Genomic DNA, 72,089 nt, shown 5'->3' with positions numbered 1-72,089 from the left:
CCATCCTTGTTGATTTGGCCTCTTCAATTCTCATTCTCTTCATCATGGCCAAGGACATAAGGTTGTTGCTGGCTCCCAAATCACATAATGCTTTTTCAATGCTAATATCCCCTATGATACAGGGGATTTGAAAACTCCTAGGATCTTTCATCTTTTAGGGAAGCTTCTTTTGTATAATGGCACTACATTCTTCTATGAGCACTACAGTTTCTTTTTCTCTCCAGTTTCTCTTCTTTATCATAAGCTCTTTTAGGAACTTGACATAGAGTGGCATTTGCTCTAATGCCTCAGCAAAAGGGATGTTGATTTGGAGCCTCTTGAAGATCTCCATGAATCTAGAAAACTGACTGTCCTTCCCATCCTTTTTTAGCCTTTGTGGGTGGGTGCCTTTGGTACATAGGGCTTCAAGACTTGTTTTGGTGGAGCTGGAGTATGTGTCTCTTCTTTCTTCTTGATTTCTGAGTCATTTGCAACCTCTTCTTCTTGCAAATTGTGGCTTGAGGATGTCTCCTTTACCAACTTCCCACTTCTTAGTGTGATGGCCTTGCATTTCCCTCTAGGATTGGTCATGGTATCACTTGGGAATGTGTTTGTAGGCATTGGTATTTGCTTGGATAGATATCCTAATTGTGACTCCAATTTTGAGATTGCTGCCCCTTGGTTCTTTATGTTGGATCTAGCCTCTTCTTGGATTGAGTCTATCTTTTTTTCGGCTTGCAATTGTCTCTCTACTACAGTGGTAATATTCCCTGCCATTTCTGACATCATGGCCTCCAATCTTGCAAAGTTGTTGCTGTTATCACATGGTTGTGGGGCTGAGGATGATACACCTTGAGGAGGGTTGATGTGTGATTGCTGGGTTGAGTGGTAGGGGGCATTGTGAGGGTTGTGGTAGGGTCTATGATTGTTAGATTGATGGCTGGAGTTGTTGTAATGGTTAGAGTGATATGGTTTGTGGTCTTGGGTATGGTTTTATTGATTTCTCCATCCAAAGTTTGGGTGGTTCTTCCAACCTGGGTTGTATGTTTTAGCATTGGGGTCATATGGTAGTCTTGATGCATTGTTCACATAGTTGGCTTGCTCTCATTTACACTCAACTTCTGGGTTATCTCCTTCTTGCATAGATGCTTGAGTGTTGATGGCTGAAACTTGATTCTTCTCCATTTGCTTAGTTAGAGTAGCTAGTTGAGTTGTGATCACCTTGTTTTGAGCCAGTAGAGCATCCATCTGGTTCAGCTCAATTACTCCCTTTCTTGAGTTTCTATCAGAGGCATAGAAATACTCATTGTTAGCCATAGTTTCTATGATGTTTATGGCCTCTTCAATTGTCTTCTTGTTATTGAGAGAACCTCTTGAAGAGTGGTCTAAGGCCTTCTTTGATTCTTGAGACAATCCTTCATAGAAAATGTGCAGCTAGACCCACTCATGGAACATATCTGGGGGGCATTTTCTTGTCAACTCTTTGTATCTCTCCCAAGCTTCATAGAAAGTTTCTCCATCTTGTTGTCTAAAGATTTGTACCTCAGCTCTCAACTTGTTAACCCTTTGGAGAGGGTAGAATTTTGTCAAGAACTTGTTCACAACATCATCCCAAGTTGTCAAACTCTATTTTGGAAAGGATTCCAACCACTTAGATGCTTTATCCCTAAGAGAAAAGGGGAAAACAACAGTTATAGGTGTCTGGATGAACACCATTAGCCTTCACTCTGTCGCAGATTCTTAAGAATATGGTTAGATGTTGATTTGGATCTTCTTGGACATTTCCTCCAAATGAGCAGTTATTTTGAACAAGGGTGATGAGTTGAGGTTTTAACTCGAAGTTATTAGCATGAATGGTTCATTTCAGGATGCTGCTTCTGTAATTTCCTGGGTTTGGATTGATGTAAGAGCCTAGAACTCTTCTCTCCTGGCCAACATGGTTACCAGCACCTTCTCTAACATGATTATGTACTTCCTCCTCCATAGTAACGTCTAGATCTTCCTCCAATACTTCCTCTCCAATTATTCCTTTACCTCTTGCTTCCCTTCTTAGTCTAAGGAGGGTCCTCTCAGGTTCACTATCAAAAGAGGTTAAAGTTCCTCCTCCTCTACCTGTCATACATTCTGCAAACAAACAAGCAAAAGGCAAGTAAAGGGATCACTCCTGTTAAGACTTATGGTTAGATTGATTGGTGCAATCGATCAAACAATTAGTGAATTAGTGTGCTAGAATGAAAATATATACAATGAATAACTAGAAACTCAAGTATTAAAAAAAAAAAGAGAAAATAAGAAACTGAAATTAAAGTACTTAACAAAGTAAATAAAAATGCGTAATCTAAATACCCATCAACTTAATCATTGTCAATTCAAAATCAATCCCCGGCAACTACGCCATAAACTTGATGGGACTAAAAATTCACTATATCAATTATAATGAAGCTGTCTTTGGCAAGTATACCAAATTGTCGTCAAGTAATAACTCACTATGAGCGAGGTCGAATCCCACAGAGATTGATTAATTGAACAACTTTAGTTAATAGGTGAATTAGTCAAGCTAATCAATAAAAATTGTTGAGTGCAGAATTCTAAATAGCAGAAATGTAAATGACTTAAAGATAAAGGAAAGCTATAAAGTGCAGAAAAGTAAATAACAAGAATGTAAAGTGCTGGAACATAAATGACTGAATTGTAAATGGGAAATGGGTAATGGCAGAAAGTAAGGAAAGCTATAAAGAATAGGAAAGATAAAAATAGGGGAAATTCATTGGGATTAGGAGATGTTGCTCTCTTTGGATCAAATCTAGATCATCTCTTCTTCAATCATGCAACTCATTGACCTCTTGGCAATCATAATTGATTGAACCCCAATTCCTTGGTGGTTCAATCTCTCAAATCTTGATAATCAGCCAATTTCTTGGTCTAATTGCTCATGAAGAGAGATAAGTTTGGTCCCTGATTATACCACACATCCTCATAGATCCAAATGGTGGGTGGATTTCATGTCATCATATCCAATCCCAAAATCCAGATCTACTCAAGTGTGAGAAGGGATTTCAAGCATGGTTCCATGTTTTCTTTTCCAAGGTTCCCATGAATCCCAAATTGCATTCAACCTCTTTTCCAAGATGATTGAACACTAGACTTGAGAAACGAAATTCCTTCTAACAAATCAAAGAGAAGATGAAGAGAAGAAGAAATTCACTATCATTAATCCATCAAGTACAACAGAGCTCCCTCTCCCAATGAGAGGGATTTTAGCTACTCACAGCTTGGAGAAAAGTTCAAGAGATGGAAGAAGATGAAGTGAAGTAAAAAACTACTACTAGCCAATCCCACTAACCAACTGATCAACCAACCCCCTTTTCAGTAATCTCAGGGGGTATTTATACTACTCCTATAACTAGAAAAATGAAAAATACAAAAAGAAAAAGAAAATTACAATTGAAAATAAAAGGAAAACTCATAAACCATGTGCCTGGCGTGTGAGCGATGTGTGAGCGGCGTGCCAAGCCCAGTTCTTCAGCTTGGCTTGGCGTGCCACGCCTGGCTTCCAAGTGGCATGCCTCCTTTCTTGCAGCTAGCTTGATGTGCCACGCCTTCAAGCTCAAGTGGCATGCCCAAATAACTTCTCCCTTCTTCCTCTCTGCAAACTTGAACTAGCATGGCACGCCCAGGTCTGGCGTTCCACGCCCTCAATAAAGCTCTCCTTCCCTCTTTTGGAAACTTGAACTAGCGTGGCACACCCAGAATTGGCGTGCTACGCCCTTGTTGAATGCTTCTTCTTTCTTCTCTGGTCAAATGAACTGGCGTTCCACACCTAGGTCTGGCATGCCACGCCCTCAATAAGTCTTTCATTCTCTTCTCTGGAAAGTATAACTGGCATGCCACGCCCATTGTAATGCATGAATAAGCCCTTCTGGTCTAGTAAACTGGCGTGCCACGCCCAGGATTCAAGTGGCACGCCCATGGTGCAAACAAAGCTGGTGTGCCACGCCCATTGACATCTAACCTTGGCGTACCACACCTTAAATCCCAAGTGGCACGCCTTCGAGGATTCTTCATTCTTTCCTTTCTGGAAACTTGTATTGGCGTGCCACGTCCAGGTCTGGCGTGCCACGCCCTTGTTGGAACCACACTTATCCTCTCTGGTTGGTTGAACTGGCATGCCACACCTTCGATCTTAAGTTGCACGCCCATAATGGTGTTGATCTCTTCAAACTTGGCGTGCCACGCCTAGAACTCAAGTGGCACGCCCAAGATATGAACAAGGTTGGCGTGCCATGCCCCAACATCAAGTGGCACGCCCATTGTGTTGAACCTTCCACTCCCCTCTGCTTAGTTGAACGGGCATGCCACACCTTCGATCTGGCGTGCCACACCCCTTATAGATGATGGGGTTGGTGTGCTACGCCCAACCTGGCGTGCCATGCCCCTTGTGGGTCTTCAAGAATGCTTCTCTGGAATGTATAGTTGGCATACCACGCCTGGCCCTGGCGTGCCACGCCCATAATAAAGCTCCAAGAATGCTTCTCTGGAATTTATAGTTGGCATGCCATGCCTGGACTTGGCGTGCCACGCCAATAGTAAAGCTCCATGAACTCTCTTCTAGACTTGCCAGCTGGCGTGCCATGCTCAGTAGCTGGCGTGCCACACCCATTCAATTTGTTGGTGTTTGCATCAAGTGGCACGCCCACCACACATGCCCAGCTCCTATTCCTTGCTTCCTTCTCCTTTTGCTGCTCTTTTCACTTAAAATTCGAACAAAACTCATTTCAAAAAAATGTACCATAAAATTCATCATTTAGTTCATGAAATTACATTAATTGAATGAGATTTCACTATTTCTATGGTCCTTTTAGATAAGAGAAAGAGATAGATAATGTAAGTCATCAAGTTTGTCTCCGTAGGGAGTGCTAGTTTTATTGGTAAAGAAGAAAGATGGAGGAATACGACTCTGTGTGGATTATCGTTAGTTAAACAAAGTGACTGTAAAGAACAAGTAGCCATTGCCGAGGATAGATGACTTAATGTATCAATTGCGAGGAGTTCGGGTGTTTTTCAAGATTGATTTGAGATCCGAATATAATCAGATAAAGGTGAAGGAAGATGATATTCTAAAATCGGCATTTAGGACGCACTTTAGACACTACAAGTTCGCGATGATGTCATTTAGGTTGACGAATGCACCCGTTGTATTCGTGGATTACATGAACAGAATATTTCGTCCCTTTCTGGACAAATTCGTGGTGGTATTCATTGATGGCATTTTAGTTTACTCGAAGACTACAGAAGAACATGAAGAGTACCTGAGAATCGTGTTGCAAATCCTGAAAGAGCGTAAATTGTATACAAAATTATCTAAGTGTGAGTTCTGAAAAGAAGAGGTGAAGTTCTTAGGCCACGTAGTGAGTAAAAGTGGAATAGCAGTGGATCCTTCGAAAGTGGAGGTGGGGATAGAATGGGAGAGGCCGACTATGGTAACAAAGGTTAGGAGTTTCTTGGGATTGGCTGGATATTACAGAAGATTCGTCAAGAGATTTTCTAAAATTGCATTACCGATGACTAAGTTAACCCGAAAGGAGGTGCTGTTTGTGTGGATGTCAGAATGTGAGGAGAGCTTTCAAGCTTTAAAGGAGAAATTAACTTCAGTGCCTGTTTTAATTTTACCTAAACCACACGAAACATTTGAGGTTTACTGTGGTGTCTCGTTGAAGGGTTTGGGTTATGTATTAATGCAACACCGGAATATGGTAGCTTAGGCTTCGCATCAGCTGAGACTACATGAGGTAAATTACCCAACTCATGACTTGGAATTGGCGGCAGTGGTGTTTGCGTTGAAGATTTAGAGGCACTACTTGTACGGAGCAAGGTTTAGAGTATTTTCTGATCACAAGAGTCTCAAGTACATCTTTAATCAGAAAGAGCTCAATATGTGTCAGAAGAGATAGATGGAGCTACTGAAGGATTATGATTTTGAACTAAGTTATCACCCTGGGAAGGCAAACGTTGTAGCAGATGCCTTGAGCCAAAAGTCTTTAACTGTCGCTTGGATAAAGATAAAAAAAGAGGAGTTAGTAGATAAGTTTGCAAAGCTTAAGTTAGATATTGGTGAAGTTGAGGGGAGAGCTTGTTTGAATCAGTTGCAAATTTCAAGTGCCTTCAAGTCGGAAATTCAGAGGGCTCAGCAAAATGGGCAAGAACTTTAGAAATTGTTTCTACCGATTGGTTTGGAGAGGCATGGAGAGTTTACTAGGGACAATGAAGGGTTTTGGAGGTATAAGGGGAGGATTTGTGTCCTGGATGTTGGAAGTTTGAGGCAAGAATTGTTGTCGAAAGCTCAAAACAGTGGATTCTCTATTTATGCAGGAAGTACGAAGATGTATCATGATTTGAAGAGGATGTTCTGGTGGCCTGGGATGAAGAGTGATGTAGCTATACTTGTGTCTATGTGTCTGACGTGTCTGACGTGTCAGAAGGTGAAGATAGAGTACCAGAGACCGTCGGGGATGTTACAACTATTTGAAATTCCTCAGTGGAAGTGGGAAGGAATTTAAATGGACTTTGTAACTGGTTTGCCAAGGATTTGGTAACAGAGACCACTGAGAAGATTAAACAGATTAGAGTCAGAATCTTAATTGCACAGAGCTGACAGGAGAGTTATGTGGATTAGAGAAGGAAACCGTTGGAATTTGGAGTGGGTGAGCATGTATTTCTAAGGGTTACTCTAACAACTGGAATTGGAAGGGCGGTCAAAACTAAGAAGTTGAATCCGAGGTTCATTGGACCTTTTGAGGTCTTGAGACGAGTGGGGCCGGTGGCATATCAAGTAGCTTTGCCGCCGCATTCGTCTACATGTGTCACAATTTCGTAAGTACACATTGGATGCGACTTATGTGTTTGAGCCCGAGTCGGTTGAGTTGAAGGAGAATTTGACATTTCAAGTCCGACCGGTGAGAATCGACAATGTGAGTGTCGAGAAGCTGCGAGGAAAAGAAGTTTCGTTGGTTAAGATAGCTTGGAAGAGAGTTGGAGTGGAAGAGCACACTTGGGAATCGGAGTCAGAGATGCGGAAGGATTATCCCGAGTTATTCTCAGGTAATCACTAAATTTTGGGGATAAAATTTCTTACTTGGCAGGGAGAATATAAGAATTGGAATTAATTAACCACTTAATTAAGATAATTTAATTGCCCGTAATAGGTTCAAAAATTTATAATGTTAATTAGAAAATTTAAATAAGATATTTGGACTCAGTAGATTTTTCTAAGTTGGAAAATGTAATTTTCTCCTAAAAATTCCGTAAAAATGCATACCGGTAAATTAGCCGACAGTTACAGCTTAAGTTTGTCTGGTACTGTGTGAGAATAATAAAAACGGTAGAAAAAACTTAAGAAAATAATTAAAGTTGAAAACCGGGCGCTAATTCTAATGGTTTGGCCCAAAGTTGGACCAAACGAGTTAAAAACGTTAATAGGTTGGACTAGGGCTCAAGTTGGGCCCAAACCCAACATAACAAACCCTTCTTTAATGAGCATTCAGCTCATTCCTCACTCAAAACAACACAAACATAGCTGCATGAGCTGAGAGAAGAGGGATGAAGAACACAATTCATCTTCTCCTTCTTTCTCTTGTAACTTGAGCTAAGAAACTCCGATTCACGAACGGTTTGCGGCCACGCGAAACTTTTGCCGAGCCCGTTAGTTCTATCTAAAGTTTGTTGGTAAGACTTCAAAACTCTCTCCGCATTCTTTAGCTCTATGAATTTACAAAATTTAGGTTTCAGTTTTGAGTAGATTTTTGTGTGGAATTGTTGGTTTTCATCCACAATTTTTGTGGATAATGTAACACCTCGTTACCCTAAGCCCTACCTCTAGCCATAAAGCAAAGGATAACAAAGTGTCACAGGAGTTCTAAAGCTCAAATTATAGTATATATATTCAAGAATTTATATAATTCGAAGCCTGATGAAGGAACAAAAGCTCAAAGTCGCATAAAGTGGAATTACAAAACGCGAAGCATTCACACACGATACGTAGGTACGAACAGAACAAGACATAATATATATATATATATAAAACCTTGTAGATAGCTCCAGGATACATAAGATATATATATAAGTATGATATACAAAAAGAGGACTAGTCACAACCTGCGAAGTTTAGACCGACTAGTCAAACTGAATACAACAAAGTTTTGAAGCTTAAAATAGCAACAACATATCTCTCAAAGTTCTCAGAAATAAAGCCTCTAAGGCAACAAAGTTAAATATACAAAGGATGAGAGAGTAACCACATCGAACATATCAAACTACAAAAGGTGATAAAAGATCTTCCGCTCCATTACCATCTCGCAACTCACTGAGGTGGCTTACAACCTGCATCTGAAAAACAACAACATATGGTATGAGAACCGGAGGTTCTCAGTATGGTAACAGTGCTCAATAAGTAAGATATAAGGTTCCGGGACGCCAAAGGCAATCCTAGAACTTCACATTGAATATAGATATTCAAGCTTAACGAGGTAAATAAATTAAACCATAAACCATAAATAGGGTTATCTAACTTAGAGGATTTCTAACTAATACCAATCACACTACTGTATCCCACAGCCTTCACTAACCTACCCTCCACGTGATCCCATCGCTACCGCCTACCTAACCTCTTCAGCACCAGACAATCACAGATAATACAATCAAGTAAAATACAAGTAATATACATATATAGCAGGTAATTCAACTAGCATTTAGGCATGTTATTCAAATAGGCATAACTCAAGTAATCAAAGCAAGCAAGCATATAGAAGATGCATATGATGAATGCCTATCCTATGGCTCGTGATATCACTTGTCGGTTATAAAGCCAACCCCGACAGAAAATCCAGATGGCAACTCCCAGATTAGTCTCTCAGTTGTCCATACTCAGGAGGAATAATTCCGAGGGATGAGTACCCTACCACCTTCTCCTTTCAGAGGGAAATGTTCCGATGGAAAGTGACCTACCACCTTCCTTTGGATGCTGCATGATTTTGTGGGTTACCGCCCTACCACCTTGCAACCAGAGAGAAATGTGAGTGGAAAGCCCAGCTTCAATCCTCACATCTCAACGTAGGCGGGAGAATGCCACAGACCCTACGCCGGTACCAGTACCTCGACAAGCAGGAGACTACCACAGCCCTTGCCCGGGGCGCATGGTGACTTACCAAAATAATGCATGTCACGTGAGTGACAGACTGCCATAGGCCTCATATCCGAATGTAGGCAGGAGACTGCCACAGCCCCTACGACAGAGAACAAAGTATATCACAATCACATAATCAATCTTGTAAAACCCGGTCAAATCATAATTAATTAAATAATAAATTAAATAGAAACAAATATGGTTATAAAATCTAGCAATCAGAATTTGATACTTTAAATATGATATTTGGACTCAGTGGATTTTTCTGAGTCAGAAAACATAGTTTTCTGCGTAAAAACGCGCACTGAAATTTTGACCGGTAGTACCAGCTGAGATCTGTCTGGTACTGTAGCTGAAAAAATTAATTATAAGTGAATAAGGCCAAGAAATTAGGAGTTATAATTAGGAAAGATAAAAATATTTAAAAAGCAATTTAAAACTTTAATCTTAAAGGTTTTGGCCCAAAATTGGGCCAACGGACTAAAATAAGTGAACCGGGCCCAAGTAGGCCCAAGACCCAACATATATAAACATTAGTTATGAGTATTTCAACTCATTTAACCTAGAAAAATGAGAGAGGGGCACAGCTATGGAGAAGGGAGGAAGAAGAGAGAAAATCCTATCTCCATCAAACTTCAAATCACCATTACTTTTGATCCGAAACTCCGATTGGCGAGCCATTTGCGACCACGCGTCGCTCTTCTCATCCTCTACAATTCTATCTAAGTTTTGTGGTGAGTATTTCATTCATCTTTGCCCAGTTTTCAAAATTCTCCACTATTACGCATTTTTGGATAGTTAGTGTTAAAATCTTGTGATTTTGGTTGTTTAGGGATATTCTAACATGGATTCTAAGTAGGTTCTATCCCTATTTCATATGGGCTGAGGTAAAAAGTACTCAAACCCTTGTGATTTATCAATTTCATGAACCCTAGGTTAATGTATATATGTGAAATTGGTTATGTTAGAGTATTGGATGATTTTGGTGCACAATGGGAAGATTCAACTTGCTTGTGGAGCCTTGGTGAGGCTTGGAGCTAAGAGTTAGTGGAGACTCTCAAGAAGAAGCTCAATTATTTTGGCTACAAGAGGTACAGTTTAAGTTTCATTTAAGTACCGTGTGGTGTGATGAGAATTCCTAGGCTAGATGGCCCTAGGATAAGTTTGGATTGTGCAAATGGTTGGTATTAATATGCATAGTTGATATGTAATGTGAATTAATGATTGGGTTGAGAATTGTGTGAATTTGTATGTTTGGTGTGTTGAGAATTTGATGAATTGGATAATGAATATTGGTTTGTGAAATAGGTAATTAAATTGTGAATTTGGGCTGGAGGCCGTGGATTTTAGGCCAGAGGCCGGAAAGAGGTAAGGAAGGTAAGTTGATGTGTGTATTGTGTGATGATATAAGAGATTGGATGGATTTTAGATATTGAATGTGTGAATAATTGGTTTGATTATTGAATAAAAGAGTTTGAAGAATTTGATAGTTCTGGGTAAAATTGTGTAGATGAGGTAGGTTTGGTTTTAGTTAAGTGTAATTATGTGAATGTGGTTGGGACGTGGTTATTTGGATGATTGGAAATGAATTTAGCTTGTGAACATTGGAAAAATTGGTGATTTCTAGTTTTGGATAAAAACTAATTTTGACCAACTTTGGCAGTTCGTAACTCAGCCCACGGAGTTTGGAATTCTTCAAAATTGGATTCTTATGAAAGTTTATTCAACAATCTTTCCAACGGTTTAGAAATGGTTGAAAAAGAAATTTTGTAGAAGAAGTTATGTGTGTTGGAAGTTTGGGGTTTGAAAATGTAATTCTGCAGCTTTGTAACTTAGTAAAAATTTTGAAAAATTGTGCTTCCATGCGCACGGCGTAAGACTCGATTTTTAATCACCCACGCGTGCGCCTAGTTGATGCGTACGCGTTGCTGCACGGATGCGAATACCTCATAGAAAATCCAGATATTTGTGCGGGTATTGTGCTGGTTTTGTGCGAGACGCACAAAACGCACCCACGCGTACGCATGGTTGACGCGCACGCGTCACACTACTTTTCTGACTCCCACGCATGCGCATGGGTGACGCTCACGCGTCACTCTACTTTTCAGCCTTCCACGCGTGAGCGTGGGCGACGCGCACGCGTGACCCTGTTTCCAGCAAAGGTTGATTTTTGAGTCTTTAAAGCCGAATTTCAGACTTTTAACCCTCTATTCTCATCCTCTAAGTCTTAAATCTTTATTGTATGCCTAGTGATGAAAGGAAGCTAGGATATGTGGTAACTTGTGGATGAATTAAAGTGAGAATCAATGATGAATGATGAGTAATGATGATTGTATGAGTTACTGAAGGTGATGATAGAAGTGCGGTGTATGCTGTGAGCCGAAGAGCTGTATTTAATAATGATTATTGGCTGGTTATGGGTTATGTTATGAGCCAGATAGCTATGATAAATATTGATTTATGGCTGAAAATGAAAATATGGTTTTGAATGATTGTTTTATCTTGAACTCTCTTTCTCGAAAGTGCGACCCCAGAGAAACGAAGAAAGTGAGGATCCCCTTCCCTGTCCTCCTAGTATTGTAAAATTGCCTCAGCGAGATGGTGGGAGGTTAAGATCCCCTCCTTGGTTCCTCCTGGGCATATGAGATTGTACCTCCTGGGTAGATCCAAAGGTTGTGGTTGCGCCCCACTTGCTCCAGGTTGGTTAGTATAGAGGCTTCCCGAGTGGACGCAAGGGTTGTGGTTCGTCCCACTTACTCCGGGTTAGAGGTTGTGACGCCTGGGTAGTAGTGGCAGTAGTGGTGATTCCACTTACTCCAAGTTGAGCTTTTGAACACCTGCTTGGGTAGATGCAGTGGCATTGATCCACTTGCTCCAGGATGTGGTGAGACATACCTGCCTGGGTAGATGCAATGGAGTGATTCCACTTGCTCCGAGTTTGGTTTTGAGACTCCTGGGGTAGATGTAGTGGTTAGCCCCCACTTGCTCCCAGTCGAGTATGATTTGAGATTTTTGAAATTATCTGAGTTTCGGATTTCCTTGGGTAGATGCAGTGGGTTGGCTCTACTTGCTCCAAGTTGAGATCCAAGATTCTGTTGACCCTATGTCATAAGTGTGGCCGGACACTGTGAAAGTTCCAGATGAGCTCACCCCCGTGAATAAACACCAGTGTAGGTGTTGTGTGATTATGATTATGATTGTGAATAACTTGAGTTGGGGATGCACGGCAGAGGAACAGTCCAATGGTTAGCTACCAGGACTTGTTGGGTTGGCTTTATAACTGACAGATGAGACTCATCAGCCATAGGGCAGGCATACATCATTTGCATATGTTTGAATTGTTTGGGTTTGCCTATTTGTTTTGGATTGCTATATCATATATGCTATGTTACCTGATTATGTGCTACTTATTCTACCTGTACTTTAATTGTGTATTACTTGCCTGTATTGCTTGTGTTTGTACAACTGAGAGGTCCCTCATGCTGGTATCGGTGGACGCTGAGGGCTATTCTTGATGAGATGAGTTGATGATGTAATTAAATAACGATGATGATTATTGAATGAGGTAATTGAGCTTCCTGGGTAGACGCAGTGAAGTGATTTCACTTGCTCCAGGTGAGGATATGAGGTAACGATATAGAACTGCTGAAACAGAATGGCTGGGGATGGTTTCGTTTATAATTTTGATTGTGAATCGTCAGAGAGTTAGAAAGTTGGGAAGCATGAGGAATATGAACCAGATTTAGCATTCCCTTATGACAGTTGCCTATTCATGGATTAACGAGAACCTAGGATGGATATTTGGTGAAAAGAAGTTTAGGATGCTTAGTGGGTTTTTATTACAATGCATTGTATTTATTTGGCACTTTTACCGTACTGGGAACCCATGGGTCGGGGGTTCTCATTCCATATATATCTCTTGTTTTTCAGATACAGGTCCAGGTGCTCAGAAATGAGTTGTGGTTCATCCAAGAGTTGGCGAAGATCTTTATATTCTCTACTTTATATTTTGCTTAGAATCTCTCCACCTTTATTTGAAAAAGCTTATGTTATGTATTGAACACTTTTGAACTTGCCTATAGAGGCTCTTATGTTTCTTTTGGGAGAGATTAGAAGGTACTATTGTCAACTACTTTCATACTGTACCCTAGCCGGCCTAAACTTCGCGGGTTGCGACTAGTGGCTATTTACTTATGTTATATATCTATATATCGTCCTTCTCTTACTCTCCTTTATGACTTTATTTGTATATCATTTTTGACTTCACGCTTTATCTTTTAGTTGCCGATGCGTGAGTGATACGTCTTCGCGATTTTATTTTTACTCCTTTTCAGACTTCTCGATTAATACTCCTTTCAATTTTACTTATAACTATATATTAAAAAAATCCACCCTGAGAGTCGTACCACCTTATTATCATTGATTTATGACTCGAGCATAAGGATTTGAATATTAGGGTGTTACAAATCTCATCATCCAGCCTCAATATCACAAGTTCATAAAGTTCAATAAAATTTCATTTTTACCAATTTCATAAACCTCCAATTTTCCAAAACATACACTTTCCAATTTCATTCAAATAAACTAAAACTCAACCATTCCAACATTAATCATTTCCAAACCTCACTCAACCCTCAGCCCAATAATTCTTCCATATTTAACCAAATCTCGATTCAATGATTCAATTCATAACCAACATTCCATATCACAATTTCAAATCAAGCATTCAAGTTCATCAATCACCATATATATACATGATGCAATTGCATCTTTGCTATATTAGCTAGTTAGTTTAAGCAGTTTTAGCTTAGTTTCATTCATTTTCTTTGAAATAAACAAGCACTTTGATGAATTTTACCTTCATGCATTAAAACACCAAGAACTAGGTAAATGTTGGCCAAATTCATGCAAATAATTCAAGAAGCTTATAAATGCATTAGTATGAATGAATCTCTTGAAATTGGTTGCATAGAATGGCAATACATTGAGGTAATTTCTTTGGTTAATGATAGGTGATGAAGCAAGAAGGCATTGGAGCAAAGAAGGAAGCTATTTGCACGTTGCCAACTTGAAGGATCATTGGCGTATTCAGTGGCAACGCAGCAAACTTGGAGCTAGGAGGCAGCCACAAGCACATTGCCAACTTGAAGGATCATTGGCGTGTTCAGTGGCAATGCAGCAAACTTGAAGCTAAGAGGAAGAGGCTAGCACGTTGCCAACTTAGAGTTGCAAGGGCGTGTTCATTGGCAACGCCAGCAACTTAGGCAACCTTGGGGGGCAACTCACGTTGCCAACGTGATAAGAGGAAAGCGTGTCCAGCAACAACACTTGTGACAGAGATTTTGGGCCGAGGGAAGGAGGCAATTCACGTTGCCAACGTGCTGGGAGGAAGGCGTGTTTGCCAATAACGCCGGCGACCCTGGCAGCCTGACCTTGCCCTCTTCCATGGAGTATATCTTGAGTTGTAGAGCCTCAAATGATGCACTCTCAATGGCATTAGAAAGTAGACATTCAGAGCTTTCCAACCATATATCATAGTATGGAGTTGACATCCGTTTGAAGCTTCAAAAGCTGGACTCAATTAGAGCTTCAGAATCTGAAGGCGTTGGCAACTTGGAAGAACAAAGGCGTGTTCACCAAAAACGCCTGCGATTTTGGCACGCTGACCTTACCCTCTTCAATGGGGGCATAACTTGAGTTACAGAGATCCAATTGAGGTGCTTCCAGTTGCGTTAAAAAGCTGACATTCAGAGCTTTCCAACCATGTATAATTGTTTATAGTGGAGTACAAAATTGAAGCTCAAACTATAGGCAACTTTAAGCTCCAAAAACAAGCACAAGAATTGAATCCAAGGAGCAGGAAGCACGTTGGCAACTTGGAAACCAAGTTGGCAACGCCCTTGTAAGAAGCTCCAACCCTGGGAAACTTACATGCACGTAGCTAACTTGCAATTTCATAGGCGTGTTTGCCAGCAACGTGCTCAATGGGCTAGAATTGATGTGAACAAGCTCTCTGTTTTCTCTGTTTTCCTTAAAGGCCAGCAACTCCACTCATGAGCTAGCTAATCCAACAAGAACAAAGCCCAATGTGCTAACCCAACAAGCATGATTGAGGGCCTTTCAAAGAGCTTAAGGACCAGTATAAATAGGAGAATGTTTTTACTTAGGAGGAACTTTTGACACATTTTACTTTTACACTACACTTTTACTTTTATTTTTTTTACTGCATTTTGGAGAACAAACCGGTCTTCTATTTTGTTTTTTCTTGTAGCTTTGAATTTCAGTTTTAAGAATTCTTCTTCTTCATTCTTCTCTTCTCTACACTTAGTTGAATTTCCATTTTGCAATTGTAGTTGTAATTGGAGCAATGATTCACTAAACCCCATTTTCACTAGGGGGAAGAGCTCTGTTTATTTAAATGAATTAATAGCTTTTTTTTTCTTCTCAATTCAAGTGGGTTTCTCTAAGAGGAAACTCTTGTTCTTCACAGATCCAATCACTACCGAGAGGGAGGTTGGATCTATTTGAATTTTGTGATGAACTTGAGAAAGGATTCATAGAATTTAGTTTAGAGTTCATCCTTTCATAATTCTCTTGATTTATATACTTTGGGTTGGTATGCGAGATATAACCACCCTTGGTTGAGATCCTGAGAATTGTGTGGCATGAAGGATTAGCTATTGAGCTTCATCTCTTCTCATGAACAATTAGATCACAAGAGTGGCAATTGATTGTGTTGAGAGAAATTGAGCCACCAAGAGATTGGGCTCAATTATTCACAATCCGCCATGGATCTATCCCCATGATTGAGAAGGAATTGATCATCACCAATTCATGAGAATTTACACCTCTGATCCTTAGTGATCTCTACCATCAATTCTCATTTCCTTTGTTCTTTAGTTATTTTGAATGCCCACTACCCAATTCCCTTTTACATTCAAGCAATTTCACATTCCTGCTATTTAAATTCAGCTTTCTATTACTTGCGCTCTACTTTCTTGCAATTTACTCTTGATGTCATTTAAGTTTCTTGCCATTTAAGTTTCAGTTATTTACTTTCAGTCAGTTGATTTGCTTTCCTTACTTTAGTTCTTTTAATTACTTGTCATTACATTTTCTGCAATTACATTCAAGAATTAAATTCTCATGAAAACAAAACAATGTTTGCCTAACTAAGCTACCATTTAACCAAAGTTGCTTAAGCTACCAATCTCTGTGGGATCGACCTCACTCTTGTGAGTTTTATTACTTGATATGACCCGGTATACTTGCCGGTTACGTGTGAAATCTTAATTTTCACGTATCAATACACATATCAAAATCACACTTCAAATCATGCTCACCCACAAGAGCCTCAATCTTACCAACATTTGAGTATATCAACCCATACTACTTATAACCTTACATGCTCATTAACAAATAGCAACATTCACAACCAATTAATCTTCCATAACTCATCATCATAAATGATTTACTTCAACAATATATATATATATCCACATATTCTTGTTATCTTGTATCGTATCTAACTCGGCATGCTCCGTTATGAATTTACCATTCATGAGCTATAACTCGGCATTTGCCCGTTATGGACTCACCGTTCATGAGCTATAAACTCGGCATAGTCCGTTATAAGCTCATCTCTTCATGAGTCATAAGACAGTCAAATATAACCGACAATGCAACGGTATGAAAGTAGAAATACGTTATCTCCACTCTTCATGAACGACTTTAAATGACAAAAGCGTAACAGACCGATGGCCGACCATATATAAAGCAAGGTAAAGTGTTCTTTTTCGGTAGATTTCGAATAAAATAATATACTGACTTAAGCTTTGGAGTGCCTTTGCAGGTTGATGAGCGGATAATTTATACGCTTTTTGACATTGTTTTTAGTATGTTTTTAGTAGGATCTAGTTACTTTTAGGGATGTTTTCATTAGTTTTTATGTTAAATTCATATTTCTAGACTTTACTATGAGATTGTGTGTTTTTCTATGATTTCAGGTATTTTCTGGCTGAAATTGAGGGATTTGAGCAGAAATCAGATTCAGAGGTTGAAGAAGGACTGCTGATGCTGTTGGATTCTGACCTTCCTGCACTCAAAGTAGATTTTCTGGAGCTACAGAACTTGAAATGGCGCGCTTCCAATTGCATTGGAAAGTAGACATCCAGGGCTTTCCAGCAATATATAATAGTCCATACTTTGGCAGAGAATAGACAACGTAAACTGGCATTCAACGCCAGCTTTCTACCCAAATCTGGCGTCCAGCGCCAGAAAAGGAGCCAAAACCAGAGTTGAACGCCCAAACTGGCACAAAAGCTGGCGTTCAACTCCACAAATGGCCTCTGCATGTGCAACACTCAGGCTCAGCCCAAACATACACCAAGTGGGCCCAGGAAGTGGATTTATGCATCAATTACTTACTCATGTAAACCCTAGTGACTAGTTTATTATAAATAGGACCTTTTACTAGTCTTTTTGACATCTTTGGTCTTAGTCTTAATCCATTGTTCATCTTAGGAGACTATTGATCACGCTTTAGGGGGCTGGCCATCTCGGCCATGCCTGGACCTTCACTTATGTATTTTCATACGGTAGAGTTTCTACACTCCATAGATTAAGGTGTGGAGCTCTGGTGTTCCTCAAAGATTAATGCAAAGTACTACTGTTTTCTATTCAATTCATCTTATTTCACTTCTAAGATATCCATTCACACCCAAGAACGTGATGAAGGTGATGATTATGTGTGACGCTCATCACCATTCTCCATTATGAACGCGTGCCTGACAAACACTTCCGTTCTACATGAAATAAGCTAGAATGAATATCTCTTAGATCTCCTAACCAGAATCTTCGTGGCGTAAGCTAGAATGATAGCGGCATTCAAGAGAATCCGGAAGGTCTAAACCTTGTCTGTGGTATTCCGAGTAGGATTCAATGATTGAATGACTGTGACGAGCTCCGAACTCGCGATTGCAGGGCGTTAGTGACAGACGCAAAAGGATAGTAAATCCTATTCCAGCATGATCGAGAACCAACAGATGAATAGCCGTGCCGTGACAGGTGCGTGGGCATATTATTCACTGAAAGGATAAGATGAAGCCATTGGCAAGGGTGATGCCTCCAGACGATTAGCCGTGCCGTGACAGGGCATTGGATCATTTTCCCGAGAGATGACCAAAAGTAGCCATTGACAGTGGTGATGTATCACATAAAGCCAGCCATGGAAAGGAGTGAGACTGATTGGATGAAGATAGCAGGAAAGCAGAGGTTCAGAGGAACGAAAAGCATCTCCATTCGCTTATCTGAAATTCCTACCAATGATTTACATAAGTATCTCTATCCCTATTTTATTATATAGTATTCGAAAACACCATTATCACTTTATATCTGCCTGACTGAGATTTACAAGGTGACCATAGCTTGCTTCATACCAACAATCTCTGTGGGATTCGACCTTTACTCACGTAAGGTATTACTTGGATGACCCAGTGCACTTGCTGGTTAGTTGTATCGAAGTTGTGACATATTATGAATGTGTAATCACGATTACGCGTACCAAGTTGCTCACGTGCCAGGAATAGTTTGAGCCTGGACATCACAATTTCGTGCACCATGTTTTTTGCGCCATTGTCGGGAATTGTTCGAGTTTGGACAACTGACGGTTCATCTTGTTGCTCAGATTAGGTAATTTTCTTTTTGTTTTATTTTCAAAAAAATTTTTCAAAAACTCTTTCAAAAAAAATTTTTCTTTTGTTTTCGAAAAAAAATATATAATAAATATAATAATAATAAAAAAAATTATTCTATGGCTTCGGAATTTTTAAGAATGAATTCTAGTGTTTCATGAAGCATGTTGAAGCTTGGCTGGCTGTAAAGCCATGTCTCAATTCTTATACTCAAGAGAAGAGCTTCTTTATCTTTCTTAGCCAATTGGCTGTTGAATGTAAGGAATGTCAGGCGTGTCATGTCTGAGTTACATACTAAAGCTTGGCTGGCTATTAAGCCATGCCTGACCCTTTGATTGGAGCTTTAGAGCATAAGATTCTTGGAATTCATATTAAAAATTTTGAATCCTTATTTTTCTTTTTTCTAAATAATTTTCGAAAAATATAAAATAAAAATCCAAAAAAATTAGAAAATCATAAAAATCAAAAATATTTTTGTGTTTCTTGTTTGAGTCTTGAGTCATATCATAAGTTTGGTGTCATTTGCATATGCATCTTGCATTTTTCGAAAATTTCATGCATTCATGGTGTTCTTCATGATCTTCAAGTTGTTCTTGGTAAGTCTTCTTGTTTGATCTTGATGATTTTTTGTTTTGTGTCTTTTCATGTTTATCATATGCATTTTTGAATTCTTAGTGCATAAGCATTAAAGAATTCTAAGTTTGGTGTCTTGCATGTTTTCTTTGCATTAAAAATTTTTCAAAAATATGTTCTTGATGTTCATCATGATCTTCATAGTGTTCTTGGTGTTCATCTTGACATTCATAGCATTCTTGCATGCATTCATTGTTTTGATCTAAAAATTTCATGTATTGCATAATTTTCATATTTTTCATAAAAATTTCAAAAATAAAAAAAAATATCTTTCCCTTTTTCTCTCATCAAATTCGAAAATTTGAGTTGACTTTTTCAAAAATTTTTAAAATCTAGTTGTTTCTTATGAGTCAAATCAAATTTTCAATTTGAAAATCTTATCTTTTTCAAAATCTTTTTCAAAAATCAAATCTTTTTCAAAAATTTTTAGTTATTTTCGAAAATTCCAAAAATGTTTTTCAAAAATGTTTTTCTTATTTTTATACCAAATTTTCGAAAATAACAATAACAATTAATGTTTTGATTCAAAATTTGAAGTTTGTTACTTGCTTGTTAAGAAAGATTCAAACTTTAAGTTCTAGAATCATATCTTGTGATTTCTTGTGAATCAAGTCATTAATTGAGATTTTTAAAATCAAATCTTTTTCAAAACTAATTTCAATCATATCTTTTCAAAAATATCTTCTTATCTTTTTCAAAAATTTGATTTCAAAATATCTTCTCTAACTTCCTAACTTCTTATCTTTTCAAAATTTGTTTCAACTAACTAACTAACTTTTTGTTTGTTTCTTAACTTTTTCAAAACTACCTAACTAACTCTCTCTCTCTAATTTTCGAAAATATCTTCCCTCTTTTTCAAAAATTTCTTTTTAATTAACTAATTATTCTTATTTTTATTTTTAATTTTAAAAATTTTTCGAAAAAAAAATGCTAACAATTTTCAAAAACCATTTTCGAAAATCACTAACTCTTTTTCAAAATAATTTTCGAAAATTATCCCTCCCCTATCTTATTCTATTTATTCATTCATATCCTAACATCTCATCTCACATTCTCTAGCCTCCTCACAGTGTGTTTCTTTCTTTACATCACATTCTTTGTCTCCCTCTTTTCTTCCACTCACAAAAGGATCCCTATACTGTGGTATAAAGGATCTCTATTATTATTATTATTTTTCTGTGCCTTCTTCTTTGTCATATGAGCAGGAGCAAGGATAAGAACATTCTTGTGGAAGCAGATCCAGAACCTGAAAGGACTCTGAAGAGAAAATTAAGAGAAGCTAAATTACAACAATCTAGAGAAAACCTTTCAGAATTTTTCGAACAGGAAGAGGAGATGGCAGCCGAAAATAATAATAATGTAAGGAAGATACTTGGTGACTTTACTGCACCTAATTCCAATTTACATGGAAGAAGCATCTCCATTCCTGCCATTGGAGCAAACAACTTTGAGCTGAAACCTCAATTAGTTTCTCTGATGCAGCAGAGCTGCAAGTTTCATGGACTTCCATCTGAAGATCCTTTTCAGTTCTTAACTGAATTCTTGCAGATATGTGATACTGTTAAGACTAATGGAGTAGATCCTGAAGTCTACAGGCTCATGCTTTTTTCTTTTGCTGTAAGAGACAGAGCTAGATTATGGTTGGATTCTCAACCCAAAGACAGCCTGAACTCTTGGGATAAGCTGGTCACGGCTTTCTTAGCCAAGTACTTTCCTCCTCAAAAGCTAAGCAAGCTTAGAGCTGATGTTCAAACCTTCAGACAGAAAGAAGGTGAATCCTTCTATGAAGCTTGGGAAAGATACAAACAGTTGACCAAAAAGTGTCCTTCTGACATGCTTTCAGAATGGACCATCCTGGATATATTCTATGATGGTTTATCTGAGCTATCAAAGATGTCACTGAACACTTCTGCAGGTGGATCCATTCACCTAAAGAAAACGCCTGCAGAAGCTCAAGAACTCATTGACATGGTTGCTAATAACCAGTTCATGTACACTTCTGAAAGGAATCCTGTGAATAATGGGACGCCTATGAAGAAGGGAGTTCTTGAAGTTGACACTCTGAATGCCATATTGGCTCAGAATAAAATATTGACTCAGCAAGTCAATATGATCTCTCAGAGTCTGCATGGAATACAAGCTGCATCCAACAGTACTCAAGAGGCATCTTCTGAAGAAGAAGCCTATGATCCTGAGAACCCTGCAATAGCAGAGGTAAATTACTTAGGTGAACCTTATGGAAACACCTATAACTCAACATGGAGAAATCATCCAAATTTCTCATGGAAGGATCAAAAGCCCCAACAAGGCTTTAATAATGGTGGAAGAAACAGGTTTAGCAATAGCAAGCCTTTTCCATCATCAACTCAGCAACAGACAGAGAACTCTGAACAAAATGCTTCTAATTTAGCAAATCTAGTCTTTGATCTATCTAAGGCCACTGTAAGTTTCATGAATGAAACAAGGTCTTCCATTAGAAATCTGGAAGCACAAGTGGGCCAGCTGAGTAAAAGGATCACTGAAATCCCTCCTAGTACTCTCCCAAGCAATACAGAAGAGAACCCAAAAGGAGAGTGCAAGGCCATTGACATAAGCACCATGGCCGAACCTGTGAGGAGAGGAGAGGACGTGAATCCCAAGGAGGAAGACCTCCTGGGACGTCCAGTGGTCAATAAGGTGCTTCCCTCTGAGGAACCAAAGGACTCTGGGGCTCATCTAGAGACCATAGAGATCCCATTAAACCTCCTTATGCCCTTCATGAGCTCTGATGAGTATTCCTCTTCTGAAGAGAATGAGGATGTTACTGAAGAGCAAACTGCCAAGTTTCTTGGTGTAATCATGAAGCTGAATGCCAAATTATTTGGCATTGATACTTGGGAAGTTGAACCTCCCTTGTTCATCAATGAACTGAGTGATCTGGATCAACTGACATTACCTCAGAAGAGACAGGATCCTGGAAAGTTCATAATACCCTGTACCATAGGCACTATGATCTTTAAAGCTCTGTGTGACCTTGGTTCAGGAATAAACCTCATGCCCCTCTCTGTAATAGAGAAACTGGGAATCTATGGGGTGCAAGCTGCGAAAATCTCACTAGAGATGGCAGACAGCTCAAGAAAACAGGCTTATGGACAAGTAGAGGACGTGTTAGTAAAGGTTGAAGGCCTTTACATCCCTGCTGATTTCATAGTCCTGGATACTGGAAAGGAAGAGGATGAATCCATCATCCTAGGAAGACCTTTCCTGGCCACAGCAAGAGCTGTGATTGATGTTGACAGAGGTGAAATATTCCTTCAATGGAATGAGGACTCCCTTGTGTTTAAAACTCAAGGATCTCCCTCTGCAACCATGGAGAGGAAGCAGAAAAAGCTTCTCTCCAAGCAGAGTCAACCAGAGCCCCACAGTCAAACTCTAAGTTTGGTGTTGAACTCCCATATCCAAACTCTAAGTTTGGTGTTGGAGGGTCTCAACAAAGCTCTGCACATCTGTGAGGCTCCATGAGAGCCCACTGTCAAGCTATTGACATTAAAGAAGCACTTGTTGGGAGGCAACCCAATGTCTATCTAATTCTTATTTTTATTGTTTTTCATGTTTTTTTAGGTTCATGATCATGTGGAGTCACAAAATAAATATAAAAATTGAAAACGGAATAAAAAATAGCAGAAGAAAAATCACACCCTGGAGGAACATCTATCTGGCGTTCAGCGCCAGAACAGAGCATGGTTCTGGCGCTGAACGCCAGAACAGGCATGGTTCTGGCGTTCAACGCCAGAAATGGCACACAAATGGGCGTTGAACGCCCAAAATGGCCACCAACCTGGCGCTGAACGCCCAGAGTTGGGTATAAAGGCATTTTTACATGCCTAATGAGTGCAGGGATGTAAATCCTTGAACACCTCAGGATCTGTGGACCCCACAGGATCCACTCAGGATCTGTGGACCCCACAGGATCCACTCAGGATCTGTGGACCCCACAGAATCCACTCAGGATCTGTGGACCCCACAGGATCCACTCAGGATCTGTGAACCCCACAGGATCCCCACCTACCTCCACTCACTTCTTCTCACCACTCTCTTTCACACAACCCCATAAACACTCATCCCCAAAAACCCTTCACCAATCACCTCAAACTCTCTTTCCCATCACCTCCTCACAACTCACATCCATCCACTCTTCCCCATAAACCTAACTCATAAACTCCACCTACCTTCAAAATTCAAAACCAATTTCCCACCCAAACCCACCCATATGGCCGAACCTTAACCCCCCTTCCCTTCCCTATATAAAGACCTCCATTCTTCATCAAATTCACACAACACACCCCTCTACACTCCTCTTGGCCGAAACCACATCTCCCTCTCCCTCTCCATATTTCTTCTTCTTCTTCTTCTATTCTGTTGTTTATTGCTCGAGGGCGAGCAATATTCTAAGTTTGGTGTGGTAAAAGCATAGCTTTTTGTTTTTCCATTACCATTGATGGCACCCAAGACCGAAGAATCCTCTAGAAGAGGGAAATGGAAGATAAAAGCTTCCACATCCACGTCATGGGAGATGGAAAGGTTCATCTCCAAAGCCCATCAAGACCACTTCTATGATGTTGTGGCCAAGAAGAAGGTGATCCCTGAGGTCCCTTTCAAACTCAAAAGAAATGAGTATCCGGAGATCCGACATGAAATTCAAAGAAGAGGTTGGGAAGTTCTAACAAATCCCATCCAACAAGTCGGCATCCTAATGGTTCAAGAGTTCTATGCTAATGCATGGATCACCAAGAACCATGATCAAAGTAAGAACCCGGATCCAAAGAACTATGTTACAATGGTTCGGGGGAAATACTTAGATTTTAGTCCGGAAAATGTGAGGTTGGCGTTTAACTTGCCCATGATGCAAGGAGATGAACGCCCCTACACTAGAAGGGTCAACTTTAATCAAAGGTTGGACCAAGTCCTTATGGACATATGCATGGAAGGAGCTCAATGGAAGATTGACTCCAAAGGCAAGCCTGTTCAACTAAGAAGATTGGACCTCAAGCCTGTAGCTAGAGGATGGTTAGAGTTCATTCAATGCTCAATCATTCCCACTAGCAACCGGTCTGTAGTTACTATAGACCGGGCCATCATGATCCATAGCATCATGATTGGAGAAGAGGTGGAAGTTCATGAGATTATACCTCAAGAACTCTACAAGGTGGCTGACAAGTCTTCCACTATGGCAAGGTTAGCCTTTCCTCACCTCATTTGCCACCTATGCAATTCAGCTGGGATTGACATAGAGGGAGATATCCTCATCAAAGAGGACAAGCCCATCACTAAGAAAAAGATGGAGCAAGCAAGAGAGCCCAGTCATGGAGCTCAAGAGGCGCAAGAAGATCATTTCCATGAGATCCCTGAGATGCCTCAAATGCACTTTCCTCCACAAAATTGTTAGGAGCAAATCAACACCTCCCTAGGAGAATTGAGTTCCAATATGGGACAACTAAGGGTGGAACATCAAGAGCACTCCATCATGCTTCATGAAATAAGAGAAGATCAAAAAGCAATGAGGGAGGAGCAACAAAGACAAGGAAGAGACATAGAAGAGCTCAAGGACATCATTGGTTCCTCAAGAAGGAAACGCCACCATCACTAAGGTGGATTCATTCCTTGTTCTTCTTTCTTCTGTTTTTCGTTTTCTATGTTATGTGCTTATCTATGTTTGTGTCTTCATTACATGATCATTAGTAGTTAGTAACTTTGTCTTAAAGTTATGAATGTCCTATGAATCCATCACCTCTCTTAAATGAAAAATGTTTTAATTCAAAAGAACAAGAAGTACATGAGTTTCGAATTTATCCTTGAACTTAGTTTAATTATATTGATGTGGTGACAATGCTTCTTATTTTCTGAATGAATGCTTGAACAGTGCATATGTCTTTTGAAGTTGTTGTTTAAGAATGTTAAATATGTTGGCTCTTGAAAGAATGATGACTAGGAGACATGTTATTTGATAATCTGAAAAATCATACAAATGATTCTTGAAGCAAGAAAAAGCAGCAAAGAACAAAGCTTGCAGAAAAAAAAAAGAGAAAAAAAAAAGAGAAAAAAAAAGGGGCGAAAAAAATAGAAAAGAAAAAAAAAGTAGAAAGAAAAAGAAAAAGCAAGCAGAAAAAGCCAATAACCCTTAAAACCAAAAGGCAAGGGCACATAAAAAGGATCCCAAGGCTTTGAGCATCAGTGGATAGGAGGACCTAAAGGAATAAAATCCTGGTCTAAGCGGTTAAACCAAGCTGTCCCTAACCATGTGCTTGTGGCGTGTAGGTGTCAAGTGAAAACTTGAGACTGAACGGTTAAAGTCAAGGTCCAAAGCAAAAAAAGAGTGTGCTTAAGAACCCTGGACACCTCTAATTGGGGACTTTAGCAAAGCTGAGTCACAATCTGAAAAGGTTCACCCAATTATGTGTCTGTGGCATTTATGTATCCGGTGGTAATACTGGAAAACAAAGTGCTTAGGGCCACGGCCAAGACTCATAAAATAGCTGTGTTCAAGAATCATCATACTGAACTAGGAGAGTCAATAATACTATCTGAACTCTGAGTTCCTATAGATGCCAATCATTCTGAACCTCAATGGATAAAGTGAGATGCCAAAACTATTCAAGAGGCAAAAAGCTATAAGTCCCGCTCATATGATTGAAGCTATGTTTCATTGATAGTTTGGAATTTATAGTATATTCTCTTCTTTTTATCCTATTTGATTTTCAGTTGCTTGGGGACAAGCAACAATTTAAGTTTGGTGTTGTGATGAGCGGATAATTTATACGCTTTTTGACATTGTTTTTAGTATGTTTTTAGTAGGATCTAGTTACTTTTAGGGATGTTTTCATTAGTTTTTATGTTAAATTCACATTTCTGGACTTTACTATGAAATTGTGTGTTTTTCTGTGATTTCAGGTATTTTCTGGCTGAAATTGAGGGATTTGAGCAGAAATCAGATTCAGAGGTTGAAGAAGGACTGCTGATGCTGTTGGATTCTGACCTCCCTGCACTCAAGGTGGATTTTCTGGAGCTACAGAACTCGAAATGGCGCGCTTCCAATTGCGTTGGAAAGTAGACATCCAGGGATTTCCATTAATATATAATAGTCCATACTTTGGCCAAGAATAGATGACGTAAACTGGCGTTCAACGCCAGCTTTCTACCCAAATCTGGCGTCCAGCGCCAGAAAAGGAGCCAAAACCAGAGTTGAACGCCCAAACTGGCACAAAAGCTGGCGTTCAACTCCACAAATGGCCTCTGCACGTGCAACACTCAGGCTCAGCCCAAACATATACCAAGTGGGCCCAGGAAGTGGATTTATGCATCAATTACTTACTCATGTAAACCCTAGTGACTAGTTTATTATAAATAGGACCTTTTACTAGTCTTTTTGACATCTTTGGTCTCAGTCTTAATCCATTGTTCATCTTAGGAGACTATTGATCATGCTTTAGGGGGCTGGCCATCTCGGCCATGCCTGGACCTTCACTTATGTATTTTCATACGGTAGAGTTTCTACACTCCATAGATTAAGGTGTGGAGCTCTGCTGTTCCTCAAAGATTAATGCAAAGTACTACTGTTTTCTATTCAATTCATCTTATTTCGCTTCTAAGATATCCATTCGCACCCAAGAACGTGATGAAGGTGATGATTATGTGTGACGCTCATCACCATTCTCCATTATGAACGTGTGCCTGACAAACACTTCCGTTCTACATGAAATAAGCTAGAATGAATATCTCTTAGATCTCCTAACCAGAATCTTCGTGGCGTAAGCTAGAATGATGGCGGCATTCAAGAGAATCCGGAAGGTCTAAACCTTGTCTGTGGTATTCCGAGTAGGATTCAATGATTGAATGACTGTGACGAGCTCCGAACTCGCGATTGCAGGGCGTTAGTGACAGACGCAAAAGGATAGTAAATCCTATTCCAGCATGATCGAGAACCGACAGATGAATAGCCGTGCCGTGACAGGGTGCGTGAGCATATTATTCACTGAGAGGATAAGATGAAGCCATTGGCAAGGGTGATGCCTCCAGACGATTAGCCGTGCCGTGACAGGGCATTGGATCATTTTCCCGAGAGATGACCAAAAGTAGCCATTAACAGTGGTGATGTATCACATAAAGCCAGCCATGGAAAGGAGTGAGACTGATTGGATGAAGATAGCAGGAAAGCAGAGGTTCAGAGGAACGAAAAGCATCTCCATTCGCTTATCTGAAATTCCTACCAATGATTTACATAAGTATCTCTATCCCTATTTTATTATATAATATTCGAAAACACCATTATCACTTTATATCTGCCTGACTGAGATTTACAAGGTGACCATAGCTTGCTTCATACCAACAATCTCCGTGGGATTCGACCCTTACTCACGTAAGGTATTACTTGGACGACCCAGTGCACTTGCTGGTTAGTTGTATCGAAGTTGTGACATATTATGAATGTGTAATCACGATTACGCGTACCAAGTTGCTCACGTGCCAGGAATAGTTTGAGCCTGGACATCACAATTTCGTGCACCACAGGTACACTCCCCTCCTCTTCATTGCTCATACTTTCACATCACCACACAAAGAAAAAGCTCGGACTCAAGAGTTGGACACCCAGCCTCTGAGGATATAACTCGGTTAACACCTTTATTTCGCAAGCAAGATCAATTGGCGCCCACCGTGGGCCGAAGATATAGAATTTTCTCTTTTGGTCCCACTGTTTCTGTTTATATCCATGGCTGACGCACCACTTCCTTCATTATCCGAACTCATGCGGATGGTAGCCGAGCTACAGCAAGCCAATCAGCGGATAGCTGACGAAAACTAAATAATGGCCACCCAAATCGCCGAACTGAACCATGTTCGGACAGAACACAACGACGCTCACCACCAGCAACCAGAGGATGATGAGCATCATTCACCCTCTGATGTCTCGGAGACTATCCAAGCTGATGTAATTCACCCCGAAGATGAAAAAGAAGGAATTGATGATCTTGTGGGACCTTCACCAAGAAGGTGATGAACTTCGAGTTGCCGAAGAGATTCACTCTACCACTAACCCTCACACCTTATGATGGCCTCGGAGACTCGAAGAAATTTCTCAAGAAGTTTTGATCAATAATGATCGTTAACAGTGCATCCGACACTGTTTTATGCTGTTGTTTTTCAAATTATTTAGACGGTCATGCACTTGATTGGTTGTGTGCTTTGCCTGCAGGTTCTGTTTCGCGATTTCAACAACTAGCCAAGCTGTTCGAAGAGCACTTCGCCGGATCTGCAATATATTTACATGACTCTAACTATCTGAACACTATTAAGTAGGGGCAGAACGAAAGCCTGAAAGACTATATGACTCGTTTCACCAAAATAGCCATCAGCATACCTGATCTCCACCCAGAAGTCCATTTGCACGCACTCAAAAGTGGCCTCCGACCTGGAAAGTTCCAAGAAACCATTGCGATAGCAAAGCCAGAAACCCTGGCCGAATTCTGGGAAAAAGAAAAAGGACAAATCGATATCGAGGAGCTCAGACAAGCTCGGAAGTCTGATAGAACAACCTACAGAGACGACGATAAAACTCCAACTAGTAAGAAAAGTTTTAAAATAACCCCTCGTCAAAGAGGACATCATCAAAGAGAGAGGACATCATCAAAGAGAGAGGACATCATCAAAGAGATTCTACATTCAAAACTCATCAAACCACCAAGAAAGGCCGGAACATATCAAGATACTAAGAACGCAGATAAATCAAAATATTGTGCCTTCCACCAAAAGCACGGCCACACCACTAATAACTGTGTAATAGCAAAGGACCTCTTGGAACGCTTAGCTCGGCAAGGCCATCTCGATAAGTACATCAGAGGTAAAATCCAAAAACGTCCCATATCTTCCAGAACCAAAGACTCATCTGAACAACAATACCGAGGAAAAGAGAAGGTGTCGGCGAACAATTATGAAAAACCACGAGGAATCATTAACTATATTTCAGGAGGATACGCGAGTGGAGGCTCTGATAAACCACTATTTTATGGTTTATCTTGTACTCAATTGAGTGGTTTTTATTAACTCTTTACCCACTTATTCATACTATTTGTATGGTTTTATATTTCCTTCCTAATTATGTGTTTTGATTGAAAACATGCTTCTTTGATCTTATATTTGCTTATTATTAATCCTCTCTTATTACCATTAGATGCCTTGATATGTGTGTTAAGTGTTTTCAGATATTATAAGGCAGGAATGGCTTGGAGGATGGGAAGAAAGCATGCAAAAGTGGAAGTAATGCAAGAAGTTGGAGAAATTGCTAAGCTGTCCAGTCTGACCTCTCTGCACTCAAACAGCTATAACTTTAGCTACAGAGGTCCAAATGACGCGGTTCCAGTTGCGTTGGAAATCTAACGTCCGGGGCTTCGATTTGATATATAATATGCTATAGTTCCCCTGACGCTAGGCAACGCGACCGCGTGATCCATGCGGCCGCGTCCCAGTGACGGAAATCCAGCATGGCAAAATTCGAAACCAGCGAATTCTGGACTGTTTTTGACCCAGTTTGTGGCCCAGAAAACACAGATTAGAGGCTATAAAGTGGGGGAATACATTCATTCATAAGGAAGCTCTCATAATTCACAATTTTAGGAGTAGATGTAGTTTTTAGAGAGAGAGGTTCTCTCCTCTCTCTTAGGATTATGATTTAGGATTTCTCTTAGTTTTAGGAGTGACTCTCAATCCCAGGTTCAACGTTCTTTTACTTTATATTTATCTCTTACGTTCAGATACTTTAATGCTTATATTAGTTATGTTGCCTATTTGGCTTATGCTACATTCATGTTATGATTTTCTTAATTAATATTATTTGAGGTATTTCAGATTTAAGATTGCTTTGCTTTTAATTTAATTTAGATATTTTCTTCTTTTGGCTTTGGTTAGGTAATTGGTAACACTTGAGTTGTCAAACTCAGGAGTGGTTGAAATTGGCAGATTTTGCTTTAGCTAGGATTGCTCTAACACTAGTCTCTCCACAGGAGTTGACTAGGACTTGAGGATCAAGCTAATTAGTCCACTTGACTTAACTAAGTGGGATTAAAATCCAATTCTCATCACATCTGATAAGGATAACAAGGACAGGATTTCCGGTTCTCATACCTTGCCAAGAGTTTATTTTACAGTTATTTATTTATTTTTATTGCTCGAAAATATACCTGTGCGCATTGCCCAAACTTCCGAAACCCCCAATTTACAACCTTCATAACCAATAATAAGAACATACTTCCCTGCAATTCCTTGAGAAGATGACCCGAGGTTTAATACTCGGTTATCAATTTAAAAAGGGGTTTGTTACTTGTGACAACCAAAACGTTTGTACGAAGGGATTTTTGTCGGTTTAGAGACTATATCTACAACGCGACTGTTTTTATGACATTCTTTACTGGCAAAAATCCCAACGTCAAAATGGTGCCGTTGCCGGGGAATTGCAAATGTATGCCTTATTATTAGTCATTGTAAATATTTTATTTATGCTTGTTTATTTGTTTTTATTTTTGTTTTTATTTTTGCTTTTTCTTAAGTTAAGAGGTTATTGGTTTTTATTTTAAAATTTTTATTTTATCTTATCTTGTTTAAAAAATCAAATTTCGAAATTCAAATTTAAAAATTTTCAAAATTTCAAATTTCAAAAATTCAAAATTCAAAAATTTCAAAATTTCAAATTTCAAAATTTAATTTTCAAATTCAAAATTTAAATAACCTTTTAATTTAAATTTAAATTTATTTTTATTTTTAATTTTTATTTTGCTACTATGAACTCTCACCCCTTTGGCTATGAGCCTGGTTACAATAATGTTGCAGGAAGAAGAAATTACAATGAGAACAGGCATCAATGTTGGAACAATCAAAGATGGGAGGAGCCACAAGGATTTGATCAACCCTCATGGCAACAACCACCTCCAATGGACTATCAACAACCACCACCATATGCCTATGAACCCTTTCCTCAACATAACTTTGAACTACCACACTCACAAGCCAACTACCACCATTCACCTCCATATAACCCTAACCCTCAACCACCTTATGAGCCATATGAACCATATATAGAACCACCCCAATTCCAATCCAATCACTCCCAATCACCACCACTTTCCTTTGTATCATGTCCAAGTTAGGCAACCCGAGAAGCGGAGGATCGCCTAAGGGAAACAGTAATTAAATTTCAAACAACCATTCAACAACTGGAGCAAGCAATGATTCAAAGGGCTTCTAGATGCTTAAATACACAAGGATCAGCCACAGTCCCATGTGGACAGTCTAGTGAAGAACATAGCATGAAGGAGATACCAGAGGCCCCAGTGGACAAGACAGAGAATGAATTCGTACTAGAACAAGTAGAAGAAGATGTCATTGTTGAAGAAGAAGAAGAAGTGGTTGAAGACTTTGGTTGAAGAAGTGGTTGAATTCGTACTAGTAGCACAATCCCTGCCACGCGAACGCGTCACCCACGCATCCGCGTCATATTGGAAATAAGGCCACCCGCGCGATCGCGTCGACCACGCGACCGCGTCACCCAGGATTTTGGCAATACTAAGTTTTGAACAGAGAGTTGTGCGACCGCGAGACTGCACTCGTGCCACTAGCACAAATCAAGTCACGCGATCGCGTGCCCCACACGTTCGTGTCGCCTAACCTTGTTGCGCACCACACGACCGCGTCGCACAACCTATCCAGATTAGTGCCAATTTTCTTATCTTTTCTTATTTCTTTCTTCTTCCTCTCTTATTTTCTCTCACTCCCATTCTATTTTATTTAATTTATTTGCATACTTTCATTCATTGCATATTTTTATTTTTTTTAAATTTATTAATTTTGGTGTTCAAAAGTTCTTATTCAACTGTTACATCTTTTCTTGAATTACTTTGGTGCTTAATAACTTGTTTTACACTGTGGGAGGATATTAATTATCTGCCAATGCCAATCTTTTATAATACTTGCACTTCATTTGCATTGCCACGAACTTACATTGTCTTTCATTACCCACTCTCTCCTCCCATTGTTGCAAATTTTTGCACTCTTGATCTGCCATGTACTTCTATTATTTTCTCACTTGCATGTTGTAGCTACCATGTAATTGAGACCCTTATTATCTGGCATTAACACCCATATTTTATTTATTTATTTTCTATCTTTTTTGGGTTACTTTTTCTTTTCCCTCTTCTTTCAGGATGGCCACCACAAAGGGAGAGGAAAAGCTTCTTAATGGGAGAGACAAACAAGTTCCTACGCACATTCCTTGATGAGAAGAGCATCAGTTGAAGCAACCCGTCCACTTGCACATCTTCGCATGCACCGAGGATGGTACAATCTTTAAGTGTGGGGAGGTCGATACCGATCTCCATGGGTTAGTACCTTTCTGTTTCAATACCAATATTTTATTTTATTTGTTAGTTCATTGTTGCATTTGCATATTTGTTTGATTTTATGCATTTAGTTACTACTTGGTTAAAGTAATAAAATTCTTTTAAGACCCTATCTTTGAAAATTTTCACTAATTTAAATTGAAAAAATTTTATGTTAAAACTTGTTTGAAGTTGTATTTGGAACATGGTTTTTGAGCTAAAAAACACACAACCTGTGAGATTTTGAGCTTATTTATATGGTTACATTATTTAACCATAAATTTTTATTCCTGTGTGTTTTCTTCTCTATAATTGCAATCTTTGCTTTGTTCCATTCTATATGTCCATTATTTAGTATATTTACATGCTTGCATATGATTGAGGCCATTATTTGATTTTAGCTCACTTATCCCAAATAAGCCTACCCTTTAAATCAGCCTTGTCAGCCACTTTGAGCCTTTTAACCCCCTCTTGTTCTGTATTTTACCACATCACTAGCCTTAAAGCAGAAAAATAATTAAATATCCCAATTGAATCTTTGGTTAGCTTAAGATAGTGTGTTAATTAAGTATGGGGAAACTGTGGGAACATGGGTTAATAAAGGAAAAGTATAATGTTTCTAATTTATTTGAATATCAGGAATTTGGGAACCTACTCATGAAAAACTAAAATAGAAAAATAATAGAAAATCCATGTGCATTGATAAGTTATGTTTGTTTCTCAAAAAAAAAAGAAAAAAAAGAGAAAAAAGAGAGAAAAATCCAAAAATACTCAATAAATAAGTAAATAAGGGGACAAAATTACCCCAATATTAAGTTTAATAAAAGATCAATGCACATGTGATAAAAATTAAAGAAAAATTTGGTACATGAGTATGGGAATTATACAAAAGTGAGAATTATGGGTAGCTAGGCATGAATTTAAAAGTATATAGAGTATATGTATATTAGGTGAGAGCTTAGGTTAATTAAAGATTCATATTATAGCTCACTTGGCCATACATATATCCTTACCTTTACCTCAGCCCCATTACAACCTTGAAAAGACCTCATGATGTTTGCATTGGTACATTAAATATTTGTTGATTGGTTAGATGAAGAACAAGGTTTAGAGAGCATGACTAGGGAAGAATAGAGTGATTGACCCTAGACACTTGAGAGTTAGAGTGATATACACTACCAGTAAGGGTTCAGTGCTTAATTCTATGTTCCCTGCTTTCATGAGCTATCTTCTTACAAGTTTACTTGCTTTTTATTGTATAATTTGAATTAGTGGAATTTGATTTATGTTTGTCTTGGAGAACTTATTCATTTTTAACCAAGTAGGTAGAAACATTTTGCATGTAGTTGCATTCATATAGATAGGTTGCATTTCATGCTTTCTACCATTCCTCTTCATCTTTATTGCTTCTCTTGAGCTTAGCATGAGGACATGCTAGTGTTTAAGTGTGGGGAGGTTGATAAACCACTATTTTATGGTTTATCTTGTACTCAATTGAGTGGTTTTTATTAACTCTTTACCCACTTATTCATACTATTTGCATGGTTTTATATTTCCTTCCTAATTATGTGTTTTGATTGAAAACATGCTTCTTTGATCTTATATTTGCTTATTATTAATCCTCTCTTATTACCATTAGATGCATTGATATGTGTGTTAAGTGTTTTCAGATATTATAAGGCAGGAATGGCTTGGAGGATGGGAAGAAAGCAAGCAAAAGTGGAAGGAATGCAAGAAGTTGGAGAAATTGCTAAGCTGTCCAGCCTGACCTCTCTGTACTCAAACGGCTATAACTTTAGCTACGAAGGTCCAAACGATGCGGTTCCAGTTGCGTTGGAAAGCTAACATCCGGGGCTTCGATTTGATATATAATATGCTATAGTTTCACTGACGCTAGGCGACGCGACCGCGTGATCCATGCGGCCGCGTCGCAGTGACGAAAATCCAGCGTGGCAAAATTCGAAACCAGCGAATTCTGGACTGTTTTTGACCCAGTTTGCGGCCCAGAAAACACAAATTAGAGGCTATAAAGTGGGAGAATACATTCATTCATAAGGAGGCTCTCATAATTCACAATTTTAGGAGTAGATGTAGTTTTTAGAGAGAGAGGTTCTCTCCTCTCTCTTAGGATTAGGATTTAAGATTTCTCTTAGTTTTAGGAGTGACTCTCAATCCCAGGTTCAACGTTCTTTTACTTTATATTTATCTCTTACGTTCAGATACTTTAATGCTTATATTAGTTATGTTGCCTATTTGGCTTATGCTACATTCATGGTATGATTTTCTTAATTAATATTATTTGAGGTATTTCAGATTTAAGATTGCTTTGCTTTTAATTTAATTTAGATATTTTCTTCTTTTGGCTTTGGTTAGGTAATTGGTAACACTTGAGTTGTCAAACTCAGGAGTGGTTGAAATTGGCAGATTTTGCTTTAGCTAGGATTGCTCTAACACTAGTCTCTCCACAGGAGTTGACTAGGACTTGAGGATCAAGCTAATTAGTCCACTTGACTTAACTAAGTGGGATTAAAATCCAATTCTCATCACATCTGATAAGGATAACAAGGACAGGATTTCCGGTTCTCATACCTTGCCAAGAGTTTATTTTACAGTTATTTATTTATTTTTATTGCTCGAAAATATACCTGTGCGCATTGCCCAAACTTCCAAAACCCCCAATTTACAACCTTCATAACGAATAATAAGAACATACTTCCCTGCAATTCCTTGAGAAGACGACCCGAGGTTTAATACTCGGTTATCAATTTAAAAAGGGGTTTGTTACTTGTGACAACCAAAACGTTTGTACGAAGGGATTTTTGTCGGTTTAGAGACTATATCTACAACGCGACTGTTTTTATGACATTCTTTACTGGCAAAAATCCCAACGTCAAAATGGCGCCATTGCCGGGGAATTGCAAACGTGTGCCTTATTATTGGTTATTGTAAATATTTTATTTTTGCTTGTTTATTTGTTTTTATTTTTGCTTTTTCTTAAGTTAAGAGGTTATTGGTTTTTATTTTAAAATTTTTATTTTATCTTATCTTGTTTCAAAAATCAAATTTCAAAATTCAAATTTAAAAATTTTTAAAATTCAAATTTAAAAATTTTCAAAATTTCAAATTTCAAAAATTCAAAATTCAAAAATTTCAAAATTTCAAATTTCAAAATTTAATTTTCAAATTCAAAATTTAAATAACCTTTTAATTTAAATTTATTTTTATTTTTATTTTGCTACTATGAACTCTCACCCCTTTGGCTATGAGTCTGGTTACAATAATGTTGCAGGAAGAAGAAATTACAATGAGAACAGGCATCAATGTTGGAACAATCAAAGATGGGAGGAGCCACAAGGATTTGATCAACCCTCATGGCAACAACCACCTCCAATGGACTATCAACAACCACCACCATATGCCTATGAACTCTTTCCTCAACATAACTTTGAACTACCACACTCACAAGCCAACTACCACCATTCACCTCCATATAACCCTAACCCTCAACCACCATACCAACCACCTTATGAGCCATATGAACCATATATAGAACCACCCCAATTCCAATCCAATCACTCCCAATCACCACCACTTTCCTTTGTATCATGTCCAAGTCCGGCAACCCGAGAAGCGGAGGATCGCCTAAGAGAAACAGTAATTAAATTTCAAACAACCATTCAACAACTGGAGCAAGCAATGATTCAATGGGCTTCTAGACGCTTAAATACACAAGGATCAGCCACAGCCCCATGTGGACAGTCTAGTGAAGAACATAGCATGAAGGAGATACTAGAGGCCCCAGTGGACAAGATAGAGAATGAATTCGTACTAGAACAAGTAGAAGAAGCTGTCATTGTTCAAGAAGAAGAAGAAGTGGTTGAAGACTTAGGAGATGAAGAAACTCCATGGGAAAGTCCAGTCATAAAACCCCCTTCCAAGACGTTTGAAATTGATACTGAGGAGGGTGTACAACCTCCAAAGCATATCATAGTTGAAGACTTGGAAGAGGTTGACCAAAAGATGGAGATTCAAGAAGAAGAAGCACAATCTCCCATGCCCTTGGAAAGCAATGAAGAGGAGATTAAATTGGAAGGAAGCTACCAAGAGGAAGAGGTTGAAATTGAAGAAGCCTGCAAAGAGGTGGTAATTATCAGAGAAGAGCACAAGGGAGTGGAGCTTGCAATTTCATTAAAAACACCTCCCCCTAAGTTGCCATCATCCTTCACAACACTCAAGTGGATAAAATTCATATCCTATAGCTTTCTAATCCCACTTGAATATGGGCTACTGGAGACGGATGGTCAACTTAGAGCTCTTTGTGGCATTAAGAGTAAGAGGAAGATGGCCAGTGGTAAGAATTGTCCTGCAAGGTTCATTATGGTTGGAAGCTTTAAGTTCAAACGCAAAGGTTGGTATAAAGCTCAATTGAATGGGTCTAGGAAGCTGTTTGGTAGCTGCAGCGAGAATTCAAATTACTTATCACCCGGCTGGAAAAATACAGATCCCGACAAAAATGGGTGTAAAAGTAAAGTTTGGGATCCTGGAATCTGTTCTGATATTTGTCACCCCGGGAGCCTAAGAATCTGTTTGAAGCTTCTTAAGGACTTTACATGCTTAGTTTGGGACCCCGGAGGACACTGGAATCACAAACATTGGTGGGGATTCCTGGATCAGTACAAGCACAAGCCACCATAGTAGGAACCTCATCAAATGTCCAACTTAAGGACTATAACTAAAAGTGCTAGGTGGGAGACAACCCACCATGGTATGATTGTTCTTTTTTCATTTTTATTTAGTTTTATTTGTTATCTAGTTTTATTTTATTTTATTTTATTTTATTGAACCTGGAGTTTTGCATCACATTCATATTAACACTGCATTCTGCATTTTTCAGATTACAAAAAAAAAAAAGCGAGCACGTGACGCGACCGCATCAGCGACGCGTCCGCGTCGCAAGGATATGGGAGACAATATTAATAAGAATAGAGAGTTTCGTAGGAGTAGCGCTGGAGGCGTGCCAATGGCACAAATCACCCCACGCGACCGCGTCATATGGGAATAATGGCCTCCCACGCGACCGCGTCACCCACGCGGCCGCGTGACCAGGATTTCGACGTCAAAAGGTGCATGGCCGAAAGTTGAGCTGGAGTTGGGCTGGACCTGTGCTAGTAGCACAAGCCCTGCCACGCGAACGCGTCACCCACGCGTCCTCGTCATATTGGAAATAAGGCCACCCGCGCGATCGCGTTGACCACGCGACCGCGTCACCTAGGATTTTTGCAATACTAAGTTTTGAACAGAGAGTTGTGCGACCGCGAGACTGCACTCGCGCCACTAGCACAAATCAAGTCACGCGATCGCGTTCCCCACGCGTCCGCGTCGCCTAACCTTATTGCGCACCACGTGACCGCGTCACCCACGCGACCGCGTTGCCAGCGTCGCACAACCTATCCATATTAGTGCCAATTTTCTTATCTTTTCTTCTCCGAATCCTTATTCTCTTATCTTTTCTTATTTCTTTCTTCTTCCTCTCTTATTTTCTCTCACTCCCATTCTATTTTATTTAATTTATTTGCATACTTTCATTCATTGCATATTTTTATTTTTTTTAAATTTATTAGTTTTGGTGTTCAAAAGTTCTTATTCAACTGTTACATCTTTTCTTGAATTACTTTGGTGCTTAATAACTTGTTTTACACTGTGGGAGGATATTAATTATCTGCCAATGCCAATCTTTTATAATACTTGCACTTCATTTGCATTGCCACGAACTTACATTGTCTTTCATTACCCACTCTCTCCTCCCATTGTTGCAAATTTTTGCACTCTTGATCTGCCATGTACTTCTATTGTTTTCTCACTTGCATGTTGTAGCTACCATGTAATTGAGACCCTTATTATCTGGCATTAACACCCATATTTTATTTATTTATTTTCTATCTTTTTTGGGTTACTTTTTCTTTTCCCTCTTCTTTCAGGATGGCCACCACAAAGGGAGAGGAAAAGCTTCTTAATGGGAGAGACAAACAAGTTCCTACGCACATTCCTTGATGAGAAGAGCATCAGTTGAAGCAACCCGTCCACTTGCACATCTTCGCATGCACCGAGAGATCAGATTTACCACCTGGCTATAAACTTGTCTGCGAAGCCAGTGCAACAAAAGAAACAAAAACTCGGCGAAGAAAAGCGAAAGGCGTCGTTGGAAGAGTCGCAAAAACTAATAAGCGCCGAATTCATCGAAGAGATCAGATTTACCACCTGGCTCGCCAACGTGGTTTGGTAAGGAAATAAAACGGTAAGTGGCGCATGTGCGTCGATTTTACTGATTTAAACAAAGCATGTCCAAAAGACTCGTATCCTTTACCATCTATAGACTCTTTGGTAGATAACGCTTCCGGTTATGCTACCTTAAGTTTCATGGATGCATATTCAGGGTACAACCAAATACTTATGCACCCCTCCGATCAATGTAAAACAGCTTTTATTACTGACTTCGGAAACTACTGTTATAAGGTTATGCCTTTTGGATTAAAGAATGCAGGGGCGACTTACCAACGCCTTATGGATAAAGTTTTCGCCAAACAAATTGGCAGAAACATCGAGGTTTATGTAGATGATATGGTCGCCAAAACAAAAGTCGGCAACAATCATCTTGACAACCTAGCAGAAATATTCGCCCAGATACGCCATTACAACATGCCCCTGAACCCAGAAAAATGCGCTTTTTGTGTACAAGGTGGTAAGTTCTTGGGATTTTTGTTAACAAACAGAGGCATCGAGGCAAACCCCGACAAATGCCGAGCAGTTTTGGAAATGACAAGTCCTAAGACCGTCAAAGAAGTCCAGCGCCTCACAGGAAGGCTTGCTGCTTTATCAAGATTTTTACCTTGTTTATCTTTAAAGTCTAATCCCTTTTTTCAAACAATTAAAAAGAAAAACAAATTTCAATGGACCGACGATTGCGAGAGAGCTTTTAACACACTAAAAACAAATCTCTCGCAACCGCCGATTCTACAAAAACCCCTCCAAGGGGAACATTTATTTCTATACCTTTCAGTTACTAATTGGGCGATAAGCTCGGCTCTTGTCACAGAAAGAAGCAAAATTTAGCAACCGGTCTACTTCGTCAGCAAAACACTCCACAATGCCAAGCTTAATTATCCGAGAATAGAGAAGCTGGCCTTAGCATTAGTCTTCTCAGCACGAAGACTCCGACTTTATTTTCAAAGTCATGTCATCAATGTCAAGACAGATCATCCACTACGACAAGTACTACATAAGCCGGACATTGCAGGAAGACTTATAAAGTGGTCAATCGAACTGTCCGAGTTCGACATCAGATATCAATCCAGAGGGGCAATAAAATCACAGTTTTTAGCCGACTTTATTGCAGAACTTACGATACCCTCGGAGGAGGACCACACAAAACAATGGACTCTATACATAGATGGCTCATCCAACAAAGAAGGATGTGGCGCTGGAATACGACTCGAAGCCGAAAATGGTACTGTCCTCGAGCACTCATTACACCTATCTTTTAAGGCCAACAACAACCAATCCGAGTATGAAGCCCTGGTCGCAGGACTTCAGCTTTGTTTAGAACTTCAAATATACACAATCAAGGTATATTGTGACTCCTTGTTGGTTGTTCAACAGGTAAACGACCAGTTTCAAGTAAGAGACTCCCTTCTATCCAAATATTTATTATTAGTAAAAAATTTGATTTCACAATTTAAAGAATTTGAAATACAACACATTCCAAGAGAACAAAACCAAAGAGCTGATATTTTATCTAAGCTCGGCAGTACTCAGTCCGAGATATCTACATTGCATCAATTTACTATAAACTCTCCTAGCATTGACCTAACAAATGTGCTAAGTGTTACTCAGGAAAGTGATTGGCGAACAGATTTCATAAACTATCTACAAACATCACACATTCCAGAGACCGTCGAGAATGTCAAAAGGTTCTGAAGACAAGCCACCTTCTTTACATTACTTAACGGAGCCTTATACAGACGAGGATATACTCATCTTTTACTCAAATGTCTCAGCAGATCTGAAGCAGAAATAGCACTGTCAGAAGCACATGAGGGGATCTGCGGAACACACACAGGAGCTCGGAGCCTTTCATCCAAAATCCTCTGCGCTGGTTTCTTCTGGCCATCACTGAAGCAAGACAGTGAAAACAAGGTCAGGGCCTGTATCAATTGCCAGAAGCACGCCCCTACCATCCACATTCCAGCTGAGGATATGCATCATAGTGACATCACATGGCCTTTCCACCAATGGGGACTAGACATTCTCGGCCCGTTCCCTACGGCGCCGGGCCAGGTAAAATTTCTAATAGTCGCCATTGACTACTTTTCAAAATGGATCGAAGCTCAACCGTTAGCTAAAATAACATCGCAACAAATGATATCCTTTGTTTGGAAGAACATTATTTGCCGTTTTGGCATTCCTCATCATATCATAACTGACAATGGTCGCCAGTTTGCCGATCAAAAGTTCCAATCTTTTTTACAGAATCTCAAAATCAAACAGCATTTCGCCTCTGTTGAACATCCTCAGACGAACGGACTAGCAGAAGCAGCGAACAAAGTGATCTTGCACGCACTTAAGAAGAAGCTGGATGACGCAAAAGGGCTATGGGCCAACCTCATACCTGAAGTCCTATGGGGATACAACACAACACCCCAATCATCAACAAAAGAGACATCATTTCGACTTGTCTATGGCTCTGAAGCAATGATACCACTAGAAATCTTCCAAAGCTCAATTAGGACACAGCTCGTCGACCACAATGAAGCTCGGTGCACCGAATTAGATATCATTGAAGAAATCCGAGATATAGCAACACTGAGACAATGCGCCGCACAGCAAACAATATCTCGGCACTACAATAAATCGGTAAGAAGTCGAACATTCAACAAGGGAGATTTGGTCGTTCGAAAGACAGAACTCGCCCGATGACCACCATCCCATGGCAAGCTCGCCGCAAACTGGGAGGGCCCATATCGAGTCACATAAGTCCTCGGCAATGGAGCATATAAACTCGAAACTCTAACCGGTACAGTCCTACCCAACACTTGGAATGTAGCCTCCTTAAAGAAATTCTATAGTTAAAACTCAGGGACAGGCTAGTACTCTTTTTCCTACTACCAAGATTTTATCCCCAATGGGTTTTGCTTGGAGAGGTTTTAACGAGGCTTGCCTACCTGAACCTTTGTATCCAAAGAATTACCAATATTAGTATATGATTTACTTCATTCCCCTTGATAACAATTTTCTCAATACATTACTCCAATGTTTGCTTTTGCAATAACAATCACACATACAGTTTCATCTATCGTTTCAAACAAAATAACAAATATCCTCCCCTAATTTCAATCCGATAATAAATCAGCAATCAGGAATATTCTTATCAGAAAATTCCCTTCAATCACGCAAAGGCCTATGAAACATTTAAAATCCAAATCGGCCACAAATTAACAACAACTCAAACAAATTCTATTAACAAGCTACAAAATAGCTATCAAATTGTTCAGCAACTACCAAATAGCATTCACCCATCAGTTTTTCAAAAAGCATCCAAGCATAAACAAAACTACACATAAAAAACAAAATTACAATAAACACATTAAACATTCTCTGCCTCATCCTCGGCAACGCCATCATCTTCAACCATTTTGCCATCTCGAACAATCTTCCCAGGATCTAGCTTAGAAAGATCAGCATCAGGCAAAATAAACTTCGCTTGTAAAGACGCCCTCTCAAAACCTTCAACAAACGAATCTAAGATTTCATCACTCTTTTTCTTTTCCATTTCCTTAAGCTTAGCAGTCACCTCAATCAGCCGAGCTTCCATGCTCGCCAGGTTCGCTTCCTTCTTCTTCAAATCTTCCACATCATTGGCATAGTTCTCTTTTGTCTCCTTCAATTGCTTTTCAGTTTCAGCCAACTTGTTCTGGAGATCAGAAACAGAACCCTTAGACTTACTCAACTCCTCTTTCAACAACAAAACCTCATTGTTCTCCACCAACACCTTCTTGTGCTTCAACTCCTGACTACGACCTAAACTAGCTAACGTCAAACCAACCACCTACAAAAACACAAAAAAATATATATATCAAAATTCCCAACAAACATAAACAAGCATAACACAATAAAAAATGACCTTACCTGCATATACTGACCAACAGCTACCTCTCCAACCTCATTAGCTAATGATACGTCAGCTTTAGACTGACAATGCTCATCGGCAACAGCCATGTAAGGATACTCCTTCCCCCACACAGTCAATCCCTCGCTATGCTCGGTCATCTCATGCAGCTTTTTCTGATTCCCAACAAAAGTTTGAATCTCCTCCACAGAAACCTTTTGTTCTCGGTCGCTAGTATCCTCGGACACATCAACCACACTCGATTTTCTTTTCTTAGCAATCACCTTCCTCCGTCCCTGACGAGGTTGATTAACCTCCCCAACTCCACCACCTTTTTCACGATTAGAAGATGACACCTCCTTCTCCAGATTCTTACTCTTAAAACGTGACCTCAGTGAAGCAGCAGACACCCCAGGATATTTACCACATGTAGATTCAAACAAACAAAATGGCAACTGAGTAAAGCTCAAAAGTACACAAAATAACTCATTCACACATAAACACAACTCACCCATATAATCTACCACAGCAGCCCTATTCTCCTCCCACTTTAACAGTTCAAACATCGAGATCAAATCTTTCCGATCAATTTGTTCCACCAAAAACTCTATAATACACACATTCCTCGGGGTTATGACCTCGGCCCCGAGTATATTCTGAGGTTCCGAGCACCACCCAAGTGGAAACCTCTCAGCCAAAAACTCGTCTATATAAAATGGAAACTCTTTTTCAACATTCCTCACCTTAACATACATCTCTTTAAAGTCCTTGAAGGAAGACTTATACAATTTAAAGATACCAAAACTAGGTGTACTATTTAGATTAACCCAATCCCCCTTCCAAACTTCTTTGGCTTGGAATAAAGAAAAAAAACAAATCCACAGAAGGATCCTCCTCAAGAAATTCCATCAATATTTCGAAACAATGCAAAAACGCTCAACCATTAGGGTGCAATTGTGAAGGAGCACAGTTTAACTGCTTCAAAACTTGACATTCAAACTCTGTAAATGGCAGGAGCACAGTTTAACTGCTTCAAAACTTGACATTCAAACTCTGTAAATGGCAGCCTCACCCTCAGTTCTTCCAAAACACAACTATGCATATAAAAATACTCAAACCCCTGCCCCCTATGGTAAACCCTATCCTCACTGCTACATGGCAGCAACTCGACCTGAACCTCAAACCCAGGCCTAACGATTCTGCCAGCATCAATTTCCCTCACAGCCGCATCATCCCGAAACAGAGATATACGACCCTTAACATCCTCATTAACCCAGTCATAGGACCAGTCAATCCCCCCTTTCTTCTCTTTTTCAAACCCCATTACCCAACCCAGAAGCAAAAAACAAAGAAGGGAGAAGAAGATGATAAGTTACAAAACAAAAGAAATAGCATGCATACCTCTTTTACTCATTCTCTTTTCAAAGGAGAAACACCAAGGGTCAGGGATAAGCAACTAAGCTTCCAAACCACTAACTTAACCACATTGAAAAAGTAACTGTTTCATCAATCACATCAAAAGATGCAGTTGCTTTGGAAAGATAAGAAAATTTAATGACCTATTACTCCCTCTCTCTCTCCTCACCAAAACAACGCCCCACTATCCACGTCACGCATAGAGAAGTTTTAAATGAACTATGTTGAACTGGGAGCTCACTCAGTAAACTCTCCCACCGAGTTATAACTCCTCGATAAGCTCAACCTGCTTCATTAAAAACTCTCCAGGCTAAGCTTGGGGGCTGTGATATGGTCATAACAAATGAGCTATAACTCAGCATGCTCCGTTATGAATTTACCATTCATGAGCTATAACTCGGCATAATCCGTTGTGAACCTATCATTCACGAGCTATAACTCGGCATTTGCCCATTATGGACTCACCGTTCATGAGCTATAAACTCGACATAGTCCGTTATAAGCTCATCTCTTCATGAGTCATAAGACAGTCAAATATAACCGACAATGCAACAGTATGAAAGTAGAAATACGTTATCTCCACTCTTGATGAACGACTTTAAATGACAAAAGCATAACGGACCGATGGCCGACCATATATAAAGCAAGGTAAAGTGTTCTTTTTCGGTAGATTTCGAATAAAATAATATACTGACTTAAGTTTCGGAGTGCCTTTGCAGGTACACTCCCCTCCTCTTCATTGCTCATACTTTCACATCACCATAAAAAGGAAAAGCTCGGACTCAAGAGTTGGATACCCAGCCTCTGAGGATATAACTCGGTTAACACCTTGATTTCGCAAGCAAGATCAGTATCCTTTACGCTGTTGGTTTTGTGTAAATGTTACACTTTTATATCTCTGTTTTTGAGCATTATTCCTATATATATATATATATATTATCGTATTAGCCTTAGAACTATTATGGCACTTAGTTATCCTTTACTTTACGGCTAGGGGTAAGGCTTAGGATAATAGGGTGTTACATATTCAAATTCAAATCTAATCTAATCTAAATCCTAACAACCAAATCTTACCTTTTTAGAAAATATGGTTGCTAACTAATTATATAAATCTTGAATCTTGAATTGAATTTAGAGCTTCGTAGGAGTTGAATTGGTACTTAGCGTTGGGCGTCCTTGGTTGGGAGCTGGGCTTGATGTTTGGGCATCCAGCTTGGCTGAAGGGGCGCTGGGCACCACTCGCTGGAGTTGGTGCCCAGTTTGCCTTCTCCTAGGCACAAAGGCACTGGAATGGTTGAGTTGGGGGCTAGGCTTGGGGATAATGCGCTGGGTACCACTTCCTTTCAAATGCACTTGTGTTTTCTTCTAAATTTCATCCTAATTTACTTAATTATACCCTAAAAACACAATCATTTTAACATAACTCCAAACATATAATTAATCATCACAACTTTACTAAAAACACAAGAACATTGATTTAAATATAAGAAAACTAATTAAAAAAAATCTAAAAACAACTAAAGATGCCTAGGCATCACCATGATACATTATGAAATATATGATACATTATGAAATATTTGAACGCATTTCATTCTCACTAAAACCGAAAAACATTTTTAAGTATCTCATTTTTTGTGTAGACAAGATTTGTAAGACAGTGAAAAAAAAGTAATTGTTACAATCTGTGTCTATACCATAAATAATGTATTTATTCTATCTCATTTTTTAACGTCTTACTTCATGGTTCAGAATGCTCAAATGAGTTATGAAATTATTTATGAAGCTTTCAAGACAATGTCTTCTTGATGAACACTTTTACAATAACTCATATGATGACGTATATTTAAAAGTCTATTTAAATGAACAATTCTTTTAGTGAGTTTAATGTATTACAAGAATAGACTTAAGAATGGTACAAAAGAAACTGCCAAAATGGAAATTTGTTATGTCTCCATGAGGAGAATTGTCTCGCCGAATAAGTAGAGACATGGACAAGAGGAGAGGTCCTTACCCAATAGAGATATGCTCCTATGACCTGTAAAATTATAATATAACTCTTGATTCTATTTATATATAAATCTAATATTAAAATTCTAATTATTATTGGTTTTATTAATATAGAATTACAACAATACTACTAAAAAAGCTTGATTGACAATACATGAAAAAGTTTACATGTTTAACATGGTTTGGAATTGAAATGCATGGATGGATTTTTCTTTTGTATTTTGAATTTCATATCTTTTAGTGATTGAATTATAGATTTTTATCTTTTAAGTTAGACCATATTTGATTATATTGTGTTATCTTTTATTTTTTATATTATTAGATATTTGTCTCTCCCACAAAGATTGATAAGTTGGGATCCATGCATGATGGAGATACAAAAGGGATGAAAACAATTTTCTTAATAAAAATATGACGGAGAAGCGTTCGTTTCTACGAAAATCTATTGTAATTTCTAAATAAATCTTAATCAATTTACAGATTTAAAATTATTTTAACCATTAATATAATATTTTGAGAAACATTTAGTATAGAATTAGCTACTATTTTTCTAGAAGTTTTGACTTATATTTATTTTCGTGAATTTTCAAATCTATTAGTCAAATTTTTAATTAAATTTGTATAATAATAAAAAAACATAAAAGTGATTTAAGCATATAAACATGACTTTTAGGGAGAAAAAATTTGGACACTAATAAAGGAGAATCCTCATTATAGATAGATAAAGACATATGATAATAATAGAGGTATAGATATAGATATAAAATAAAATAGATACCTAGTTTACTGAATTATTTTAAGGACTAGGATTCACATGAAGTTACTAACATAGCATCATTCCTGAGTGAAAACTAATAGGTCTTGCCAAGGTTGAAGAATGCATCTTAAACATAACATTTTGTTTCTCTAAAACTACCCACTATGCTGATTGCTAAGCTATTTCTAATTGAAGAACAAACAGAAACAGAATCCATGCCCATTTTAGTCACATCGATAATGCTTTCTACTTTTTTACAATGCAGACTGGAGGATCATCTCAGCTAGCTCCTGCAACATTGAACAAATGTACATTAGAATATATTTTTGAATCGTTGCACATAGAGTTATCATCATTGGTTGAAAATCGCAATGTACTTTGATAAAATTTTATAAATTATTAAGTAACATATTAAACATATTAAACATGAGAATCTAATTAGCTCATTCTTAAAATAAAAATGAATACAACATTGCATGATACAAATGGTGAAAATTTGCTTGCTTCTTGGGAATTATACTTAGAAATGAGTGTTAATTCTGATCTTAAGTTATTAAGATAGGACTATAGATAAAAAAATTATTTTCTTACATTACATTTATTTATTCATTGTGCACATACAACATTTTTACTTGTGTAGAATACTTTTAAATATGAAATATAAGTTTATTTGGATTTACCTGTTTAGCTGAAGCAACCTTGGGTTCTCCCCATTCCTTAACTTTCTTCTCCAAGAAGTCAAAGTCAGCTTTACCAGCCTTTGATAAGGATTTAGTTAAAGATTACTATCAAAAGCATTGAATAGAGAGGATATTAAGAAATTAATAAAGAATATTATATTGCATACCTCTATTTGAGCACCAATTTCAGTGTCAAAACTCTGGTATCTCTTCCGAACAAGCTCAGCTAGAGCACCATCCTTCAAGACAACATATCTAAATGTATTTAGTTTGATTTTCTGGAGATACTAAAAAGAAGCTTTTAAAGGACTCTATTAAATTTGTCTATTATAAGAGAGCCATATATAGCAGAAAGTTAAAAAGAAATCACCTCAACTAACTTAGCAACGTTCTTGAGGCCGCGGGCCATAGTATCCATACCGATGATGTGAGCAATGAATAAGTCTTCAACATCCGTGCTCTCTCTTCGCCTAACATTATAGGGAAGAAATTAAAAAAAATTAAAATATGTACGACATCATCAAAGATTTATATCAAATTAGTTTGTAGCAAGTCAATTTGACAAATATGAATCAATTTAACACACACACACACACTCACAATTTGGCATCAAAGTTGAATCCACCTGGTGCAATTCCACCCTAGCAAATGAAGCATAAATACATGAAATAGTCAGATGATATTACAATTCTGTAACAAAGAAGTACTTCATGATATAGTCTATAAAGCACAGGCACTAGCATACATTTCTGACCACACTGAGCATAATCATTGTTGCTTCTTGAATATCTACAAGAAATTGATCTGTATCCCATCCTACAAAAACAAGCATACGTTCAAATTTCAACTTTATATCATGGAGTTTAACAAAAATGCATGTATCTATCTTTGAGTGCTATATGTGGTACGATATTTTTAAATAAAAATAGAATTAATACATACCAACTTGAGGATCACCAGTGTTTGCATCAATATTACCAAGTAGTCCACTAATCCTTGCAGTTTCAAGCTCATGGTGACAACTTCAACATATACAATAACCACAATTTTAGTTATAAAAATAACAATATATAAGTAAGAATACGATAAATAAACTCAAATGTTGTAATCACAATATAAAATTAGAGATTCACCTATGACCGGATAAGGTGGCATGATTGCACTCAATGTTGAGTTTGAATTCTCCTAGCAAACATCAATAATTATTGATAATATGTATGAAAAATTAGAAAAAAAAAAGTAGAATGTAAGGTATTAGGGAGAACAAGTATAATAATATGAACTTGTCCATATTTATTTGGTTTGGCCATCTTGGATTAACTAATGAAATGTTACCTATAAGTCCATATTTTCGCAAGAAGTTAGATGTGGTTGCAGCATCCCAATCATACCTGGATAAATAGAAGTTTGAATTACGAGAAATATATGTGAAAAATTACTAACTGAATACATAGGTAAGAAGCACACTGATGTTTTGTAGGCTCCTGCGGCTTGGGTTCGATCAACAGAGTCCCTGACATTAAATTATAAAAATGAATTACATAAGAGTACTATCAAAAAATTATATTTCTTATTGGGAATTTTAGTATCTTACCATTGAATCCAATCTTCTTCTTATATGCAACAGCAGCTTCAAAAAACCTAGCCTATATATTGGATGAAAATGATTAAAAAAAGCAAACACCACTAATATATTATTTGAAAAAATTATTGGCATTCTTGATGGAAACATGTGCTTAGAATTTTCCTACAAAGCTTTTCACTCCAAACCTAATTGTATTTTTTACTCTACTATCTTTATACTTCATTTTACAATGCATTTCTTGATTACCAAATTAAATAAGATGATTACGCACCAAATGATTAAGCTCTCGTTCCATATCTGTGTTCAAAAGGGATTGATAACCCTCACGGCCACCCCAGAAAACAAAATTTTCTCCCCCCAAATAATGCGTAGCCTGAAACATATTTGAAATATGAAAAATGGACAATAATTCAAAGCATAATTAACCTTCTTTATATATATATATTATGAAAATATACTTCCATAGCCTTCTTCACTTGTGTAGCAGCATATGCATAGACGCCTAACTCAGAGCTGTAAATTAGTTAATTTTGTGAGACATGCATCCAATTGACATGAGAAAAACATGTGAAAATCTGATGAAATACGTACCTAGTAGCAGCACCATGCATATAACGAGGATGCATAAACAATTGAGCTGTTCCCCATAAAACTTTCTTTTTTCCCTGTATAGTCAATTAAAATAGCAAGGCATTGCGTGATTGTGGTTTTTCTGTCAAACTGTAAAATGTAAGCATATTTAGACCAATTTTTGACAAAAAAAAATTAGATGACCTTGTCCACTAGGTCGGTAAAATAAAGTTTGTATTCGATATCCTTCTAATCATCTTAATTTTAATGATCAATGGTGTACAATTTAATGCTGAAAAACTCTTCATTCTCTATGGTGTAACTTAAAAGTGAGAAAAAATAGAGTAAAACACAAATAAAAAATGGTATGCGTGTACTAAAAAATTGTCACAAAATTAGTCACCATATATTTATGTATAAATATATATATATTTTAATTCATTTTCAATATGTATTTTGTAAAATTTATTCTTATTATTTTTTATATTTTACAAAGACAGGTACTTACCATAATTCTATTGGCCAATTTTGTTGGAGATAAATTCTATTTTGTGAACCCTTATTACTGTCCAAGGGTGCATGATATGAATACAAGGGATGCAAAATTAATTAGTTAATCGACAACAATTTGTGTTATTCTTGTGAAATTTGTATAGGCTATTTAGTGCATATTTCGGAAAATTTTTAACTATCTTTTTGTGTTATTTTTAATATTTAAGAGTTCTTAAGTCATTATAACCACTATTTGCCCTTTGCTTGTAATTTTAATTATTACTGGGACTTTAATACTTAGTGAATTGTGTAGAAGTTACAAGTCATTATTTGTGTAGATCCTATAAGGGGAGTGCTAGGAAAATAATGAAAATTTTGAACCATATGAACAACCACCAATCAAATGAAAATACACTACACCCTAATTTAATGTTACTAATTAAATTTACTCTTTTAACCCTATTAATTCACATTATTTACACATTGTTCAAAAATCTTGTTGGTTGCCTATACTTTTCCAATTTATAAATAGAAGTTTTATGTAACACATACAACAAGTCAACAACTCATAAAATATATATATTTCTTGAGGTTTCTTCCATTGTGAGAGTTTTTCTTTTGTTCTTGTTTAGAGAACAAGTTTCTCATCTTTTCAAGGCAAGTTCTGGGGATCAAAATTAAGACTTCTCACTCACATTCTCTTCTGGTTTTAAGTATGGCATAGTCAATATCTTTCTTTACAACTAAAAACTCAAAAAGAAGCACCTCAGAAAATCAATCGACCATGAACCATTTTCACTAAATCCAATCAAAATTCCATCATATAATTTGCAAGGAATTTGGTCCCATGATATTCATCATTTGGTATCAATGCCACAAGATCTTAATATCACTTGGTATTCAAAATCACTAAATTATCACATAATAGACATTTAAAAAATAAAGTACTCTCTAAACAGATACAAGTAATATTTGATCACTTAGAAAATGTTTAGAATAGTGAATTTGTAAAGCTAAACAAGAACCTTAAGGAGAAGAAATATCAAATTAAGAAAAAAAGATAAAATTTTCTTCTTATTTAGGTTCCATTTCTTGGGAAACTGCCCAAAGATTCAACCAAAAGTTGTGGTGGCACCAACAAAAATTGATCTAATTAGTCCTACAAATTTGGTAGAGATTCTGTAGAGCATGAGAGTAAAGTGATGCAAAGCAAACAAGACAATGAAAAATTGGAATCTCCAAAAGAAAACAATGATTCAAATTGTGGCTTCTAAAGTTCCAAACATACTCACCACAATTGAATTCTACCACACCACAAATGACATTTCATTTAATAAAGTGTATGCGCTTGCATAGAACTTACATTATGAGTTCTTAAATATTTTTTGCTTATTCATTTTCTTTAAGAAAATTACAAACAACAAACTACGTGAATTAGGATAGAATGGATCTTATCAGTAAAAATGTTATGTTGAAGCTTCGCAACATGATCTTGTAGCAAACAAAAGGCAACAAATTTGTAAGTTCAATCTAGGTGTTTGGTTCAATTCACGAAACATGTGATTCGAGGATGAGTCACCTTTTAAGAAGAGGAGTGTGATATGAGCATAAAGGGAGCAAAATTAATTAGTCAATTGAGAATAATTTTTGTTATTCTTGTTAAATTCATATATATTATTTATTGCATATTTCAGAAGACTTTTGGTGCCTTTTATTATAGTTATAGTGTTTAAGAGTTTCTAAGTCATTATAACTCGAGTAAATAGATATTTGGGCACTCGAAAAATTTTTATTTTAACAAAATGAATCCCAAATTTGTAATTTATTGGACAAAATGACATTATCGTCAATAATTGTTAATTTTTTATAGCCCGCTAGGGAGACAAAAGATTATTTGTACAATATGTACAATGGGGATAATAAGTTTCGGATCTAAAGCTTTAATACCATGTCATGATACCACTCATCCCAAAAACTTCAGTTAATAGAAAAAGGTAACACTAATAGTTATATCTTTAATACTACCAAAACCTCCATTGTATATAAAAATTCCATTGACTCCTTATACTTTCCATTTTTTATATAGTTACTAATTTATCCTTTATTATCATCACCCCACCACATCCTCTTTCCTATCTCAATCCATTCTATTTGGATCACCGCTACCCCATCTTCATTTCCTTTTCGGTGCCTTAATCACATTACCATCATTCCATCAATTGATCATCAACTTCCTTTGCTCCTTTCCATCTTTCCTTCCTTCCAATTCTGATTTTGATTATCCACAACCTAATGTAAGTGGGTTCATCCGTAAGTACTCGAAGGATTCCTTCAACTCACACTCAAATCAAAGCCTATCTGCTACAACCTAGGTGAGGCCATCATCGGGATTCACAACCCGACATTCCTGAGGTACATCAATGCCTTCTTCCAAGGCACCAATGAGATTACTGCCATAGAGACCCAAAGCGTGACCATCAACACCAATGGAATGTACTACCTCTACTTTATGTTCTCCGATCTGGAGCTGCAAGGTACCATAATCTCGGGTAGAACCGTGTGACAGAATCGTAACCGTTATTTGCTAGGCAAGATGGTCCCTCTGATGCGATTCTATGGGTTAATGTCACATTGGGGTGATGGTTGATTTATGGGTTGTAATTGTTCATAAAGGTGGGTGTATAGTGATGGTGAAAATGGCAGTGCGGTAAAAATAGAGGTGTTGATGATAATGGAGGAGAACTAATGAAATTGTTGGAGAGAGGAGAGAGTATGAAAATATATTTGTAATTTCATAAAGAAAATGAGAGTAGTTTTTAGTAATTTAAAAAAAAAATGAGTGTTAGGGACAGTAATTTTTATATTTTGTAATCATCAATTAATTATTAATAATATTTTTAATGGTATGAGATTACATCTAATAGTGGAAGATCACTCATTTTTTCTTTTAATGGTTAATTGTTGGCCACAAAACACAAAAATTGCTGCCCTTAGACTTTCTAAAAAAAATTAACGATTAATTGGACAAATCAACTATAAACTTAATATTTAGGTCGCTTTGTTAAACGGAGAATATATTGGGGATTTATTTTGTCAAAAAAAAATATTAGGATTTATTTTGTCATTATCAGAATTTTTTGAGTGTCAAAATGGTTATTTACTCTTATAACTGTTAATTGTATTTTGATTTGGTTTTTCACATTACTAACAACTTGAAAACTTATTTAAAAATGTTTGTATTATATCTTTTGATTTTTTTTTTTTTTTGTCATTGACTTGTGTTTGTTAGGCTTGCTAGGGGGTGGCTTTTTCTATGCACTAGTTATGTCCTAAATTGGGTCGTGGCAGTGAGTAGATTGAGCCCATGTATTCCGATGTTCTAGTTTATGCAAGTCTACTTCTTTGGGATCAACTCTATTCAGTATTCACGTATATATGATTTGCATGATCATTCTTTTTCTTTTTCATTTTGAATCGTATTTTTAATCAAGAGTATTTTTTATGATTTGAGCTACACTGTGAAGAACATTTTGAAAGACTTCCACATATAACAATGGAGGCTTTTCGTAGTAGTCAGTAGAGGTGTACACAAATATTTCATATTTTTCATTTTAAACCTAACCAAATTAATATTTTTTAGTGTTGAAATGTTGAAGTAAACTAATTTAGCTACACTAGAGTAGCAATATATTAAAAGTAGGAACCGGATTCGATGGTCCCAAAACGTTTAGACTATTTTTTTTGATTGAATTGTGTACTGCGTTATATATTACGTCATTCTAAATTTTCGTGCTCATGTTTATAAATTATTTTATTATTCGTCTATCTTATCTTTAAAATTCTATCTTCAATTTTTAAGTTTTTATCTTCAATCTTATCTTAAATCAAAATGTTGAGCGTTTATTATAGTGGAACTCACAATGACAAAAAAATATAAACTATATAGATTCTTTTAGTATAATAATTCAATAATATATTTTAAGTCCACGCTTTTAAATATTGCTAGTTAATTAATAATAAAAAATAATAAATTTTATTTACTTTCTAGTATTCTTCAATGTATGTGAATTACTAAAGATAAAAAAATATAATTTTTTTCATTACACAATCAATTTCATGAATAAAGAATTAAAACGAAGAATTGCAACATTAGAGATTTTATTCACTAACCTCAATTTTTTAATCAAAACAATTGATTGTTTTCTGAACACTACAATGAAGAAATTGATTGGATCTTTGTCGATTGCTGCAACTGTGATTATCGCATAATCAATGACAAGTATTGGATATTAAAGAGATGGATAAACAATGTAGAAAAATTGGATATTAAGTAGATGGATAAACGATGAACAAAAACAATGAAAAAATTGATAATCAAATAGATTGATAAACGATTCCAATTGTAGGATTGAGTAATTAATGATAGATTATTCACCAATTTGTAATCTTAATATTAAAGAAAAGATAAGATTAGAATATCTAAATCAAAATAAAAACTTAAAAATTGAAGATAGAATTTTAAAGATAAGATAGATGAATAATAAAATAATTATTTATAAACACGAGCAGAAAAATTTAGAAAGACGTAATATATAACGCATTGCACAATTCAATCAATTGGATGACACAACCAATCAATTGAATTGTGAAAATCCATATTGCTTTAAAGACATAAATCAATTGGGTAACACAACCAATCGATTGAATTATGAAAACCCATATTGCTTTGATGGCTTCAATAGATTAGGTAACACGAACAATCGATTGAATTAGAAAAAACCCACATACCTTGCAAAATTCAATCAATTGTGTAGCAATTTCAATTGATTGAATTTTGGGAAACCCAGAAATTCAATCGATTGTGTTGTATGTCGAATCGATTAAATTTCCAAGAAACACGATTTCACAAGCGTTTACTGATGTAACGAATCAAGGATAAAATTCTGATTGATTAGAATTGTCAAAATATTTATTATGATTAATGGAAGATCTAATTTGTTATTATTTTTATTTTTTATTATTAATAAACATGATAGATGAATGATAAAATAATAATTTATAAAATAAAAAATAAATTTTATAATTAAATATTATATAAAGAATAATTTATAATTAAAATTAAATAAAGACTATTTAACAGTTAAAATAACTTAAAAAATATATTTTATTATGAAAATACTTAATACTCCTAATATTTTAGGACTATTGAATTCTGTGTCTTAAAAGTAGATATAGAACGGACAATATCATAAACTAGATCAAAATCAAATAGACAAAACAAGTTAAAAGAATTGGAAGTTAATAAAAAACTTGGAATGAAGAATGAGGAGCAAGAAATTTTTTTTCCCTTTGAAGCAAGAAGGAAGTCAATAATGGCTATTATAGGAATGCTATGATGTGTTAAACCTGGATTTTTATTTTATTTTATGGAAATGGGTCATGGGTCGTTAATAACTATGCTAGGGGCTAAAATTTAGAAACACACATATACACACAAAACAAGCCCAGTTTAATTGCAGCCTGTTATCTTTCTTATTTGTTTTTTTAAAAAAAGTGAACTCTCTTGTTTATTGTAATTATAAAACCAAACTAATATTTAATTAACGAAGATATTATTATTATTATTATTATTATTATTATTATTATTATTATTATTATTATTATTATTATTATTATTATTATTATTATTATACCAATTGATTTTTTTTGAAATTTTGATTAAAACTCTCAACTTCTTAACCACTAGTTCTAGTGTTCTACTAATTCTATAACTAATTTGGTTTTTAGAAATTGGTTAAATTATTTTGTTAGTCACTATATTTTCACTAAATTTATAAGTAAGTATCTATTGTTTAAAAATTTTTAATTAAATTCTTATACTATTTTAAATTTCGCAATTAAATTTTTGTAATGTAAAAAATATTTGAATTAATAGAATATTTCTCCTTAAATTAAAGATATTATACTTAAGGGTTAAATCTCTATACTTGAACATATTTTTATTTTCAGAATTTTTTGTTAACTCTAACATTTTAAGTTTGACAAGGATCTAATTACAAAATTTAAAATATTATTGAGACTCAATTCAAAGCTTTTAAATTAATAGAAATTTAATTACAAATTTAATAAAACTACATAATAATATAACCTATACTTTGGTTTACTTCAAACCCATAATTAAAACCCAATTCATAACAAGTATCATATGGAATTGAAGATGAATACAACAGTAGTAGCTTGATTAATGATGCAAAAGCTATACGAAGTGATTAAGGCCAATTTTGTTTGATTATGAACTGGTGCGGGAAAAGAGCTCTGAATATGGAACTGTGAAAGGATGCAAGAGAAATTTGAGCAAGGAGAGGTATGAAAATAAAAGGAAATCTAAAGAATGATGAGGAACTGGGAATTAGTGGGAATGTAAAGGCCAAAATTGTAACATGCAGTAAGAGTATAAACTTCTATTTTTTAGAACATTTCATGTCTTGCTAGAATGGCTCCTTATGCTTTTGCACATTCTAATTAACTACCAAACATAAGAAATAGTTTTAAAATAATAGTTTTATGTTATCTAAATAATATAAGGTGATATTAAATTTATAAATGAGATTTTATTCTTATTTTCGGTCTTATGTGAATACTTCTATTTGATAAATATGCGCTGTCATGTTTGATGTTTCCAACAATACTTTTGTTCTTTAAAATTTATATATGATACTTAGATGTTATATGTGTAAAGCGTTATCGTGCATGAATATTGACTTTGAATTTTATATTTTGATAATTGACTTTCATTCAAATAATTATCTATTTAATTATTTTATCTTTTGGTGCGCTATTTAATTATTTTATTATTTGCATGCAAGTGTTTAATAAGAGTAGTAAATATAATAAAAAAATCACACTATTATTCACAAAGTCCCATTTTATATAGTATGCATTAAAAGAGAGAGTCCAGGTGATATTCTTACTAATAGTGAATGATGACTTAAACATAGCCTATTACTAATAAGGACACCATTCATCTAAAATTACCTGAGTCTGGAGCTCCTTGGCAAGGGCAACCACTTCATCCAAGTTTGCATTAGCTTCCTGTGATAATCACAGGTTTAATATGGCTTACAACGCACATGTAATGCTTAATACATATATAGTAGGCTATTAACCGCGTGCATCAAAATTTTATATATATAATGGATGAGGTCATGAGGACATTTATATTTCATTGCCTCTCATTATTTATTATCATATATTAATCTATTAATTAAATACGGCTTCCATAAAATAAAAAAACTCACCTCCAGAGATTCTCCATCAGGGGCAATATCCCGATCGTGGAAGCACCACAGATCAATTCCAAGTTTGTTTATAAACTCAAAGTTAGCTCGCACTGTATTAACGATAGAAGATTATCTCGTGCTAAATAGAAATCTATCATTACAACTATCACACTATAAAGATTTATTTATAGGTTATCATACTTCTTCTTTTAGCCATTTTAACAGAATTGGTACCATCTTCCCACGGCCAGTGCTTGGTAGGTGCACCAAACGGGTCTGCACCTGTTCCACGAAATGTATGCCAAAATGCAACACTAAATCTGAACCAGTCCTGCAGTTACAGAACGAATCACACTTATAAGCGAATAGAATATTAATGAAAACATAAAAAAATATAGACTAACATGGCACAAGTCTTGGAATAAACCAACCTTCATCTTTTTTCCAAGAATTTCTTCCTCTGCGTTATACCATTTAAATGAAAGTGGGTTCTTGCTAGAGGGACCCTGAAAACTTAATATATGCATTGATAAATATATATATGCTAAATAATTATGACATCCAAAATAAACTTAAAGAAACAAGATTCATGATTATTTATTTTTATCGCATAAACAATATTTCACTTCTAAAATAAAACAGGATAGGATAACGAAAATGTTTGGTAACTAAAGAAAATCAGCCAAAAACAGCTATAATTTGTCTTATTTAATATTCATTAATTGTTGCGATAATTAATTAATGCTAAATAAGACAAATTCTGGCTATTTTTTTTTGTCTACCTAACATTAACTAGTTTTGTACAGAAAATCTTTTATTTTGAGAGAAAAAAATGATTAAGAAATTAAATAAAAACCAGGAATCGACCTGTAATATGTCTACCTCATATTTAATTTTGTTAATGGCAGGAAAGAATTCTCCCTCCCACTCTGAATCGTCACATTTATTGGCATTTTCAACAGGACATGTTTGAGATTGACCGATCTAATTTCAATAAAACAACATGATCAATTTCCATATGTCATGTTACGGATATAATGTCAATGATAAAAAAGGAAAAAGATAATTTTTTCTACCACTACACAAGTGAAGGCTTGTAAGCAAAGAAGGAGCAAAAATGTTCCCCAAGTTTTCATTTTGATCGATTTGAAGCAAACAACTAAGACAAAGATCCCAAATTAACACCAATAATATACAGCAAAACCATAAAAAAACATTAGGGTCAGGAATTATAGGATGCTTAGAGGAAGAAGAGAGAGAGTAGCGTACGGATCGCAAATTCTTCGGATCCTAATAGAAGCAAACAAGCTTATTATTATTTGTTTGGGCTCCATTCAATTAAATAGATAAAAAAATCTTTTTTTTAATGAAAAAAGGATTTTTTATTTTTTAGTGTGCTTGACAAATTTTTAATAGTAAAAGTAATGACGAACCTAGAAAAATTTAGGAATGGGACAAAAATAAAATAAAATTTAGGTATAGATATTTTCTTTTTGACTTCCCAGAATACCCAACAAGTTAAGGACTAATCTGTCGTAAATTTGAGTTTCATTTAAAAGTCTGCAATTGGACGGCAACGAGTTGCTACACATACATGACAGAATTTGAATCTCAATACTTACTTAAACGGACAACTAAGCTGATCACTTGATCAATTCAAATTGATTTAGATATATTTAAAATTTTAAATTAGAACTATCTATACATATTGATAAGAACTAGAAATATACAAACAATCACTTATTAAGTTTTTATAGTATTTAAAATAATAAAAATATAATTTTACACACACAATATAATATTTTGAAGATTGTGGTAGGTTTAGAGAAGGGGGGTTGAATCTATGCCTTCCTTTTAAGTTGCTGTTATTACCCTTTTAAAACTGACTTTCAATTCAGGTTCTATTTGAACTTAGCAGCGGAAATTTATGAGACAATTTATTTTTGTCTCATGAATATCAGAAAACAGAACTCAGCAGAGAAGAGAAAAGCTAACACCAGCATGTATCCTGGTTCGGTTGCCTTGTGCTATGCAACCTACATCCAGTCTCCTCCACAACTATGGAAGAATTTCACTATAGTTAACAGTATTATATACACCAATTTCACAGAATTGACCCAATCCTTTCACTCTCAAGTTCTAACCTAACTTGACATTGGCTATGCTAATACCTAACTAATCACTCTTAGTGCTAACCCAACTAAGAAAGAGATACCTTACAGGTACAAGATACAAGACATAAACATACCTAAAGAAATTAGAAAATAACTCTAGGCTTTTCTCTCAAGTGTATCTCTCAACCTTTTTCCACTCATGGCTTTTTCTTAAGCTTTCTCACAATGTCTTTTCTCTCAAGAAATTACAGAAAGATAAACTTAGAAAAGTACATTACAATCAGTAAAACATGAAGGAGATTGACTTCATCGACAGCCTCTTTGCTATGTGCAAAACCAGATTCGCAAACCTCCGATACAGTTCTTCAATATTGGCCGAATGCTTCTTTGAAAGAAAGCATTATCCAAGTAGAGGAACTTCTTTGCAGAACACTATTCTCAAACTCTGGTTTTCTCTCCTTAGTTTCTGAATGAACAGAAAACCTCTTTTATCTCCTTGCATGTTGCTGGGTTCTTCTTCCAAGGTCAACACCTTGAGCCTTGAGCTTCACCAACCCACAAAATCACTTTTTCTCATTAAACCTTAGAGTAGAAACTTTACTTCTGACTTCTTCATCTTGACCGAAAGCCATAAAACAGCAACCATAGAAATCTTCCAATGGTCAACTTGATCTGAGCCCTTGAAAATCAACTTGGTCCCCAAGTCTTGTTTAAGACCGTAGATACACAGCAGAGAAGAACAGAAATCCTCTTTCCCTTGTATCCCATTTCGAATAGAGCAGAGAGTTGGAAAGAAGAGATGAAACCGAGTTGCATGTATGAGGAAGTGATTTACCTATAACCTAAGCTTGATTTGGTTTGGATTTTCTGATTTAGATTTCTGTGTTTCAAGCTTAATCCTTCTCTCTCTTGCTTCTTTGGTGACTAGCTTGGTGAAGAAGCTCTCTCTCTTTCTCTTTCTTACTTTTCTGAAGTTCTGATTTGACTTGGTCAGAGAGGAGAGGAACGTTGCACATTGAAAGAGTGAAGACTTCAATCTTACAAGAGAAGCTTTGTGGGATGGATACAGGCTTGGATTGGATTTCCATTAAGCAACCCGTTTTGATTTTTTAGGCTTCCTAGTTTGCTTTTCCTTGGGCTTTTAATTTTACTTTCAGCCCACCATCCTTGATGATTGCGTTTTATTCCATTTGGGCTATGGAATTTTGGCCTGCAACAATAAACAATTAGTAATAAGTACATATGATTAATCAACAATAATTATTTATTTTGCCCAAAAATAATGTTTGTCATCACTAATTAATTTAGTTAATTTTTTAACTCAACAATCTCTCCCTTGATGACAAACATGATTTAAGAAATATTCAAAAGGGACTGAGTTTGAGTAAGATTTAGAAACTCCCTTTGAATGATGTTGCTTGCTGATGTGTTGCTCCCCCTTTTCTTTTCAACAGTAGCTCCCTCTGAATTTATGCTCTTTCCTTTTTGTTCCTGTTTACATTAAGCTTAAAAAGAGCTATTTAAGATGTAACTTGACTAGGGGATTCTATATAACCAGCAACACAGATTCAGCCCAGTATTTTTTATCATGACAGCAGCAAAAGCATATTATAAAACAAAAGCAATTTGCAAAACAAAGTTCAGTTCTAATAAAAAAAATCAGCTGCAGTATAAGTCAATTAAAATCAGCTAACTATTACTCCCCCTTTTGTCATCAAGGGCAGACAATAACCAAGATCAACAAAAATATCACTATAAATCCTGCAAGAAAATGTTAGAACACAGTCCAAAGGTGTAACCAAACTAAGAGAAGTACAGTAGTATTTAGAGTTATTACAGTCATCTAAGATAAAACAGTTCAATAGTAGCAAAAGGAACAGAATTCATGAGACAAAAAGAAAGCAGTAGCAGCAATCTTCATGAGACAAATCCTAGGCATCAGAACCATTCCCCTCTGAAGCAGCTTCCTCTTCAACATCAGTGGCAATGTCTTCATCATTTTGAAGGTTATCAATGAAGGTCATGAGCACAGTCACCCTATCCCTTGATTTCTTCAGGAAGTTCTCATGCTTTCTAGCTAGCTTCCTTTGTTCCTTGCTCATGGCAATCATGTGATTTGATTAGAAAACAAACTCTTGAGCGACATCCTTGACCACATTCAGCAGAGCTGATTTCTTCCCAGTGGAAATGGAAGTACCCTCGGTGGTAGGAGGAAGAGAGTCATCAGGAATGAACTCTTCATCATCATCATCTAGAACCACTTTCTCAGATCGAGTTGGTCCTTTTTGCTGTTTCACTAAACCACCCCCTTTTAGGTATGAATGTCTGTTTTCGTAATCCTCATTTGACAGGTCAACACCAAAATTTTCAAATATGCAAGTTAAAAACATGCCATAAGGTAGTGCTTTATCTTTTACACTTTGAACAGAATCAAACATGTATCTAGCCATCAAGTAGGCAAAAGAGATTTCTGTTTTAGTGATTAGGGTATACAAAACAAGTGTGTCAGTGTAAGAAACCCTTTGATATGAACCACTTTGAGGAATCAAGATGTGGTTGACAATACGGTGCAACTGAGCACGTTCATATCCTAGGACTTTGTGAGTGGGTGTGATGCCTTCAATTAAGGAAACATGTTCACAAATGTGAGCCAAAGCATCATGGTAAGAGATACCAACACCTTCATCCCATTTCACAGATGTATAAGCATACAGCCCAACATCAGTGTACTTCAAGGAATCACTGATAGTTTCATTATTCAAGATAATGTCTCTGCCCTTAACATAAAAATGCACACTTCCTTCATGGTAAGTCATGTTTGCATAAAATTCTTTGACTAACTGAGGATATACAGGTTTTTTGATTTTGAAAAGGTGATTCCAGTCTAAAAACTCCAAATTTTCAACAAAAGAAAAACCTTTCTTTTTCAAATCAGGTAAATCAGCAAGAAAAGATGGACATAGAGTACGAACTGAATAACTCCCTCATAAAAATCATGATTCATGGCAGATTTGAAACGATGGGGGTTATAGTCTGAGTGAGATGTCATGAAGTGTGATTTGTGAGCAAAAGGATCGATGTCTGGTTCTCTAACAGATTTGAGAGGCCGATGAGGGTTACCGCTTTGTGAGCACACAGGAACAGACATTGACTTAGGTTTTGCTGTCTCAGGAACAGGTTCTTCAACAGCAGGACGCTTACCCTTGGATGAGCCAGGTTTCAAAGAGCTTGGTTTGGAGGGTGTCGTCTTTGGTGGTGGCGTCGGCTTAGCAGAGGCAGGGTATCTTGGAGTGTTTTTGGTCTGAGCCATGGGGTCACAGCGAGGAGGAGAGGTAGGAGGAGAAGAAGATGGGGTAAATGTCCGGTCTTGGGAGCGAGTGGAAGGCTTTGTGGGAAGCTTGTAAACTTTTTTACGAGGAGGCCTTTTAGCAATGGTTTTCTTCCTCATTTGGTTAGTTTCAGTCTTTTGAGGGAAGAGAAGCAGTAAAGTGAGTGGGAAGAAACCGAAGAGTGTGAGGAGAAGTTATGGAGGGAAGAGAGAGTGTGTTGGTAACTGTTCCGAGGGTTACCTGAAACTGTAGGTCGATCTCGGAGGAGATCTTCTATGCTGGTCGGAATCGATGTGTCCGGTTGGTGAATGGTGACCGGAGCTGGTGCGTCCGTCTTGTTTGGACTTGAACGTGCTGCTGATCCTCCGTTACCGAAGGGTGGGGGGTACCTGCAAGAGACTCCGATGCTTAAGTTAGCATGGGTATTAAACAGGTGTTATGTAGAATCAGAGTATGAGTTATACCTGGGTGCTCCAGTGTATTTATAATGGTGAGATGTGACCTTTTTAGATAAGATAAGTTAGTTATCTTATCTTATCTTTATCTTTGAGTTGAGGTCAGTGTATCTTCAACAAAACCGCCTTCATCTCTATAGACTTAGGCCGCCTTAGGATTCGGGTCGTGCTCCTCTATTTGGGCCCTTAATCTGGGCTCTCCTGTTGATTTGGCCGAGCTCTTTGAAAAGAGGTCGGATAGTCTGACCTGAAGAGGCTGGTCGCTCTATCTCGAATCATCCTAGGTCGGATAGCTCGACCCAGGGTATGAACAGTGCCCCTGCTTGAGCTCGATCTTCTTTTTGAGGTCGAGTCCTTGACTTCAGTCCTTCTTAAAGTCGAACTCAAGCATTTGTCGATTCCTTTTTTTTTTTGTAGAGTCTTTTTTGAATGTAGAACGTTTTCCTCTAAAAGCGCCCGCTTTTGTATTAGCACTTTTTTGGGAACGCAAGCGGTTTTAATATCCGCATTTAATTGGCATTAATTTGCCCTTCATTCTCTCTTGGCTTTTATTTTGAATTTCGCGATCAAAAACGGTTTCTCTTCTTCATTTCTTCTTCGTAACTTCTCTGTTTACTCTCTCGTTTTCTTTTTCTGCTCTCTGTTTTTCGCTTTCTGCTTTCTTGTGTTTGCGGCGTCGCTTGGCGTTTTTCTGGGCAGCCCTTATCTCTGCGCTTCCACTCTTCCTCAAAGCTTCTTCCGTCTCCAGGTTAGTCCCATTTCGTATTTTCCTCGTTGTTTTTGACTTTGCGATGGAGTTTTCCTTTTGATCTTCTTTTTGGAGAAAGTTTGGATCTTTCTTTTTTATCATTCTTGATTTGTTGCATGCTATGGAATTTCTTCGTTATTTTTGGTGCGAATCTTTTTCTTGTTGCTTGAATCTTTTTTCTTTTGCATGTTGCCGCCGTTTCTGTTTGTGCCTTGGCTGATGATTTTTTTCTTGATTAAAAAAATTTGCGCCTTTGCTGCTTGGCCTTTTTGGAATTTCTGATATATTGTAGAAGTAGTGCTTTTTGTTGGTAAACTATAGGAGCAATGCTTTTCCTGATAAACTATAGAAGGGTGGACCTTTTTGTGTTTTTGCTTCCTTTGTTTTCTTTCTGGATTTTATTTTGATAAGTGCTGGGATGTAGGCTGTAGAAATAACTTGAAGACCTTGTTTGTTTACTGCCTCCAAGGGATGCCCCAAGATATTTTGTCTTAAGTCTTGGGGTTTTCCCTTTTTTGTTTATCCGCCCGTCGAGATGTTTTGCCCCCTGTCCGAGATGTTTTTAAGTAATCCATTCTTCTTTTCTTTTTGTAGGATTTAGTTGTCCTCATGTCTTCCCGAAATAACGTTGTAGAGATGCCTTCCCAAGGGTTACCTGAAACTGTAGGTCGATCTCGGACGAGATCTTCTATGCTGGTCGGAACCGATGTGTCCGGTTGGTGAATGGTGACCGGAGCTGGTGCGTCCGACTTGTTTGGACTTGAACGTGCTGCTGATCCTCCGTCACCGAAGGGTGGGGGGGGTACCTGCAAGAGACTCCGATGCTTAAGTTAGCATGGGTATTAAACAGGTGTTATGTAGAATCAGAGTATGAGTTATACCTGGGTGCTCCAGTGTATTTATAATGGTGAGATGTGACCTTTTTGGATAAGATAAGTTAGTTATCTTATCTTATCTTTATCTTTGAGTTGAGGTCAGCGTATCTTCAATGGAACCGCCTTCATCTCTATAGACTTAGGCCGCCTTAGGATTCGGGTCGTGCTTCTCTATTTGGGCCCTTAATCTGGGCTCTCCTGTTGATTTGGCCGAGCTCTTTGAAAAGAGGTCGGATAGTCTGACCTGAAGAGGTTGGTCGCTCTATCTCGAATCATCCTAGGTCGGATAGCTCGACCCAGGGTATGAACAGTGCCCCTGCTTGAGCTCGATCTTCTTTTTGAGGTTGAGTCCTTGACTTCAGTCCTTCTTAAAGTCGAACTCAAGCATTTGTCGATTCCTTTTTTTTGTAGAGTCTTTTTTGAATGTAGAACGTTTTCCTCTAAAAGCGCGCGCTTTTGTATTAGCGCTTTTTTGGGAACGCAAGCGGTTTTAATATCCGCATTTAATTGGCATTAATTTGCCCTTCATTCTCTCTTGGCTTTTATTTTGAATTTCGCGATCAAAAACGGTTTCTCTTCTTCATTTCTTCTTCGTAACTTCTCCCTTTACTCTCTCGTTTTCTGTTTCTGCTCTCTATCTTTCGCTTTCTGCTTTCTTGTGTTTGCGTCGTCGCTTGGCGTTTTTCTGGGCAGCCCTTATCTCTGCGCTTCCACTCTTCCTCGAAGCTTCTTCCGTCTCCAGGTTAGTCCCATTTCGTATTTTTCTCGTTGTTTTTGACTTTGCGATTGAGTTTTCCTTTTGATCTTCTTTTTGGAGAAAGTTTGGATCTTTCTTTTTTTATCATTCTTGATTTGTTGCATGCTATGGAATTTCTTCGTTATTTTTGGTGCGAATCTTTTTCTTGTTGCTTGAATCTTTTTTCTTTTGCATGTTGCCGCCGTTTCTGTTTGTGCCTTGGCTGATGATTTTTTGCTTGATTAAAAAAAATTTGCGCCTTTGCTGTTTGGCCTTTTTGGTATTTCTGATATATTGTAGAAGTAGTGCTTTTTGCTGGTAAACTGTAGGAGCAATGCTTTTCCTGATAAACTGTAGAAGGGTGGACCTTTTTGCGTTTTTGCTTCCTTTGTTTTCTTTCTGGATTTTATTTTGATAAGTGCTGGGATGAAGGCTGTAGAAATAACTTGAAGACCTTGTTTGTTTACTGCCTCCAAGGGATGCCCCGAGACTTTTTGTCTTAAGTCTTGGGGTTTTCCCTTTTTTGTTTATCCGCCCGTCGAGATGTTTTGCCCCCTGTCCGAGATGTTTTTAAGTAATCCATTCTTCTTTTCTTTTTGTAGGATTTAGTTGACCTCATGTCTTCCCGAAATAACGTTGTAGAGATGCCTTCCCAGGTCCTTGCGGGTATGGCCGATTGGGTGGACTCCATGGTTCTCATGTGTGTCTCGCTGGTTGATTCTGAGTTTTGTGCTCAGCTTAGGCAGTTTCATAGTGTCTGTAGTAATTCTGGTGACGAGAAGAACTATGAGCTTGTTCCTCCTTCTTCTGACGAGAGAGTCTGCTTCTCGACTCGAGTTGTTGACAATCGCCCCTTCTTTTATGCTTACGATTTTTTCTTTGGTCAGCTGGGTATTACCCTTCCTTTTACTCAATTTGAAACCGACCTGTTATGGTCTTGTAATGTTGCCCCTTCTCAACTTCACCCCAACTCCTGGGGTTTCGTAAAAATTTTCTAATTGCTGTGCGATGGTTTTGGTATTCCTGCTTCCCAATCTCTCTTTTTCTATCTGTTTGTTTTGACTAAGCCCGGTGTGGTAAAAAAGAAGTCGGCTTGGGTCTCCTTTTGTTCTACCCAAGGAAAGAAGGTTTTTTCCATGTTTGACGAGTCGTTCCATGATTTTAAGAACTACTTTTTCAAGGTCCGAGCTGTTGAAGGAGCTCGGCCCTTTTTTCTGGATGAGAATGACGAACCTGCTTTTCCCTTGGAATGGCAAAAAGATGTGAGGGTCTCCCGGTATTCGTGGGAGATGTTGGATGAGGCCGAGCGAGCCTTTGTGACTATCTTGGAAGAACGCTGGGGTCAACCTCCCCATCTTGACAAAAAGAAATTTCTGACCAATCCTTCTCTTCTTCAAACTGAACTGGGTATCTTGTGTTTCTTGTTTATATTGCTTGTATTTGTCTTTTCTGACTTATCCGACTTGTAGCTGAATTTTCTGTTTTGCTTGTAGAGGCAATGAAAAATAATGAAGCTATCAAAGCTTTTAAGAGGGCACAGAGGGCAACTGCTGCCAGAAATGTTGCTGCTAGGGTAGCTGGGGAGGGATCCTCCCAGGCACGCGAGAAGCCATCAGTGCAGAGTTCCGCCGGGGTGAAGAAAGTGATCCCTACACCCCGAGTTCGTTTGTTAGATCCTCACGTCGCCTCTGCTGCTCCTTCTGTTGCTCCTCCTAATAAAAAACAAAAGACTGCTGAGCCCTTCGACCTCGATGCTCCTGATTTTAATGCTATTAAATTCGTGGATCAACAAATCGGTCCCTACGGTGCTCTCTCCATGGACGATGTGTCCATCCTTCATCACTTGGAATTCATGGCCCAAAATCATGTGAAGATGGCATATATGTCGGCTGCCATATATCGGACTGCTCAGAATCTCCCTCTCCACGCCACTAAAGCATTTATGGAGGAGGCGAAACAAGAGTTTGATCGGATGAAGGAGTTAAAGGAGGAGCTTGAGACGAAGGTGGCCAAGCTGGAGAAGGACTTGAAGAATGAGGAGGCAAGTTCTCAGTCATTGGCAGCTTCGTTGAGGTTGGCTGAGGATGCAGTCTTGATGAACAAGGATAGTTATGTTACCTCTTATCGAGAGGTGCTGCGCCTGTGGGAGGAGCTCGACCATGCCTGGGAAGATTATTCTGAGCTTCAAGGTCAGCTCGTTGGAAGCGTGACTGCTGCTTACGAGAACTTGAAGGAGCAAGTTTGGGTCATTGCTCCCGAGGCCGATCTCACCCTTTTTAGCCTGGATAATATAGTCAGGGATGGCAAGATTGTCCCTGATGATGAGGGTGATGATGATGATGTTGTTCCTCCCCCTGTGTCTTCTACCAAAGTGCCGACCTCTTCGGTTCCTCCTGCTGTGCCCGACTCGGATTGCCAGATCCTGAATCGGGAGGATGAAACTGTGGATGCTGTGCCGATCCAGACTCGCCCTCCTTCTCCTTGTCCTGATGCTGCCAAGAAGGTTCCTGATGCTTGCTGATCTCTTCTTGAAAATTTGTGTAGTTGGCCGGGGTTGTGGGCTCTTTTAGAACTTTTTTATTTATTTGCTGACGCTTTCTAGTTGCTTGTCTAGCAACTTTTTATTTTGAAAAATAAAAGGTAACTTGTTATCTCTTTTGTGGTAGGTTTTGGTGGCCTTCCAGGCCTTATAACTTTATAAAGTAGAAGTAGTTTTTTGACTTGACATCTTTTTTGTTTTTCTATTGATGTTCAAAATCTTGCTGCTCGACCTCCTTGGATTACTTTGTTGTTTGTAGCTTGAATCCTTTGAGGTTCCGATTTGTGGGGTCTAACTTGTTTCTCAGTTTTCCGTATTTGTGGCCGGTTCCTTTGCGTTGGTCCCTTTCTAAGTTATTATTGTAATCCCCTCTTTCAGAGATTACTTTTATAACTTTTTTGTAGGAGATTGACTTCGTCAGGTCAATCTCTTTTTAAGTTATTTTTGTAATCCTTTTTCTTGGACCTTTGTCAGGTCTCTTTCACGGATTACTTTGATAACTTCTTGGTAGTAGGAGTCCGATTTGGTTATGTCGGTCTCTCTTAAGTTATCTTTTGTAGTCCTCTTTCTTGGATCTTTTGTCAGATCTCTTTCAGGGACTACTTTGATAACTTTTTAGTAGGAGGAGTCCAACTTGGTTATGTCGGTCTCCCTTAAGTTATTTTTTGTAGTCCTCTTTCTTGGATCTTTGTCAGATCTCTTTCAGGGAGTACTTTGATAACTTTTTAGTAGTAGGAGTCCGACTTGGTTATGTCGGTCTCCCTTAAGTTATTTTTTGTAGTCCTCTTTCTTGGATCTTTGTCAGATCTCTTTCAGGGACTACTTTGATAACTTTTTAGTAGTAGGAGTCCGACTTGGTTATGTCGGTCTCCCTTAAGTTATTTTTTGTAGTCCTTTTTCTTGGACCTTGTAAATCTCAGTCAGGCGGATATAAAATAGTAATGGAGTTTTCGAAAATAATTAATAAAATAGGGATAGAAATACTTATGTAATTTATTGGTGAGAGTTTCAGATAAGCGAATAGAGATGCTTTCGTTCCTCTGAACCTCTGCTTTCCTGCTATCTTCATCCAATCAGTCTTACTCCTTTCCATGGCTGGCTTTATGTGATACATCACCATTGTCAATGGCTACTTTCGGTCTTTTCTCGGGAAAATGATCCAAATGCCCTGTCACGGCACGGCTAATCGTCTGGAGGCATCACCCTTGTCAATGGTTTCATCTTATCCTCTCAGTGAAAATGGTCAACGCACCCTGTCACGACACGGCTATTCATCTTTCGGTTCTCGATCATGCTGGAATAGGATTTACTATCCTTTTGCGTCTGTCACCACGCCCGGCAATCGCGAGTTTGAAGCTCGTCACAGTCATTCAATCATTGAATCCTACTCGGAATACCACAGACAAGGTTTAGACTTTCCGGATTCTCTTGAATGCCGCCATCATTCTAGCTTACACCATGAAGATTCTGATTAAGAGATCTAAGAGATACTCATTCAATCTAATGTAGAACGGAAGTGGTTGTCAGGCACGCGTTCATAGGGAATGATGATGATTGTCACGTTCATCACATTCAGGTTGAAGTGCGAATGAATATCTTAGAAGTGAAATAAGATGAGTTGAATAGAAAACAGTAGTACTTTGCATTAATCTTTGAGGAACAGCAGAGCTCCACACCTTAATCTATGGAGTGTAGAAACTCTACTGTTGAAAATACATAAGTGAATAGAGGGTAAGCATGGCCGAATGGCCAGCCTCCCATGGAGGTCTAGAGATCTAAAAATGATCAAAAGATCCTAAGATGATCAAAAGATACCAAATAGAATAGTGAAATGTCCTATTTATAATAAACTAGCTACTAGGGTTTACAGAAGTAAGTAATTGATGCATAAATCCACTTCCGGGGCCCACTTGGTGTGTGCTTGGGCTGAGCTTTGAGTGTTGCACGTATAGAGGTCCTCCTTGGAGTTGAACGCCAGCTTTTGTGCCAGTTTGGACGTTCAACTCTGGTTTTGGATCCTTTTCTGGCGCTGGACGCCAGAATTGGGCAGAGAACTGGCGTTGAACGCCAGTTCGCGTCATCTAAACTTGGCCAAAGTATGAACTATTATATATTGCTGGAAAGCCCTAGATGTCTACTTTCCAACGCAATTGGAAGCGCGCCATTTCGAGTTCTTTAGCTCCAGAAAATCCACTTTGAGTGCAGGGAGGTCAGAATCCAACAGCATCAGCAGTCCTTCTTCAACCTCTGAATCTGATTTTTGCTCAAGTCCCTCAATTTCAGCCAGAAAATACTTGAAATCATAGAAAAACACACAAACTCATAATAAAGTCCAGAAATGTGAATTCAACATAAAAACTAATGAAAACATCCCTAAAAGTAACTAGATCCTACTAAAAACATACTAAAAACAATGCCAAAAAGCGTATAAATTATCCGCTCATCACAACACCAAACTTAAATTGTTGCTTGTCCCCAAGTAACTGAAAATCAAATAGGATAAAAAGAAGAGAATATACTATAAATTCCAAACTATCAATGAAACATAGTTCCAATTAAATGAGCGGGACTTATAGCTTTTTGCCTCTTGAATAGTTTTGGCATCTCGCTTTATCCATTGAAGTTCAGAATGATTGGCATCTATAGGAACTCAGAGTTCAGATAGTGTTATTGATTCTCCTAGTTCAGTATGATGATTCTTGAACACAGCTATTTTGTGAGTCTTGGCCGTGGCCCTAAGCACTTTGTTTTCCAGTATTACCACCGGATACATAAATGCCATAGACACATAATTGGGTGAACCTTTTCAGATTGTGACTCAGCTTTGCTAAAGTCCCCAATTAGAGGTGTCCAGGGTTCTTAAGCACACTCTTCTTTTGCTTTGGATCTTGACTTTAACCGCTCAGTCTCAAGTTTTCACTTGACACCTACACGCCACAAGCACATGGTTAGGGACAACTTGGTTTAGCCGCTTAGACCAGGATTTTATTCCTTTAGGCCCTCTTATCCACTGATGCTCAAAGCCTTGGGATCCTTTTTATTTACCCTTGCCTTTTGGTTTTAAGGGTTATTGGCTTTTTGCTCTTGCCTCTTGGTTTTAAGAGCTTTTGGCTTTTTCTGCTTGCTTTTTCTTTTTCTTTCTATTTTTTTTTCGCCTATTTTTTTTTCTGCAAGCTTTGTTCTTTGCTGCTTTTTCTTGCTTCAAGAATCATTTTTATGATTTTTCAGATTATCAAATAACATGTCTCCTAGTCATCATTCTTTCAAGAGCCAACATATTTAACATTCTTAAACAACAACTTCAAAAGACATATGCACTGTTTAAGCATACATTCAGAAAACAAGAAGCATTGTCACCACATCAATATAATTAAACTAGGTTCAAGGATAAATTCGAAACTCATGTACTTCTTGTTCTTTTGAATTAAAACATTTTTCATTTAAGAGAGGTGATGGATTCATAGG

At 37.5% G+C, this 72,089-nt stretch overlaps 3 protein-coding genes and 2 non-coding genes across 5 annotated transcripts in view; 1 reads left to right on the top strand and 4 right to left on the bottom strand.

Annotated features, from left to right (window-relative positions):
• The window catches only part of LOC148571503 (uncharacterized), an 840-nt gene extending 689 nt beyond the window's left edge, over positions 1 to 151 (bottom strand). Inside the window, exon 1 of the mRNA XM_088507271.1 lies at positions 1 to 151. This exon is cut by the window's left edge and continues 689 nt beyond it. Within this exon, the coding sequence (XP_088363397.1) occupies positions 1 to 151 (151 nt within the window).
• Positions 152 to 1,429: 1,278 nt separating this feature from the next.
• LOC148571502 (small nucleolar RNA R71) lies at positions 1,430 to 1,536 on the top strand. Its single transcript, XR_015908232.1, has one exon. It is a non-coding gene; the product is annotated as a small nucleolar RNA R71 (small nucleolar RNA).
• A 19,677-nt stretch (positions 1,537 to 21,213) lies between these two features.
• Positions 21,214 to 21,321, bottom strand: LOC148571501 (small nucleolar RNA R71). Its single transcript, XR_015907788.1, has one exon. It is a non-coding gene; the product is annotated as a small nucleolar RNA R71 (small nucleolar RNA).
• Positions 21,322 to 42,519: 21,198 nt separating this feature from the next.
• LOC148571500 (uncharacterized) lies at positions 42,520 to 43,079 on the bottom strand. Its single transcript, XM_088508115.1, has 2 exons — positions 43,062 to 43,079; positions 42,520 to 42,981 (listed from the first exon to the last, which is right to left on the bottom strand). Exons 1-2 carry the CDS (start codon positions 43,065 to 43,067, stop codon positions 42,520 to 42,522), a joined length of 468 nt encoding a protein of 155 aa, XP_088364241.1. The 5' UTR covers positions 43,068 to 43,079.
• A 4,255-nt stretch (positions 43,080 to 47,334) lies between these two features.
• On the bottom strand, positions 47,335 to 58,964 carry LOC107633301 (xylose isomerase-like). Its single transcript, XM_088509465.1, has 20 exons — positions 58,905 to 58,964; positions 58,711 to 58,812; positions 58,260 to 58,334; positions 58,030 to 58,159; positions 57,847 to 57,938; positions 57,584 to 57,640; positions 50,078 to 50,151; positions 49,945 to 49,999; positions 49,758 to 49,859; positions 49,496 to 49,547; positions 49,369 to 49,414; positions 49,237 to 49,292; positions 49,035 to 49,086; positions 48,844 to 48,923; positions 48,647 to 48,717; positions 48,502 to 48,542; positions 48,272 to 48,371; positions 48,069 to 48,140; positions 47,902 to 47,979; positions 47,335 to 47,511 (listed from the first exon to the last, which is right to left on the bottom strand). Exons 1-20 carry the CDS (start codon positions 58,962 to 58,964, stop codon positions 47,476 to 47,478), a joined length of 1,431 nt encoding a protein of 476 aa, XP_088365591.1. The 3' UTR covers positions 47,335 to 47,475.
• Positions 58,965 to 72,089: the final 13,125 nt, after the last annotated feature.

This window comes from Arachis ipaensis, chromosome B3, assembly GCF_059453495.1.
Source record: "Arachis ipaensis isolate K30076 ecotype BB chromosome B3, ASM5945349v1, whole genome shotgun sequence".
Lineage (NCBI taxonomy): Eukaryota > Viridiplantae > Streptophyta > Magnoliopsida > Fabales > Fabaceae > Arachis > Arachis ipaensis.
Note: the sequence above shows the minus strand (reverse complement) of the source record. Positions and strands in the feature narration are given on the sequence as shown.

What these genes read in the sequence shown, in the direction of transcription:
- LOC107633301 (XM_088509465.1), bottom strand. Translation starts at nt 58,964, where the DNA reads ATGAAAACTTGGGGAACATTTTTGCTCCTTCTTTGCTTACAAGCCTTC. An exon ending in AAGCCTTCACTTGTGTAGTG is followed by an intron (nt 58,813 to 58,904) that starts GTAGAAAAAATT and finishes TATTGAAATTAG; the next exon opens with ATCGGTCAATCTCAAACATG. An exon ending in CAGGAGCCTACAAAACATCA is followed by an intron (nt 49,293 to 49,368) that starts GTGTGCTTCTTA and finishes CTATTTATCCAG; the next exon opens with GTATGATTGGGATGCTGCAA.